This window comes from Cornus florida, unplaced genomic scaffold (assembly GCF_030987335.1).
Source record: "Cornus florida cultivar Cherokee Brave unplaced genomic scaffold, ASM3098733v1 CherokeeBrave_3.0.0_Hap2_Chr06, whole genome shotgun sequence".
NCBI classification, from domain to species: Eukaryota; Viridiplantae; Streptophyta; class Magnoliopsida; order Cornales; family Cornaceae; genus Cornus; species Cornus florida.
The window spans coordinates 66043822-66115910 of NW_026775576.1; the positions used below are offsets into that span (position 1 = coordinate 66043822).

General features: G+C 35.7%; 1 protein-coding gene and 1 pseudogene across 1 annotated transcript in view; both read left to right on the top strand.

The window, feature by feature from the left end:
* The first annotated feature begins 38608 nt into the window (after window positions 1-38608).
* On the top strand, window positions 38609-53109 carry LOC132314231 (cytosolic sulfotransferase 12-like; annotated as a pseudogene).
* Window positions 53110-72057: 18948 nt separating this feature from the next.
* The window catches only part of LOC132314232 (uncharacterized), a 1506-nt gene continuing 1474 nt past the window's right edge, over window positions 72058-72089 (top strand). Inside the window, exon 1 of the mRNA XM_059813118.1 lies at window positions 72058-72089. This exon is cut by the window's right edge and continues 211 nt beyond it. Within this exon, the coding sequence (XP_059669101.1) occupies window positions 72058-72089 (32 nt within the window).

The window sequence follows — 72089 nt, forward strand, 5'->3', positions numbered from 1 at the left end:
GCCTAATGGTACTTATATGTTATCATGATGCACATTGGGGTAGAGGATACCTTGTTGGTCTATGTGACCAAGGTCCTCCACATGGTCCTCATTATGTACTTCCATTGTAGAAGTAGAATGATTAAAATTACCCCTTCCCCTAGGTGTACGAACAATGGATTCTAAATTCAAATTAAGAGGGACAAAAGTAGGATTTAATGACCTTCGACCATGCATGCACAAGCAAAACACAAACAAGTAACAAACAATCAACAATCACTTCACCTTCGCAACAATTCAACAATCAACAAACTTCCTCCACATACAATGATCCCACACTCCCATGCTATCAACAATATGCAAAGAATAATAAAATTGCCTCCACGTGGGCTCACGATTTATCTAAGAATTGAAATACAAGCCTCCTTAATGAATGATTAATGAGTGGGAAAACATGTATTGCAACATTAGTGTGTGTGTGTGGGTGTTTCAACAAGCATGGATGACTAATTAAGTACATATTCTCTAAGCAACATAGTGGATAGCACAATATATCAAACTAAGCCATTAATCCTTTCTTTAAGCTCACAATCTAAACACATCACAAGGTTAGAGACATATGCTACTTGTTTTCATAAGTATGGAACATCAAACAACAAGCATGGATTGTCCTCCCATTTAACATCTAAACTACAACTATACTACAATTAGGCTAATGACATGAAATTAAAATAATTAAACTAAGGAAGAGGCACAATCCATTAAAAAATGAGTATGAACCATTAAATAAATCACAAGAGCATTCTATTAAGCACTATGTCTTCACAATCTCTAGATCTATAGCATCACTACACATAGACATGTATCAATAACACAAAATCTAGAGACAAACACATGAACATCTATTCTAGCATACATAGACATGTGGATAGAATGAAATGATCAATTGGAAGCATTAAACCACACAAATCATTGAATAAACAAGATCTACGTATATAAAAATGTCAAAACATATAACACAACACAAATCCCCTCAAAAATACATAAATCAAGATGTAGAAAGTATGCTTAGGGCTAACTCTAGCCCCAAGAAGATGTCTAGCCACTCATGAATGGTGTTCTTTGTTGGTCCTAAGATCCTCTAAGTCCTATTTGCCTGTTTAATGTGAAAACTTTGGTTTTGTGTGCTTTAGTGCATATTCTATCTATATTGTGGGTTACCATATGTAATACCCCGTAATTTTAAAGAGTTTATTTAAATTAATTTTGTGTTAGGTTAATTCTTTAAATGTGTAGATTTATTCAACTTTTAATTATATATGTTAAATTATTTAATTAATTTTATTTATTTGTGCATGTAATATTGATTGTATGTTCTATATATTATAATGTTTAGTTAGAAATTTTATTGGTTATGTTTTAGAGTAATTAATATTATTTAATTAAAGTATTTAATTTGTATTTAATAACAATAATAATAATAATATAATAATAATATTTATAATAGTAATAATTATAATAGTTTATTAATAATAATAATAATAATAATATTTATTATAAATAATAATAGTATTAAATCAATGTAATGATGAAGAAATTAAATCTTAGGATAGGATTTCATTCCCATAGTTGAACCTTAGGACATCTTGCTTGACTTGGCTTGCTTGCCTTAAAGCCATATGGTTGGGAATGTGGTTAATTAAATGCAAAAATAGATATTTGTAATATTTATATTATATAAATTGTATATAAATTAGCTAGCCTACCTTAGAAGGAAGGAAAGGGAGTTAGAATCAAATTATAATTCTAGTGAGCCATTGTAAAAGTGTGGAAAGGAAGAGAGAGAAAGAAAGGAGCTTGGACCGGTGTAGGAGAAATTTACCCGACTACGCGCAACCGGCGGATTTATTTTAAATCCAAAAAGGCAAGTTATTATCTATTTTTCCCCTTTGAATCCATAAATTAATTGTTTAAATTATTTAGATTATGATGGAGCATTGAGAGCATGCTTAGATTTTATTAAATGATTTTTTTTAGTTTATTAAATTAATGAATTTTTAATTATTTAGGATGGTATATAATTAGTTATTATCCTATGATGTTCAAAATAGCTAAAAATATTTCCTTAAGGCATTAGGGATTTTTTTTAGAATTTTTAGGAATTTTCCGGGCATTTTCTGTAATTTCCAGTGAATTTTCCAGCGAGATTCCGGTCACCAGCAGTGGGGAAGACAACCGGAGTAATCCGGTGTGAGGCAGCGCACAAGGGTTCCCATGCACTTACATCAGCAGCCGTTGGATTAGCTTTTGACCACTAGATTGATTCTATGTAGCATAGTATACAATAATAGGATACGCGCAATTCAAGGACCATTGGATTAAAGGATGATCATTAAGATCAATCCAGTGTAGCGCGCCCACATAGAAACGGTACAACCGACCAACCAGCACACGCCACGTCAGCACGAACCATTAATGCGCGCGTGGCAGCGCGTGCGCGCGCGTGGCTGATGCCAGACGCGCGTGGAGGCGCGTGGGAGAGTGGGGAAGGTTGGGCTGCGCGTGGGGAAGCTTAGGGCGGCGCATGGGGGAGCGTGAAGGGCCCTTTCAGCAGCTGGAAATTACCAGAATACCCCTAGGGCCTGTTTTGTAATTTCCAGAACCTTAAACTTGCACTTTTGGGCCTATGGTTGGTACTTACGGGTTTAACGGGACATTAAATTATTATTTTATTAACCGTTAGTTATTATTATGTCCGGTTAATATTTTTAAATATTAATTGTATCGTTTTCAATACAGATCACCATTAAACGGATGTAGTTAATTTAATGACATTGTTAATAATTAATTGTGTTATTATTTTATTAAACAGTATTAAATCATTAATGTTAAAATTAAATGATTACATGGTTTTAATTCAAATAAATTGTCCGTTATACATTGCAGGATTATTTATGTTGTTAATGATATACAAATCATTATTATTATGCTGTGTGCATTTCCGGAAAATAAATGGACTGTTTAAATTATGTCGCATTTATATTATATGGATGTGTTGCCATATAGAACCATGTGAGCTGGCTAATAAGTTTAGACTCATTTATACCTTATGCATTCGTTGCTATAGACAGATGTGTGGCTGTCGGGGTATGTGGTTTAATATTATTGGCATGTGTTGCCTAATTTATATGCTCAGTATATTCATCAGTACTTTGAGAGGTGTTATCACTGTGTAGTTCGTTATAGTCTGTGTTGTCAGTACCGTGCACCATGTATAATAGCTGATTTCCCGGGTAGGGAAAGGCGACACTTAACCACCTAGTGTGAGTCAAAGTGATCACCGTCTATTCTGGTTGAGGTCATGTTATACATTGGATAGTTCCCTTAGGATGTATACAGATATAGTACTCATCCGATTCATAATGATTAATTTATTTGATTCTCTGATTTGGGTCATAGTAGAGAGGACTTGCTCGTGGGGTTGACCCACCATTGTTGTTATTTCAGGATACGGTCAGTACCCGTTCCAAGGTTGAGGTTAGCAATGAGGGACCACCATCCGAACTCATCTACTCTTACGATCCAATTCAGGGTAGAAGTTTTATGTATTACTTCAGTTTCAGTTTTTTATTTACTTTTGACGTTGAACTCTCAGGATTATATTTAGGGATCCTTGACATAGGATTTCCAAGCTGTAATGGAGTACTGTATTAAATAAAGGATGGATGGATGTTGTATTATTTAGTGTTCCTTTCCTGTCTAAATTCTTTTATTATCATCATTTTGTATTCCATGCTTGTATATTGCCAATTGTTTTTGATATCCCTCGTTTTTCGTGTATAAGCCTGATCAACTTATGCGTGGAAAATGTGGGAGTGTCACAACATATATCACTTGGGTAGCATTGACATTTATATTGCAGTGAAAGTCTTTTTACATTGGCATGATTTAATTCATCACAGCTGGTACACTTGTTTCAGCCAAATTGAATGGTTTCAGTCAGGATCATCATATAAAGAACTTGTCACAGGAGCTTTCAGGGGTACTTTTGTATTTTCCCTGATGTATTCTACGGATACTCGTATGGCTAGATAGCTGCATTGCACTGAACTGCTGTAGTGAGCCTACATTGTGCCTAATACAGTTTCAGCAACACGATTTTGCTTAATGTAATTTACAGCTTTATAAGGCTTGTTTGTACAACTTTCAAGTATTTTCAGGAGTGTGACACGTGGCTGTGGTCCAGGTATATAGTGTCCTCTAATGGTGTTACAGATCTTAGTGGCTAAGCAAAGGCAAATGTCAATGTGTTCTCACTTATATAAACTGTTCTTACTGATGCATGAGAAATGTGGGATTCACTTCAGGCAGCTCATTAGCCAAAGCTGGATCACTATACTTGAGGCCTTATTTCATACCAAAGCTTTTGTCATTAAAGGCAAAAGGGGGAGTTTGTTGGTCCTAAGATCCTCTAAGTCATATTTGCGTGTTTAATGTCAAAACTTTGGTTTTGTGTGCTTTAGTGCATATTCTATCTGTATTATGGGTTAACATATATCATTTAGGCAGCATTGACATTTATATTGCAGTGACAGTCTTTTTACATTTGGCATAATTTAATTCATCACAGCTGGTATACTTGTTTCTGCCAAATTGAATGGTTTCAGTCAAGATCAGCATATAAGGAACTTGTCACAGGAGCTTTCAGGGGTACTTTTGTATTTTCCCTGATGTATTCTATGGATACTTGTATGGCTGGATAGCTGCATTGCACTGAACTGCTGTGGTGAGCCTACATTGTGTCTAATACAGCTTCAGCAACAGAATTTTGCTGAACGTAATTTACAGCTGGTATAAGGCTTGTTTGTACAACTTTTCAAGTATTTTCAAGAGTGTGACACGTAGCTGTGGTCCAGGTATATAGTGCCCTCCAATGGTGTTGCAGATCTTAGTAGCTAAGCAACGGTAAATGTCAATGTGTTCTCACTTGTATGAACTATTCTTACTGATGCATGAGGTGTCACTATCTGGTGAGATATCAAGGGCAACATTGTCTTTTCATTAGGGGAATGTCAGAATTATTCTTATGCAATCATTGGTTGAAAGGTGACAGCATTGAATTAAAAGAGGTGTAGTCTAGCATTCTCACTGAAATATATATATGCTGCTATAGGTGTCTTTTAGGGTTAATGGCCTTTTATTGAGATTAAAAGCAAGCTGCAGAAGAGAACCTTGAGCTCCTTTTCATTGAATAAAGTTCTGCTGTGATTTGTAATGATGATTTATGCTAGAAAAACCCACTGACTCAAGCCTTGTGTGTGATCAATGTGCTGAGATGTTGCTGCTGTTCAAATTGCTGAAGAAAGGGCTGGATTGAGTAGTGAATCTGAGTTCCAAGTTGCTGTGGTCATTTTTGAGGGTTGTCACAGGTATAACTATGCTATTTACACTTGCTCAATAGTTTGTTTTGAACTGAAACATGCTGAAATGAATTTTGAGCTCTTAGATCAGTTGATAAGCCTATTTTTCTACATAAATTGTGATTCAAGTGCAAAATGTATAAGGCTAGCTATTCTATGAACTATTTATGTGCTAGCAAGTCTATTTGGATGAATCAAAGCTATTGAAATTGGCTGTGGGGTAAAACTTTGACAGACTGTGGTTGTGACCTTGCAAAACCTCTAAAACTGAGTTGGGCTGTGCTTATTTCTGAACTGAGATTGAACATTGATATAGACTCATGCTGTGCTGACTTGCTTAAGGATGTTAACTTGAATATTAAGGTAAATTAAGACTGTGGAAGCTACAGGTGAACTAATCTCGAAGGAAATTCTAATTTTACCCTTCAATCACTTGCTGCAGCAGTTTAGTGACCGTGAGGTAGTAACTTGGTATTTTGTATTGCTTAAACTGTTCCACTTGAAGAAGAAGTTTTATTATTTTGTTTATCATTTGTAATGATGTATGTGGTAAGCTATATGAGCTTTGTTGGTCCAAGCAAGGGTGCTTAGGACAGGGGGAGTGTGTGTGTGCACTAAAATCAGCTAGTATGTGTATTGGTTGTGAAAGCTAGTGTCCATTCTTGTGCTTGGGTGTGTGCAGAGGGTGAGACAGCTGAGTGTGTAACAAGGTACATACAGCTAGTAGTGATCTTCATTGGCCATGGCCAAGAACCAAGGTTTTCCCTAGTTGAAAGGGTTTCCTTGTAAATCCTGTTTTAAGTACTTATTGCTTGCTTACTGAATTACTTCATTGATTCTGTTAAGAAAGAGATTAACCAATTCACCCCCTTCTTGGTCCATCAATTGGTATCAGAGCTTGGGTCTGCATTAAAAGGTTCTAACAAGCCTGCAGTTGGTCCTAGCTATGGATGAAGGTCAAGTTATTAACAAAGCTCCTGGTTTTGAAGGCTCAAACTATGATTCTTGGAAAACTAGAATGGAAGCCTTTTTAATGTCTCAGTCCTATAATGTTTGGCATGATACCATATATGGTGTTGTGATTCTAAATCCTAAAAATCCATCTGTTGAAGACAAGATAGATGTAGCTAATGATGGGAAAGCCAAACATGTTCTTTTTTGTGCCTTGAAGCAGCAAGAATTTACCAGAGTGAAGAATTGTAAGACAGCCAAAGAAATGTGGGATTCACTTCAGGCAGCTCATTAGGGAAACAAGGTCATAAAGGAAAATAAAATTCAGCTGTTCAAGGTTCAATATGAAGTTTGTAAAATGGAAGAAAGAGAAACCATTGTAGAATATATGTTCAAAATCAATGATCTTGTAAACAATATGAGAGCTCTTGGTGAAGATATTAAAGATTCTAATGTGCGTAAGAAAATTCTTAGATCTCTCACTTCCAGATTCAATGCCAAGGTCACTATTCTAGAAGACAAAGATTTGTCCAACATGAAGATTGATGAACTTCAAGCATCTCTCACAGCTTATGAGATGAGAGTTGGTCCTCCTACTTTGCATAGAAGAGAAATAGCACTCAAAGCCAAGGAGAATGTTGAAGAAGATGAGTCTAAGTCAAAAGATGATCTTGAAGAGGATGAAGTGGCTTACCTTGCTAAGAAATTCAAAAAATTCAGGTTTAAAAGGAAATCTCAATTGCAGAATCTAACATGCTATGGGTGTGGCAAGCCTGGTCATATTGTATCTAAATGTCCTAACTCTAAAGGGCAAACTCAGAGAAATTTTGAAGGACTTAAAAATAAAGGAAAGTTTGGAAGAAAAGCCTTACTCTCAGACTAGGAAACAGCCATTGAAGAAGAAGAGAAACTTAAAGAAGATCAAGAAGATGAATGTTTATTCATGGCCATTCTAGAACCATCAAAAGAGTCTGTTGAAACTGAAGAAGATACTGACACAGAGATTGAGGAAATTCTGGAAGAATGTGAAAGACTTGCTATGAAGTGCAATTAACAAAAATCTCAAATCAGAAAGCTAAATTCAGAACTATTAAGGTCTAGACAAATTCTCACCAAACACTTAAAACTCAAATTGTCAACTATGTGTTCAATTTCCCTTATTTTCCTAAGCATACTCAAGATTCAAAGTAACTCCCAGTGGTCTACTAAAAGATGCAAGGAAGAACTGTCTACCATGCTTAAGGAGAGATCTCTGAAAATAGCTGAAATTTGGAAACAATCTATTAAGCAAATTGGGAAGACTAGAATTGGATATGTATGTGATTCAGCTGCTAAGATTAGTTAGAAACACTCAACATTTATGAAGGCCACCACTGGAGAAGTATATGCAAGATATCCCATTATGAAACCTCTGAGATCAAGGTTTGTTATTTTTAACAACATTCAATATCCTTTAAGTTTCAATCAGAGAGACTTTGTTACATCAGCTACAAAGAACTTCAAGATCACTAAGATGTATATGAAGAAGTCAGACCTAACTCAATGAGTGAAATTTAAAGACAAAGGGTCGGTGGTGAAATCTAAGATGATGTGGATCCCCAAGAAGCTGAACTCTATAAGTTTTCTTGTGTATACTGCTTTTAAAGCATGTAATACTTAGGATAAATGGTATGTTGACAATGGCTATTCGACACACATGGCAGGTGATGGCTCAAAATTTAACTCCTTACAGCAGTTTGATGGTGGAAATGTTATATTTGGGGACAATCAAAGAGCTAAGATTGTTGGAATTGGCACTGTGAGTAAGTTTGAAGAGTTGCCAAAGATTCAAGAAGTTCTATTGGTTGAAGGGCTCAAACATAATCTCCTAAGTGTAAGTCAATTGTGTGATAGTGGGAAGGAAGTCTGCTTTAACAAAGAAAGATGCAATGTGATTGATCTGAAATTAAATACGTTCTGTTCTCAGTAAGTAGATCCTCAGGAAATGTCTATACAGTTACTGAAGAAAGTCAGGTCACCTAATGTAACTTAACAACCTGTGATGAAGCTAAGTTGTGGCACAAGAGGTTAGGCCATCGTCATTCAAGGAACATGTCCAAGATATTGAAGCTGAAAGCTGTTAAAGGTCTGCCTGACATTTGTTTTAAGGATGATCATCTTTGTAAAGTATGTCAACAAGGAAACAAACTAAAGTTTCATTCCATTCCATGGAAATCAACTCCTCTAAGGCACTTGACATGATACACATGGATCTTTGTGGACCTACCAGAACCACAAGTATTGGTGGCAGTAAGTATTTTATACTACTCATTGATGACTTCAGTAGAATGGTGTGGGTTTACTTTCTGAAAGAAAAGTCTGAGGCTATTACACATTTTATTAAGTTTGTCAACCTTGTTGAAAATGAAAGGAGCTGCACTGTGAAGAAACTCAGGTCTGATTTTGGTTCTGAGTTCACCATGAAAGAATTTAAGCACTACTGTGATAACAAGGGAATCAAAAAGGAATTCTCAGCTGTTGCTACACCTCAACAGAATGGAGCTGTGGAGAGAAAGAACAGAACAGTTCAAGAGATGGGAAGAACAATGTTGCTTGAAAAAGGTTTGGCTAAAGGATTTTGGGCTGAAGCTGTTAGTACTGCTGTCTACATCATCAATAGAGTTCTTCTTAGATCAAATTCAACCAATACACCCTTTGAATTATGGTATGGAAGACCTGCAATAGTACACTATTTCAGAATATTTGGCAGCAAGTGTTACATACTTAATCACATTGACAGTTTGGGGAAGTTTGATTCAAAATCTGATGAAGGTATATTTTTGGGATATTCTACAAAGAGCAGGGCTTATAGATGCTATAATCTTAGATCCTCGAAGGTGGTTGAGTCAATCCATGTAAAATTTGATGAAAATCCTTAAGTGATTCTGCCTGAAGACAGCAATAATACAATTGGTTCAAATGAAGTCAGCTCTTCAGTGACTGAACCTGAGAATTCAAAAGAAACTACTTACCCAGTGCTGCAGAAGCAGGTCCAAGCTAAAAATATTATTGGTTCATCTCAAGCTGGAGTTCAAACAAGGAATAGAAAGAAGCTAACTGAGTTAGAAGCTGAAGATAACATAGAATACAACCACTTTACAATGTTGTCATCTATTAAACCTAAATCCAACTATGAGGCTAAGAAGATTGAGGATTGGGTTGTAGCCATGCAAGAAGAGCTGAATCAAATAAACAAAAATGATACTTGGAAACTGGTACCTAGACCTGCAAACAAAAATGTTATTGGCTCTAAATGGATTTACAGAAATAAGATGAATGAAAAAGGAGCTGTGATCATGAATAAAGCAAGGTTGGTGTGTAAAGGCTATTCATAACAAGCTGGAATTGACTATGATGAAACTTTTGCTCCTGTGGCTAGAATGGAGTCCATAAGAATGTTGTTGTCCTTTGCATGTCACAAACAAGTCAAGGTGTACCAAATGGATGTCAAATCTGCTTTTCTAAATGGAGACCTAAGTGAGGAAGTTTATCTAGAGCAGCCTGAAGGTTTTGAAGATTCTGAATATCCCTCTCATGTATTCAAACTAAGCAAAACCTTGTATGGTCTTAAGCAAGCTCCCAGGGCCTGGTATGAAATGTTACATCAGTTCTTAATTAAACAAGGTTTTCATAGAGGCAAAATTGACAGCACTTTGTATGTCAGGATTCATCAAGATTAGTTTCTAATTCTTCAAATCTATGTAGATGACATCATATTTTGTGGTTCCAACACTTCATTAGCATCGGAGTTTGCTAATCTCATGAAAACAAGGTTTGAAATGTCACTCTTGGGCACTCTCAGGTATTTCTTAGGACTTCAAATTGCTCAAACATCCAAAGGAATTTTTATTTCACAGCAGAAATATGCCTCAGAATTACTCAAGAAGTTCAACACGAATGATAACAAGCCTGTTTCAACACCATTGTGTCCAAATACTAAACTGTCACTTGATTGTACCTCAGAAGCAGTTCCATCCACACTTTATAGATCTATCATTGGCAGTCTACTCTATCTCATAGCTTCCAGACCTGATATCATGTACTCAGTAGGATTGGTAGCCAGATTTCAAAGTAATCTTAAAATGTCTCATCTCCAGGCTGCCAAACGCATTCTCAAATATGTTAAGGGCACAATCTGTTATGGTCTACATTACATTTTTTCTCCAACAATGACTATAGCTGCATTTTCAATGCTGATTGGGGTGGATCATTACCTGACAGAAAAAGCACTTCTGGCTTCTGTTACATTCTTGGCTCTAATGTAGTCACAGTCTCTCTCTCTCCACCTCAAAAGCTGAGTATATTGCTGCCTCTCAAGCTGGTTCATAATTACTTTGGATGCAGTCTACTCTGATAGGTCTTGGCCTTCACTTCTCCATGCCTCCCAAGCTCTTTTGTGACAGTCAAAGTGCTATTGCCACCAGTAAAAATCCCACATTGCATTGGAAAAGCAAGCATATTGATATCAGGTGTCATTTTCTCAGAGACAAGGTTCAGAAAGGGCTTCTTGATATTACTTATCTACCAACAGCAGATCAAATTGCAGACATCATGACTAAGCCTCTTCTTCCTCATAGATTTTTAACCCTTCAAGATCTTCTAAGGGTTGTTCCCCCACCTCTTCGACCTTACTATTGTTGGTCCTGCTCCCTTTTGACCTTCAATGTCAAAAAGGGGGAGAAAGGACTGAAATAAGGATAGTGTCACATGTTATTCTTATCATTTGCGGAGTGTTGGGTTGTTCTCCTTCTATTAGCTGGATCACTATACTTGAGGCCTTATTTCATACCAAAGCTTTTGTCATTAAAGGCAAAAGGGGGAGATTGTTGGTCCTAAGATCCTCTAAGTCATATTTGCCTGTTTAATGTCAAAACTTTGGTTTTGTGTGCTTTAGTGCATATTCTATCTGTTTTATGGGTTAACATATATCATTTAGGCAGCATTGACATTTATATTGCAGTGACAGTCTTTTTACATTGGCATAATTTAATTCATCACAGCTGGTATACTTGTTTCAACCAAATTGAATGGTTTCAGTCAGGATCAGCATATAAGGAACTTGTCACAGGAGCTTTCAGGGGTACTTTTGTATTTTCCCTGATGTATTCTATGGATACTTGTATGGCTGGATAGCTGCATTGCACTGAACTGCTGTGGTGAGCCTACATTGTGTCTAATACAGCTTCAGCAATAGAATTTTGCTGAACGTAATTTACAACTGGTATAAGGCTTGTTTGTACAACTTTTCAAGTATTTTCAAGAGTGTGACACGTAGCTGTGGTCCAGGTATATAGTGCCCTCCAATGGTGTTGCAGATCTTAGTGGCTAAGCAACGGTAAATGTCAATGTGTTCTCACTTGTATAAACTGTTCTTACTGATGCATGAGGTGTCACTATCTAGTGAGATATCAAGGGCAACATTGTCTTTTCATTAAGGGAATGTCAGAATTATTCTTATGCAATCATTGGTTGAAAGGTGACAGCATTGAATTAAGAGAGGTGTAGTCTAGCATTCTCACTGAAATATATATATGCTGCTATAGGTGTCTTTTAGGGTTAATGGCCTTTTATTGAGATTAAAAGCAAGCTGCAGAAGAGAACCTCGAGCTCCTTTTCATTGAACAAAGTTCTGCTGTGATTTATAATGATGATTTATGCTAGAAAAACCCACTGACTCAAGCCTTGTGTGTGATCAATGTGCTGAGATGCTGCTGCTGCTGTTCAAATTGCTGAAGAAAGGGCTGGATTGAGTAGTGAATCTGAGTTCCAAGTTGCTCTGGTCATTTCTGAGGGTTGTCATAGGTATAATTATGCTATTTACACTTGCTCAATAGTTTGCTTTGAACTGAAACATGCTGAAATGAATTTTTAGCTCTTAGATCAGTTGATAAGCCTATTTTTCTACATAAATTATGATTCAAGTGCAAAATGTTTAAGGTTAGTTATTCTATGAACTATCTATGTGCTAGCAAGTCTATTTGGATGAAACAAAGCTATTTAAATTGGCTGTGGGGTAGAACTTTGACAGACTATGGTTGTGACCTTGCAAAACCTCTAAAACTGAGTTGAGCTGTGCTTATTTCTAAACTGAGATTGAACATTGATATAGACTCATGCTTTGCTGACTTGCTTAAGGATGTTAACAGGAATATTGCAGTAAATTAAGACTGTGGAAGCTACAGGTGAACTAATCTTGATGGAAATTCCAATTTTACCCTTCAATCACTTGCTGCAGCAGTTTAGTGACCTTAAGGCAGTAACTTGGTATTTTGTATTGCTTAAACTATTCCACTTGAAGAAGAAGTTTTATTATTTTGTTTATCATTTGTAATGATGTATGTGGTGAGCTATATGAGCTTTGTTGCTCCAAGCAAGGGTGCTTAGGACAAGGAGAGTGTGTGTGTGCACTGAAATCAGCTAGTGTGTGTATCGGTTGTGAAAGCTAGTGTCCATTCTTGTGCTTGGGTGTGTGTAGAGGGTGAGACGGCTGAGTGTGTAACAAGGTACATACAGCTAGTAGTGATCTTCATTGGCCATGGCCAAGAACCAAGGTTTTCCCTAGTTGAAAGGGTTTCCTTGTAAATCCTGTTTTAAGTACTTATTGCTTGCTTGCTGACTTACTTCATTGATTCTATTAAGAAAGAGATTAACCAATTCACCCCCCCCTCTTGGTCCATCATTCTCCAACCCTCAAGGGCTAACTCTATGGTAGAAATTGCTCCTCTTCTTGGTTGATGGAAGAACTCCAAGCTTGTGTCTTTAGCCTCCTCTCCTCTTGTCTTCCTCACCAAGAATATGATATGGAAATTGTGTTAAAAGTCTTTTTGTAAAAGTGGCTCATATTCCTTATATAGGTAGGTCAAATGTCACACCCAATAGTCTGGGCTCGCACATCAATATTCTTCGAATGATTGTACCATAAGCCAACCTTGAATGAGCTGGATTTTGTCTTTTTTTCGAGCTTGAGGAAGTTCGATCGATCGAACTTGTGGTGAGATCGATCGAACATGGCTGAGATCTATCAAACTTTGGCTAGATTGATATTCCCATGGCGGCGCCTTTTTGGATAAGGACAAATCTGAGATATTTTGGGGAATGAGACAAAAGTGATAGGTAGGGTGGTACAATAGGATAAGATGGAATCTTTTCGATCGATCTGAGAATTGTTGGATCGATTGAACTTTGTGGGATCTTCGGATAAGGATAAAAGAGCTTGGATCCATCTTGAAATGTCTAGATCGATGAACTTTCGATCGATTGAAATATACTTATGATCGATCGAACCTGCTGAATTCTATACTTTGCTTCAATCTGCTTCCACTTTGCTCATTTCTTCCATCTAGCTTGAGATTGCTTATTTTATGCTCTAATTTGGTTGAATTGACTTATTTTGGGGATAAGCACCTGAAAAGGGCAATAATAAGAAATTAGTCTAAAACGAAAAAGTAAGATAGATAAAGGTCCTAGAATACCTAAGCTTAAGGGGTTTAAATGTACACTTTTCAGCACTCAAAATTTTCCAATGAAGCAGAGAAAGAGGCAGGCATTAATTTATTAACGTTGTTGAGGACAAATTCAATACTCAGCACTTGTATCAAGTCTGCCCGTCATAAGATGTTAACAATTATTAAGAGGACTTCTTCCTGTAATTGGTCATTCTTTACACATGTTCCAAAATGTTGTCCCGAAGGCAACCATATTGATTGGCATTGTTACATCCTTAACGAGGATCTCATCAATTATAATCGTTGTTGGTGTGATTTAAATATCATGATTTTGTAAGGTCGTCTTTCACTACATCACATAGAATGATTATTTGGGTAGTTCTGTAATTTGACTGGGTAACACACAGTGGACTTTCACCACATCAAAATGGACTTTCTTCATGTATTCAAGTATATGAATTATAGAATAATGCATGATAAAAGTGATGTAGCAAAATATAATATTTGTAATTGTTATATAATTTTTTTATAGAGATGTTATTTTAAAAGTGACGTTATAACATTTTAATAACAAGTGCCACCAGTATATTGTGTATCATATAGGTAAATATTTTAAACACATGTCATAACAATTTGTCAGACGTACATAACATAACATATGTCACAACTTTTTATATGTTTTAAACATATGTCACAACTACATAACATAAGTAACATATTACAAGAACACCATGAAGAACCACAAAACACTTATAAAATTTATTTCATCCATCCACCTCAAAACTTCCAAGTCACAGCAGTAGATGGATCAAAAGCAGATAGTTAATGGATAACCTATTTCCTATGTTTCAAAGAAAACAATCATCGTTCTACAGCCATATTTCAAATCAAACATCCTCGCCATATCTGAATCGCTGCTGAGCACCATTCTGTCGAGTGTGTCAGGGATATAAGCATATATATACACTCATAGCAAAAGGATGTGGAATTGCATGAATGAATGGCAGTCCACACAAATCTTCTAAAAATTTCTGGTAACCATAATTTTCTGGGTCCACATTTCTGATTTCACCAATATACAGACCATAGTGAATAAGAATGGAAACCATACCACCAATGCAATCTGAAAAGTAAGTACAGAAAACTGAATACTTAAGTGCTCAAACTGAAAAGTATAATTTATATACGCACAATTAAGATACAAATATTATACTTAACATAGGAACACTCACCAACTTCCCGATGAAGTTGCCTTCCTATTTCTTGGGTTGCAAGAAGCTGCCTTGGATTTTTATGGTTGAATAATATATATTCAGTAAACTAAATAGTAATGAGTAGTTGGACACCATTAACTTTTCATTTATACCCAACAACTTCATTATGTAAACATGTTTTACACAAATATCTTAGTTAGTAATGGAATGCAACTGCATCTCTGTTTTGTGGAACAAGTAATTGAGTGCATCCTTTCCACTCTATTTTGCCAAATAACTAATTGAATGCAGCTCATCTTTCTTTTTGCCATACAAACCTCTCTGATGCTTCTCTCTCTGATGCATCTCTCAATAGATTTATGTATGGTCAGATATGGTAGTTAGATTTCAACCCTATAAAACCTAACTTTCCACACTTTGTATAACCACAACTAAAATGAAGATGGACAGGAAAACTAACCCATCTCCTCCACCACTAGTCCCCCCACCTCAAACAACCACGGCTGAGACTGATGATGAGTTGGATATGAACCATCCTAACTTTTCGAAGATCATCATAGGTAAGCTGACCCGTGTCATCAAGAAGATGTAGATGATGGAGAAAGAACTACGCTGGGTGGAACGTCGCTTAGCAGACCTGGAAAACGAGAACGACAATGCCCTCATCAATGAGCTCTTTCCTTCATCTCCCATATCCTCTCCAAATGAAGGTCAAAACCTAGATGATGCGTAGAAAGGAGCCAGCAGTTCAACTCTTTTGTTATATGATATATAGATCCATGTATTTTGTAAGCCTTTTGTAGTTCCTATAAGGTACTTACTTTCATGCGTACTACATGAAATATGAAATCTCAGCGGTTTAGAAAATGATGGCGACGAAGCCCTAGGCGGGTCTGGCAGCACCTCCTTGTAAATATAAAGGGAAGGAAGTACGATGTGAATGTAAGTAAATATGAAGAAGGGTTGATGTAAATGTAACAACCGTTTTCTTGGTCCCGACTCTTTTGTACCTGTTTTGTAGTTCCGACAGTGTTCCGGCAGCCCCATTTAATTTCACTTTAACTAAAGCCCTCTTTTTTATCTTCTTTTTGTTCATTGATTTCCCGGAATACAAACCCACTTTGACAACATATATTACGTTGAATACAAACATTATTTTATTGTAATTAAAACTAATTATTTAACCCACTTTGAAACTGATAACTAACCCTTGAATTTGACCATTATAAATGAACTGTTAAAGAGCCGTTATAAACACACAGGTACATGTATATATATATGTATGTATACAAAGAACCAGTAACAGAGCACCACTGGAGTACATCAAAATACATACCCTTAAAACCTTCCAATCATCAATCTTATTCCACTTTTCTCTAACAAATGAGTTATCTAAGGTGTGTACTTTGTTTACTACGTACTTTTACCGTCTTCAATGGCATCATCGAGCAGCACTGGAGTATGTCGTAGAGGTGCTATTGACCATCCAATTTGTTTGTGTGGAGAAATGACTAGTTTGCCTGTTTCAAAGACTAAAGAGAATCCTAGCAGGCGATTCTTTAATTGTGCAGAAAGGCGTTGTTCTTTTTTTGTGTGGATCGATCCACCATCCATGGCGGTTGAAAACGATATTGCTCGTGCAACAACAACTACTGCAAATGCCAATCTTCTAAATTTACATTTGTTAATCGCAAAAGTTTTGTTTATTTTTTTCCTTGCAGGCCTGATTTTTTTGGATTGGCAATGATTTTACTCATGCTGGTGTTGTTAAGTAAATGAACTATTTGGATTAATGTCAAGAAGTAATTCATATGTTATGCCCAATTCTTTTGTAACACATATTAGTAAAAAAATGTGATGGGTATTTAATAGTTACCTTCAACTTTGTAATTAAAAGTTGTGATGCATGTTAACAAAGAATTAATATATAATATAGAATAACATTGTAACACATATTAGTCAAAAATTATAATGCGTATTTCATAGTTACCTTCAACTTCGTAATTAAAATTTGTGATGCATGTTAACAAAGAATTCATATATAATATAGAATAACATTGTAACACATATTAGTAAAAAATTATGATGCGTATTTCACAGTTACCTTTAACTTCGTAATTAAAAGTTGTCATGCATGTTAACAAATAATTCATATATAATATAGAATAACATTATAACACATATTAGTCAAAAATTATGATGCGTATTTCACAGTTACCTTCAATTTTGTAATTAAAAGTTGTGATGCATGTTAACAAATAATTCATATATCATATCAGTAAAAATTTATGATGCGTATTAATGATTCCTTCTACGTTCCCTTCAACTTCCTTTGCTCTACATTGCTAGTAAAAGCTGTGATGTATGGTAAGATAAATGTTATATTGTATACAAATATGTTGTAACACATAGTACTCAAACATTTTAATATCTAATAAATGAAATTTGTATGACAGTCCTACAACATTTCAAAAAATTTGTCAGCCATCAATTTTACCACATTAACACAAATTAATTGTATGAAATTAATACAAATTAATTGTTTGTTTGGGATCCACGAATAGATGACAGGGTGTACAAATCAACTTTTTTTTCATTCCTATCATCATCCAAGAGCTAGAGAAGTATTTCAGAACGTATCGCATTCGCGTCTGTCTGCAACATTATGAAAAGTATAACACTTTTAGTTAATTCATGATAAAGTAAATGTGAAATCTAACCATTAATGTAATTATATGCATTATATTGTACGAATAAGTTATCACATTTTTTACTTACATGTTCCAAAGTGGGGGATAAACATTTCCCATTCCACCGCTCCATAAACCTCATGACAAATACTCCACATGATTCACTGCAATGGCATTGTTTTTTAATTGAAAGTAATTACCTATATAAATGTATGGGACAGTTTTCTAATTAAATACATAATAACTTATCCTTACCAATTTGGTTGTCTAGGTATTGCCCTTGGTGTGTTGGGCAAAAATTCTATGAAATTTTGCTCACACATGATCCCAATAAACACTTTCTGTTATACATACCAATATTTTGTAAATAATAAATATTCACTCCTAATCAATTATATCAAGACAAACTAAACATACGTACCAACACTTTAACATAATCCATATATTTATGGGGCCTTCCCAATGAACAACGGTAATTAACCTTCTTCTTCGGACAGTTGACACCCAACAGAAACCAATGTCCTTGCATGCATGCAGGGAAAAATAACTGCAGTAAGGTAAGTATACAGAGTTAATGAATAGTAAAAGTAAGGTTTACAAGATTATGGACTAAAGAAAAGAAAAAAACACACTAACCAGTTTTGTTGTGTCCGTATCAGGTAGAAAATAGTACTCACCATGCTTCTTGAATTTTTCCCACACTTCTTTAAGGCGACTGATGCGTTCAGGTTTTTTCTTTAATTCTCTTACACTGAATTCACTGATTAACTGCATGGCTTTACTACTAAAGTACTACCTGTCCCCCTTGGATCCTTGCTTGTCATTTTTCCCAAAGTAATTTATTACCTGTAAAAATTACAGATTTTTTACATACATGCTAAAGTAATTCAATTAACATTCATACATATGTATAAATAATGTACAAACTTAATTTAACTCATATCGTCGGACACCCAATTATCAGCGAAGACACTATGAATCTCATGGCGAGATACGATAGTACCGTACATGGAAAGAATTGGTTCACTGACACAATTAACAACAAAGCTTAAGAATTCAGTTTCATTTTCAATAAATATTCTGCTATATATATGATCCAGAAATGTAAATATATTAAGCCATTATTGCTCTGAAACATTTTTTTTGTACAATAAACAATACATTACACAACTATATATAGTTTATTCATATATAGTGTTCATGTTTTATTGCATAAAAAATTAAGCACTCCACAAACACTGTCACATGTGATAAAATACATACCAGAGCTACAAAAGGAAGTGGAGAGACTGCTTCACAAGAAGGAAGAGCTTTTGTCATTGCTGTCTAGGCAAGAAGATACAAATAGTATTGAAAAGGAAGGACAAATAGTGGAGAATATTTAAAACTCTCTATCTGTTGTCTCAGCAAGTCAACTAAGTGATAGAGAAATGGTGGTTCAAATATCCACAGTCAAGCACAATAAAAGTCTGAATTTACAAGAGGTTGTTACAACCTGTTTTGGTCTAAGTAACATGTTGTCTTAACAAGGGTATTTCAGTCATTTTGCCTACATCCTCAAGGGTATCAAGGGTATTTCAGTTGGCAGAACAAATTTAAATCACTTCTATGAAGGTGTATTATGTCAAATATGCTGAAAATTATTATTTCTCCTGTATGCACAACAAGTGACAATTGAAGGGCATTTCTGAAAGTTCATGAACAATCCTGTTTTTAATCTCTGAAATTAGCATGAAGAGTGCACTGATCCACTAAACTATAAAATGAACTTGTGAAGTTAATTTTCTGGCGTAAATCTGAGGCTGCTGAAGGTGAAATCAAATTGTGGCTACCTCTGGTGTTAAAATAAGGTTCAAACATGTGTGGTTGTGGTTTTTACATCTGCAGAAGGTGTTATCTTGTACCAAAGTGAGCTGAAGTAAGATTTTACATCTCACACCATTACAGCTATTTTTCTGGTTTTGTCACTTACTCTGAGGTTATATTGTTTATATCTTGCTATGAGCTGCATGTTATATATCCTACCAAGTTTCCATTACTGATTAAAGGCTATTGAAATTCAATATTTACCAGAAAACTGATTATCTTTGTGGTTGACCTATTAAACCTCACATTACACAGGGTTTACGACCAGTTTACTGTGATTTGAACTGAGAAGACATTATACCTTGCTATCATTGATGAGATTTCTATTTGACCATTGTATTAACATGAACTATGACTGAGGCTGTCGAGTACAAGATAGTGCACTTGTGAATTTACATTTCAATCCCTAGTTACAGAGTTTCTGTAGAAACTGGTTTGGAACATATTTAAGGGCTCAAATTTAATTCATAAATAAGTGTTCCACCTCTAAGTTTTGTTTCAAAATATAAACCAAGTATAGGAGAATATTTTCCAGGCCTGACACTTTGCAGCATACCTTTTCTAGTCGGTTGATAGGGATTACAGTAGCTATAAAATTGACCTGATCCTATTTGTTTTATTACTGATTTTGTGCTAAAGCATGATTATCTTGCTGTGCTTATTGAGAACATTGTTGGTGCAAGTTTATTATGATAATTTGAAGGTGTGACAACCTATACTTACTCAAGGTTCAGGTGTTTTCAACTTAGTGTTGTAACACCTAATTGTAAATGGTAGTGAGGCTTTGTACATCTTGTGTTCATGTGGTTTACTTAACTTAACTTGCAATATATATCATTCTCAGCTTAGTTTCTACTTAAGTGAAAAGAAAGAGAAAGTTGTAAATAGACCAATCTGCCACCAACCACAACAAAGCTTACTAATTCAGTGTCATACTCATGCAATCCATTTTGAATAAATATTCTGCTATATATTTGATCCACAAATCTAAATATATTAAGGCAATATTAGCTCAATTATAACTCAATGTACCTTTCATATATATTAAGCATTCAAATTAAATAACCAGCCTAATAAAAGTCGGTGCATTGGAAAACTTACGATTTATCCACCTCAGCATTTGCCACATATGTCAACATGTTTTGCTTCGTTGTCAAACTAACCATTTTGCCGCCTTTGTATACATATGGACAGAAAAAATATTTCTTCACTTTCAATTTACTCTTCCCCTTTCCCTTTTTTTTTTTTCTTTTACATCACTGGTTCCCTCTTCAACGTTTCTTAAATCAATAACTTTATTTAAATCATTTTTTTCCTCCGTACTTACCAATAACTCCTGCCTATGACTAGAACGACCCTCATTCTTTTCACCCTCCGCATCACTGCACTCATGGTCACTTCTTTCATTACTTTCCTCACTCCCATGCGATTCATCTTCACCATTATCTAAACCACTTCCCTTGCCCACTATTTCATCAACACCACTAGAGTCTTCATCATCATTCATTGCACAAACCTTACCACCTTTGCTATCATCTGCAGTTGCTTTCTCAATCGGTTTAACATCCCCATCTTTACACCTCTGTTATCATCGTTGTCCCCAGACACTTTTCCTTTTTTCCGAATTCCACGCTTCTTCAATGAAGTCAACAATTTTCCTAGACTCCTCTTCGAATTTCTTAGATTATATTATGCTAATACAATGCCCATCTTCACTTTTTTAATGCAAACCAGCGTATATATAGTTCAATGACATCCATAAATTTTAAAACAAATATTCTACATACATGAAATGCATTTTACTAACTAAATGATTACCTCCACCTCTGAGTCAGAACATTCATAATCATCATATTTAAAGCTCAAAGAATTAGACAGAGAAGGGGCCGAGCCATATTCGGCTGCACCATCATCGCCTCTGCTTCTTCTACATGTCTTCGCCTTAAGAGGCACCTACTATTCAAATTCCATATGAAAATACATTAGTCAATCATTACATTATCATATAAAAAAATAAATTACCTATTCACAACAAAAACTTCAATTACCTATACACGACCAAAACCTCCGTTACCCAATTCCCATCTTACGTGAGACCAAAAAATTTCTATGGTCCAAAAATTAAGGCCTTTACTATCTCCCACTAGGCAACTGATGTGTCTCTCGCAATCGAACGATATCGTGTAGGACAGTTCTACGTAGAGATGATATCGAACCCACAAGGAGATGAGATTTGTATTCAGTTTTTAATTTAGTTTTATTAGTTTACAGATAACTTGGTTGGAAAATATGCTAGTTGTCACGATTTAGCAAACTAAGATTATAACACAATATGTAAATAGCACGAAGTAAACTAATTTAAATGATCAGAGAGAGAAAGTCTTAGGGCTTTGACTACACCACAACCGTCATATTATGGTTAATTGTACTACCTCTGGGAATTTAACAATGATATTTTCCAAAAGAATTGAACTCGGTAACATTCGTCCAATTCGGGTTTTAAAGAAAGATGTTTTACAAAATTAGCTAACTATAACCTATCTATGGTTAGCGTGGACTATCCGTCTACCTACTCTACCTACTTTAACTACTTTACGAATGAACCACATTTCCTAAGTATAGATTATGAAAATGTTCGTTTGTAAAAAAAGCATTAAAGCACCATTATATGACCTTTATTCTTGTGTTCGACAAGGCTCCACCAGATACCACACAACAAGATAGGTTGGGAACAGAGAACAAACTATTACATCTAAGACAAGAGAATAACAGTTTATAATCTATTAAAGCATGAAAACCATTTGAGTTGTCTCAAGTGCTCATAGTCATATAATTAAGAAAAAGAATCATATATTAAAACAATCCCAGAGTTAAAATAATCAAACCATAACAATAGGTTGGGTTACATCAGTGCCCTAAGAAAGGGTTTTAGCTACTCATGACGAGACTGGATAGTGTCTATGTTGAGTTCATCTCCATCGTCATGGATTGCACTTTTCTTCTCAGGATCTTTATTTTCAAGGTTGTAGAAACCCTAAAAGCCACCATACCTTCAGCCTTCTGAATAACACTGTAAAAAGCGATTGAAATTTTGGACCCCTTCTATCAAGGCTTATGCCTTCTTTTATAAAAGAAAATAATATTTGGTGGGCTTTTAAGTCTTCTGGCCCATCTGGGATGAGATAATACTGGTAAAGAGAGTAATCCCGCAGCTTTTAATGTGACATGTCATGGAAGGCTCGAGCTTTAGGAATGGATGCTCGAGCTTTAGGGTTCATGCTCGAGCATAAGGAACAATGCTCGAGCTTCTCTGGATAGATGCTCGAGCTTCAATAAATGGTGCTCGATCATCATATTGACACTTAACCAATTTTCTTCCACTATTTTTCGAAGCATCTTTTTCTTCAACACTTTGAATATTTTTGGGGTTGAACTCCTTTAACATTGCTTGATCCAAGCTTCATAGGCTCAAGCACTAGGTACAAAGCTCGAGCATCTGGGGCTCAATGCTCGAGCATCAGTGGAGGATGTTCGTTCCTTTGTTGATGGTGCTCTATCCTGGAGGTGAGGCACGAGACCTGGGAGCGTAGCCTTTTCATTAAATCAACTCTTTTTATTTCCGACGCCTTATGCTCGAGCTTCAGGGTCAAGGCTCGAGCACCCTTTGTTAAAGCTCGAGTTCTTTGAAGTAAGGCTCGAGCATCAAGGTATGAGGCTCGAGCATTTGGGCCTTGTTGACTTTTCTTCTCTTCTTTGTTGTGATGCTCGAGCCTCCACACTTGGGCTCGAGCTCTGGAGCTTAAATTACTTCAAACTTCACCATTTCAGCTCTCAACTGCTCTGACTGACCAGCAACGACTCTGTAAGCTTCGATATCATCATAAAGTCCCAGTTTTAACCATTTATCTGGGAAAGTACCTACTAACACACATTAAACATAAATTAGTCTAATTATAGATAAAAGTATCACTTTAGGTCCTAACATATACGTACTTAGGGGCTCGAATATGCATATATTTAGCACTCATCACACCCCCAAACTTACATATTGATAGTCCCTTAGCAATACAAAACTAAAAAACCGCTTTCGTAGGAATCACGGTTACATTTAGCCTATGCAACAAGCCTTTAAACCCCTAGGGAACGAGTTGTAGTCTTATGAGGGTTTCCAGTGAAGATACCCACAAACTTCTCAAATTAGTGCCTTAAATGCACAACATGCTTATTCAAGCCTGTTTTCAAATCATATCATCCATGCAGTTCATTAATCAGTCAAATACAGCAAGTATACCAATCATGTAATCAGAACCACTTTCAACTTTCAATTTCAATTAAGCAACCATAGTTCCCACATATCAGTTTAATCATTTATTCAACAATCTTAATCCTTAAAGATGCTTCTTGAAAGTGATCCTACAATTCATCGTATGGCTTACTGTCCATACTTGCTTTCATTCCTTGCTATTCCTCAATTCTCAAGCAAACTTTTCAAATTACAACTCCCAAGGCATTTTATTATTATTATTTTTTTTTTAGGTATGCATTTTTTTTTCCAACAAGGATATTGTGCAATGTTCAGGTTTATTAAGCTTTCTAAATTCCCCTTGTAGCGAACTTTCAGCCAATGACTCCCAGACTAGATGATCTTAGGGCGACTAGATGATCTTAGGGCATTAAGTGTTAAAGTACCCCTAAGGACTTAATTATTCAAGTAATCTAGGTAACCTAAACCCCTTATGTAACAAGCTTATAGCCAATGACTCCCAGACCAGATGATCTTAGGGCATTAGGTGTCAGAACACACCTCTAAGGACTTAATCACTCAAGCAATCTAAGTACAAACCTGAACTTGATCCTTGTCCACTTTTCTTTCCTTTTTTTTTCATCATCATTTTTTTCATTTTTCATTCACATTGGTGAAGGATTTTTTTCTTTATTGCATACATACCAATATTTCTCTATTTCTTTTATATGCCTCGGTCATCAAAACTATCAAATCTACCTGATCATCTCAATCTAACTTAAAACATAACAAGACTTCCAATTTTTACCCCATAGACTTCATGCAAGTGTGAATATTGTGCAAAGTGTAGTATCTCAGAGATCAAAATCATTAAACAATAATCATTCTAACAATGTGGACCACAAGCCATCAACCGATTTCAAAAAATTTCAAGGAATCCTTTTCACCATATTTTAGCATACAAACCATCTCTAACCAACATTAGATGGCAAACAGAGTATATAACTATCAACAGACTCAAGCACAGGCTTATATCATCAAATAACAAATCAAATCCTTGTGTAAGTAGATTAAAAATTAAAAAATTTGCAATTAAAAATAAATTTAATTTTCCAAGCCAACCTTACCCCCAAACTTATTATACACATTGCCCTCAATATGGGAGAACAAAAGAGAATTAGAGAGATATTACCATACAAGCAGACCAGCAAAGATAGAACATAATAATGCAAAGATGGGTAAAAAAGAATTTTTAGCATCTCCTCCTTCAACATAATGGTTCCTCAAAACCACCCAAGGTTGCTATCAGTCAAATCACTCCCAAACTTAATATGTTGTAATTGGCAAAATCAATAAACTCCAACACACATCAGAGTATCAAGTATATATGGAGTAAGCAGAGAGAGAAATATCAACACAAGGATAATATAACCAAAAAGTATGTAAAAATATCATAAATCAGTACAATGCTTTTGTAAGAAAAACTTAGGGCAGAAATACATCATATAGAAATAAATACAGCAAAAAGACTGCCCTAGCCAATAAAAATATAGAAAAGTCCTAAAACTAATCCATAGGTGGTGGTGGTGGAACGGAAAAAGTGGATGGATTGGATAGAGTGCGGCGCAATAGCTCCTCCAATATACTCTACTGCGCAGTCAACATCTGCCGCAGCACTGTCTAACCATCCTACAGCTTGGCCACCCTGGCCTGTAAAGCTCTAATCTCAGCTTGAGAAGAACTCTCAAGCTGGGCTGTAGGAGCGGGTCTCCTCCTAACCTGAGGCCTAGAATCAAAGAGATATACCTCCTCATCTGTAGCCTCCTCCTCATCATCATCATCTACCACTGCCATCACCACATCAGTAGGGTCGGTAGAAAGAATAGTAAGTAGGGGTGGATAAGGTGGAAAGTGCAGCACATAAGGCACACCCCTCGTCTCGGCATCCCTACGCCATCGATCCTCTCGGATCTCATCGTCAACACCCCACTCCAGCTTCCTCGCCTTAGGCATATGCCCGAAGACGTTGTTCCACTGCGTGAAACAGTACTGGGTGAAGACGGTCACAGTAGCCTCGTTCGGGGGCATCGGAACCCCCGCCATTTCCATCAGGCGTGTGACTAGCCTGGGAAAGTGAATATAATGAATAGAAGGGCGTCGGGTCTCTCCTATCTTGTCGTATAACCGACGGAGCTGTACCAGAACTAACTGGGGAATAAACACCCAGTAGCCGGCGTGGAATGCGTAGGTCGCATCCATTATTTCAATACATCGCACTGTCTTGTGACCGATAGGGCGAGTGTTGGCCACTAGGACCATATCTAAAAACCAAAAACGTTGCGAAAGTTGTGACTTCCGAATCGTCTCCATGGTAGTGGACCGTCGTCCCTGACCTAAAGCATAGACTATAGCCTCCTGAGTCGTGCCTAGAGGAATAGGTGGAAATCTAGCCTGAAGAGCGGCTGGGCACCTATGATGACAACCCATAGCCTGAGCAATAGTGTCATAGCTCACTGTCAACTGTATGCCCTCGACAGTAGCTGTGAAGTGGTCTTCCTCATCCTCCTCCTCATCTCCTGCATGGAACTACAGGGATTTGTAAAATGCCCGCACCAGCCTGGGATAGGAAATCTGGCTAGATGCCTCAAGAACCCAGAAAGCTGGTGAGCCTACAGGGCCTCTACTACCCAAAAGGTATCACGGTGCCTCTGAAAATCCTCTATAACAAAATCTGTCTCATCATAGATCTTGCTATACCGCCATAAATCATCCATTGCCATCACCGACGTCCTAACAACTCCCTGCCTCGGCTGTCTCGGCATCTCTATAATCCAATAATAATATCTAAACTAAACCCCCAACTTTGTGCTTCAATGCTCGACCCTGAGGTACTGATGCTCGAGCTTGGTACTAGCTAATGCTCGAGCCTGCTACAAATAAATGCTCAAGCCTCAATCTAAAGGTTCGAGCTTCCTGGTTTTCAACCGAAGCCAAATCACCTCAAATCTTCTAAAAATAACTCCAAATCCTCCCCAAATGACCCTTAACCTCCTGTGTAATTGCTCACAAACCCCCAAATGTCTCAAAATTGCTCACAACACCTCAAAACACCCCCAAAACCGTGTTCTTCAAACCCTAATTGGATTCAGAATTTCTGCAAATTTGGGGAGAGATGATGATTGAATTAGGATATTGGAGATTAAAATAAAACTCTTGAAGTGATTTGGGCATCACTTTGAGATGGAATTCGTGCATATATAGAAAATATATACATATATTTACATATATATATATATCTACATAGAAACCGAGAAGAGTGGAGAGATTTCTACCTTTTTTAGATGTAGAATTGAAGCCTAAAATGGTGTTGATGCTTAATATGTAGAGAGTGGAGAGATTAGAGATAAATGGAGGCACAAAGAAGCAAATGCATGAGGGTGTGCATCTGTGGCTCGAGGGTTTCTTTTATTTTAAAGTACAGAAGCTTGAGCATGGCCGCTAAAAACCCTAGATCTAACGATGATGAAAGGCTTGAGCTTAAGGTACGGATGCTCGAGCCTGTAGCTGCTGATACTCGAGCCTCAACTTTCATGCTCGAGCATTGTGACAAATTTTTGTATTTTTGGATTTTTCAATTTTTATTTTCTTTTTCTATTTTATTCAAACTCAAACTAACCTAAACCTAAATGAAGATTAATATGAACCCAAAATCTAGAAGAAAAAAAATAACTAAATCCAAAACTTAAAATAACGAAATAAAAATCAAAATAAATTACGGTACAACATACAAATGCTAAGTTTAACGTCGATAGCTCAACAGCATGTTAAGTTTAACGTCGATAGCTCGACGAAAACTTGACCTCTCAAGTCCAAGTAAATAGGATCATGAAGTTCCACTGCCTCAATTGCGCCTCTCTGCACACTACCCTTTATGTAGGGTTTAAGTCTCTGTCCATTGACCTTGGACAGTTATCCAGTCTTGCAATCTTATATTTCTATCGCACTGTAAGATGTTATAGAAATAACCATGTATGGCCCTTCCCAACGTGACTTTAACTTTCCAAGAAAAAGTTTCAGTCGTGTATTAAACAACCAAACCTTCTTCCCAGGCTCAAAAGTCTTACGCAAAATATACTTGTCATGAAATGCCTTAGTCTTTGCTTTGTAAACCTTAGCACTCTCATAAGCATCATTACGTAATTCTTCAAGCTCAATTAATTAAAGCTTCATGTTAGAACCAGCAGATGTCATATCAAAATTGAGCTTTTTAATAGCCCAAAAAGCTCTATATTCCAACTCTACAAGAAGATGGCACCCTTTACCATAAACAAGACGGTAAGATGACATACCAATCTGAGTCTTACATGCAGTACGGTAAGCCCACAAAGCATCATTCAGTCTATAAGACCAATCTTTACAATCTGGCTTAACCGTTTTCTCAAGAATTCTCTTAATTTCACGATTGGATTTTTCTGCTTGGCCACTTATTTGGGGATGATAGGCAGAAGCAACTTTATGAGTAATGGAGTATCTTTGCATCAAACTACGAAAATACATATTACAAAAATGAGCACCCTCATCACTAATGATAGCTCGTGGCATACGAAAGTGACTAAAAATGTTCGTTTGAATGAACTCAACCACAACTGCGTGATCAACGGTTTTAGTAGCTACTGCTTCAACCCATTTAGATACATAGTCAACAGCCACAAGAATGTACTCATTTTTATTGGACAGAACAAAAGGACCCATGAAATCAATACCCCAAACATCAAAAACCTCAATAACTAAGATTGGAGTTAAGGGCATCATATTTCTTCTAGAAATTGATCCTAGCTACTGACATTTAAGGCATGACATACATAATAAATATGCATCCTGAAAGAGTGAAGGCCAAAAGAAACCACATTGAAGAATTTTAGTTGTAGTTTTCTTTGCACTGAAATGACCTCCACATGCCAAACTGTGACAGAAGGTCAGAATACTATGAAACTCACTCTCAGGAATGCATGTACGAATGATTTGATCAGCACAGTATTTGAATAGCTAAGGATCTTCCGAATAGTACATCCTAATTTGGGAGAAAAATTGATCATTTTCTTGCTTTGACCAAGATAAAGGAATTTTGCCTATTGCAAGGTAATTCACAATATCAGCAAACCAAGGCAAATCCTTATGAGAAACCTCAAACTGTTGTTCATCCGGGAAGGAATCACTGAGGTATCCTCAATCAAAATTCTAGAAAGATGGTCAGCTATAACATTCTCTGACCCTTTTTTATCCCGGATTTCGTAATCAAACTCTTGAAGCAAAAGGATCCATCGAATCAAATGGGGTTTGGTTTCCTTTTTGGACAGAAGATGTTTCAAAGCAGAATGATCAGAATAGACTATGACTTTGGAACCTAATAGATATAATCTGAATTTATCCAAAGTAAAGACAACTGCAAGCAACTCTTTTTCAGTAGTGGTATAATTCAATTATGCATTTGAAAGAGTTTTACTAGCATAGTAGATAACATGAGGAAGTTTATCCACTCTTTGTCCTCAGACAACACCCATAGCATAATCAGATGCGTCACATATAATCTCAAATGGAAGAGCCCAATCCGGAGGATTCATGATAGGAGTTGATGAAAGAAGAGAGAGAAGCTTTTAAAAAGCTTCAAGGCATGACTCGTAAAAGACAAAAGGAGCGTCCTTTGTAAGTAGATTACACAAAGGACAGGAAATTTTGCTGCAATCTTTGATGAAACATCAATAGAACCCGGTATGCCTAAGAAATGATCGCACTCCCCTTACGGAGGTAGGAGGAGGCAATTTAAAGATCAAATCTACTTTAGCTCTATAAACTTCAATACCTCTCTTTGAAATGATATGTCCCAAAACAATACCTTCTTGAACCATAAAATGGCTCTTCTCCCAACTAAGAATAAGATTCATTTCCATACAATGCTTAAGCACTAGGGAAAGATTTTGGAGACAGTTTTTGAATGTGGACCTGAAAACAGAGAAGTCATCCATAAAGACTTCGAGAAACTTTTTAACCATGTCTGAAAAGATAGACAACATACACCTCTGGAATGTTGCCAGCGCATTATATAATTCGAAAGGCATCCGTCTATATACAAATGTACCGAATGGACAAGTGAAAGTAGTTTTCTCTTGATCCTTAGGATCAATGGCCACCTGATTATAGCCAGAATATCCGTCTAAAAAGCAATAATAGCTCTAGCCAGCCAATCGCTCTAGAATCTGATCAATGAATGGAAGTGGAAAATGATCTTTTCTAGTAGCGGAGTTGAGTTTCCGGTAATCAATACACACACGCCATCAAGTGGTGGTGCACTGTGGAACTAATTCTCCCTCAGAATTCTCAACTACTGTAATACCTGTCTTTTTAGGTACTACCTGAATGGGACTCACCCACTTGCTATCTGAGATGAGGTAGATTATTCCTGTATCTAGCAACTTCATGACTTCCTTTAACACTACCTCCTTCATATTAGGATTCAATCTTCATTGGAGTTCCCAAGAAGTTCGAGAATCCTCCTCTAAATGAATCTAATATATGCAAATTATGGGACTAATTCCTTTCAAATCAGCCACACTCCACCCAATAGCCTCTTTATGTTGCTCAAGAACTTTTAAGACACTACTGTCTTGGGAACTTGTAAGATTGGAAGCAATGATCACCGAGAGGGTGTCATTTAAACCCAAGAAAGCATATTTGAGCTTTTCCGGTAGTGGCTTAAGCTCAAGCTTGGGTGGAGACTCCAAAGAAGGAATAGGCAGAGTACTAGAAAGTGGTGGAAGTGGCTCTAACCTAGATTTCCATTGAGTAAAATCTGTGATAGGAGTGAAATCTAGCAAAGAATTCACTTCAGCTATTAAAGCATCAATATCGAAATCTTCGTAGTTGAAGTTATTTAGACAAGCTTCTAAAGGATCATAGGATAAAATAGTTGATAGTGATTCCTTAACCAACTCATTAATAACATCAAGGAAAAAGCATTCACTATCATCGTGGGGATGATGAATAGCATTGAAGATGTTTAGCTTGACTTTCATATTCCCAAAAGATAAATCCATGGCTTTAGTCCTACAGTTAATGCAAGCATTCGTTGTGGCTAGAAAAGGTCGCCTAAGAATGACTGGAATATACTTTTTGAAATCGTGGACTGGTCTATATCAAGAACTAGAAAATCGACCAGAAAATAGAACTTGTCCACTTTTATGAGTACATCTTTAATAATACCTCATGGTTGTCTGACAGAATGGTCAGCAAGCTGTAGAACAATCAACATAGGTTTTAACTCTCCCAAGCCTAACTTCTCATACACTGAGTAAGGAATAAGATTAACACTTGCTCCAAGTTCAAGGAGTGCTCGCTCTAACACATTGTTTCCAATGGTGTAAGAAATTATGGGAGCTCCAGGATCTTCAACCTTTAGAGGAGTGTTGTACTTAAGAATAGCACTAATATGCTCGGTGAGACAAACTTTCTTAGGAACTTGGCTTTTGGATTTCCTCTTGAAAGTGCACAAGTCCTTTAAAAATTTGGAATATGAATTTTCTTTATAGCATCGAGCAGAGGAATATTGATTTTGACCTATTTAAAGACGTCCATCATATCTTGAATTTTCTCTCCTTGTTTACCAAAGTGAAAGGGTTCCTTGAGACTTCAGAATAAGGTACTTGGCTCATAAGCCATCTCAAGGTTAGGAGTAGATGAAGAACTAACTCCACCTTCAACTCCTTTTGTGGATTGTGGAATAGCACTTGAGGAAACATCCTTGGGATGTGGAGGAATTATGGGAATCCTAAGCCTTTCTTTTTCCTTTTGTCCTTTTTCAACTTGGTTATCAACCACTCGACCACTCCTTAATGTAGTGATAGCCTGAACTTGTTCATGATGAAGGAATTGGTTTCATCAATCATGTAAGTCTGCCCTTTCGAGTTGGCTATTGGCTGACTAGGCAGTTTTCCATCCTCTCTTCGAGTTAGAGTACTTGTTATTTGCCCAACTTGTACCTTTAGATTTGCTATGGCTTGAGAATGAGAATTAAGAAGTTGGGTATTGGCTTTCAGATCAACAAAAGCATTGAGTACTTGTTCCTCAAACGCAGAATTTCTAGGAGGAGGTAAAAGATTAGGAGCTTGAGTGGGTTGATTTCTAAACTAAGGTGGATGGTAAATACCAGATTGGTTGAAAGAATTATTTTGTGGCATAGGATTGGATGAATTTTGATATTGCCGCTAAGAATGGGGAGCAGTGTTTCCTTGATTTGGATTACACCATGACAGATTGGGATGATCTCTCCAGCCAAGATTGTATGTAGAAGAATATGGATTATAAGCTGGTTTAGAGAATGCAGCATTCACTTGTTCTTGTGGGATCTGGCTTCTATTTGAGCGGCTAACTCACTAGATTTATCTACCTCATAAAGTTTTTCAACCTTATGTATTCCAGGTGAAGACTTAGACCTAGAAGAAAAAGCATGTTGCACTGAGTTTTCACTTAGGGCCTCAAACATTTCCCAAGCATCAGCCGGACTCTTACACAGAAAAGCTCCATTACTGGAAGCATCGACCATATTTCTATATGAGTCTGTAAGACTATCATAGAAGATTTGTACTAAGTGCCATTGAGCAATATCATGGTGTGGACACTTTCTTAGAAGATCATTATATCTCTCCCATACATCATGGAGCTGTTCTCCCAAGATTTGGGAAAATGCCATGATTTCTCTTCTCATTTGCGTGGTTTTACCCACAGTATAGTACTTTTTCAAGAACTCCTGTTGCAACATGTCATATGTAGATATGGAATTTGTTGGAAGGGACTGCAACCAAGTTCTTGCATTTTCCTTGAGAGAGAAATGGAAAAGTCGCATTCTGAATGAATCATTGGTAAGAGTATTCAACTTGGTAGTTGAACGCAATTCTAAAAACACATCTAGATGCTTATAGGGATCCTCTGTTGTATACCCATCGAAAGTAGGAAGCATTTGGATCATAGCAGGCTTGATCTCAAAATGGGTTGCATCAACATCCGGAAAAATAAAGCACGAAGGGGAAGTATATGTACTAGGAATGAAATGGTCCCTCAATTATGGTTGTGGTGGAGGAACAAGTGGAACCTGTTCACCATTCCCATTACCATTATTACCCGGTGCATTCAACCATATTATCAGAAGAACTTCTTATCGAATTTAGATATTTTTTAAGCTTTTTTAATTGCCTTAGAGTTCTCTCTATTTCAGGATCATGCACTAAAGGTGTTGTCCGATTATGGCGAGTTAACATGAACTGGTTCCACTAATCCTAACAATAGCAAATATAAAATATTCCAAGCAATAGAAAACAGTAAGAACTCATAAAAAGGTTAAATCAACCGAAGTTTTTTCTCCCTTAAGCGTCTTTGCCCTTACTACTAACTTGTACCTGAAAAGAAAAAGAAGTAAGATAAGATATCAGAAAGTTTGAAGACTGGTAAACCAAAATAACTAATTAAAACTAAAATAAAAACTAATCTCCCCTGCAACAGCACCAAAATTTGATATGTCTCTCGCAATCGAACGATATCGTGTAGGACAGTTCTAGGTAGAGAGGATGTCGAACCCACAGGGAGATGAGATTTGTATTCAGTTTTTAATTTAGTTTTATTGGTTTATAGATAACTTGGTTGGAAAATTTGCTGGTTGTCACGATTTAGCAAACTAAGATTATAACACAATATGTAAATAACACGAAGTAAACTAATTTAAATGATCAGAGAGAGAAAGTCTTAGGGCTTTGACTTCACCACAACCGTCATATTATGGTTAATTATACTAACTCTGGGAATCTAACAATGATATTTTCCAAAAGAATTGAACTCAATAACATTTGTCCAATGCAGGTTTTAAAGAAATATGTTTTACAAGATTAGCTAACTATAACCTATCTACGGTTAACGTGGACTATCCGCCTACCTACTCTACCTACTTTAACTACTTTATGAATGAACCACCTTTCCTAAGCATAGATTATGAAAACGTTCTTTTGTAAAAAACATTAAAGCACCATTATATGACCTCTATTCTTGTGTTCGGTAGGGCTCCGCCAGATACCGCATAACAAGATAGGTTGGGAACAAAGAACAAACTATTATATTTAAGACAAGAGAATAACAGTTTATAATCTATTAAAGCAGGAAAACCACTTGAGTTATCTCAAGTGCTCATAGTCATATAATCAAGAAAAAGAATCATATATTAAAACAACCCCAGAGTTAAAATAATCAAACCAGAACAATAGGTTGGGTTACATCACTGCCCTAAGAAAGAGTTAAAATTTCAGACCCCTTCTATGAAGGCTTGCGCCTTCTTTTATAGAAGAAAATAATATTTGGTGGCCTTTTAGGTCTTCTGGCCTAACTGGGATAAGATACAGCTGGTAAAAAGAGTAATCCCACAGCTTTTAATCTGACATGTCATGGAAGGCTCAAGCTTCAAGAACGGATGCTCGAGCTTTAGGGTTCATGCTCGAGCATAAGGAATAATACTCGAGCTTCTTTGGATAGATGCTCGAGCTTCAATAAATGGTACTCGATCATCATATTGACACTTAACCAATTTTCTTTCACTATTTTCCGAAGCATCTTTTTCTTCAACACTTAGAATATTTTTAGGGTTGAACTCCTTTAATATTGCTCAATCCAAGTTTCATAGGCTCGAGCACTAGGTACCAGGCTCGAGCATCTGGGGCTCAATGCTCGAGCTTCAGTGGAGGATGCTTGATCCTTTATTGATGGTGCTCGATCCTGCAGGTGAGGCACGAAACCTGGGAGCATAGCCTTTTCATTAAATCAACTCTTTTAATTTCCAACGCCTCATGCTCGAGCTTCAGGGTTAAGGCTCGAGCACCCTTTGTTAAGGCTCGAGCACCCTGAAGTAAGGCTCGAGCATCAAGGTATGAGGCTCTAGCATTTGGGCCTTGTTGACTTTTCTTCTCTTCTTTGTTGTGACACTCGAGCCTCCACACTTGGGCTCGAGCTCTGGAGCTTAAATTACTTCAAACTTCACCATTTCCGCTCTCGGCTTGCTCTGACTGACTAGCAATGACTCTGTAAGCTTCGATATCATCATAATGTCCCGGTTTTAACCATTTATCTGGGAAAGTACCTACAAACACACATTAAACATAAATTAGTCTAATTTTGGATAGAAGTATCACCTTAAGTCCTAACATATACGTACTTAGGGGCTCAAATATGCATATATTCAGCGCTCATCAGTAACCTCCATATTGTGTCTCACAACGCATTATATAAAGCAGCTATTTTCAATTCCAACAAACAAAGTAAATTAAAAAGAAATCTAAAGAAAAGAAAAAGGAAATCTGAAGAAAAGAAAAGCAAATGTTGAAAACAATGAAAGCAATGATACCTGCAAAAACATCAAACAACCACAATAGGACTTTTTCAGCTTCTCATTTGTACGTGGTTTCATAGTTCTCAACAAACAATCGTGGATATAACCACACCAGTTGTAAGCACTGATACCATTAACATCATCTTCACTTTTCAACAAGCCCCAGTGGCATGTATTTCTGCCAGTAGGACTTAGTAAAGTGGAGCAAGCAAAGAGGACAAATGCTCACTTGAATTCATCACTTGTCTTTAACTTTAAAACCTGGTCAAACAAGAACTCATCATGAATTCCATCTGTGTCAAAGTAACCACCTTCATCTATCCATTCCATATCATAGAAGTGGACATTTGTGGGAACATTTGGAACTCCAAATGGTATCCCAAGAATCGAGTGCACATCGGCTGAATGTATTGACATAAAGCCTCCATCCTCAAGTCTTATGCGAGAATTATCTGGGTCATAATTCTGTAGTACGTATATGCATAAGTCCCGAGACATATATGTAAATTTCAACTTCAATAAATTTCCGAATCCAATGTCCTCCACAGCTTTTCTCTTATCATTATCAAGCTATGCAATAGCTTGAACAAACTTTGAAACGGCGCATCTGAGCCATGTACCTGGATGAGCAATTTTTTAGCCTTTCTTTTCTATTTTAAAGCCATACCATTAAAAAACAAACATCATGCATATAATCTTTTTAGAGAACTTAGCCATAAAATTAAATCATTACAACTAAATATAATTACCTTTTCTTTTATGGGAGCTCTTTTTTTTGGAACGAGCTTCTCATACTCTTCCATTAATCTTTTTCTTTCCCTTACCCACGGTTCTTTCTCACTAGTCGACATACCATTCCATGTCATTTTGCAAGCATTGTGCACTGAATTCATCAGAGTCTTTGACATCCTTCCAAGTTTGTTATTAGCTTTCTGATACTTGGCTATAAAGTCAGACCTGTAATCATAATAAATAAATTATTATCAACTTTTTAGATGACTCAATAGTTATTAAATGAATGTATATTGCATCAACAAACTAACTTTCCTACCATGTCCAACAACAGAAGATAATATGCAATACAAATTATCAACTTTTTAGAGGACTCAATAGTTATGTTTTACGCCTACGTCTGTGTTCTTCTGGTCTTAAAGGAATAATTGTAAAGATCTGGTTGATATGGTTATTAAAAAGATTTCTCATTGGAATACTAAGCCGTTCTATCTTACTGGTAAGTTAGAGTTGATTAAAACAGTGGTGAATCCTATCTTTCTTTTGTTTCTTATCAAGTTAAAAGTAGCCAGGAAATTAAATTGTTTCTTAACCCTTGGTTTGAGGGGTTAACAATTACACAAAAATTTGGTCATATACTTGCTAGAATGTTATGTTTACACAGTGATGTTTTAATCTAGAGTATTATACTGAATAGAGGCTAGAGTTTTGCTTTGTTACAACATGATTTGCTTTTTCCTTTCAGGGCTTATCTTGACACTATCAGCATTCAGTGTAAAGCACATAAACTGATATGGAATGGTGTTTTATTTTCTTTTAAGAGAGCATGGGAATGTTGCAGAGTTCCAAATGTTGAAATACAGTGGTATAAACTGGTTTGGGGTAAGGGTAGGCCTCGGTGGTCTCTAATTGCAGTGCTGGTGTTGTAGAATCAACTCCCTACTATGTTGAATTTACGGAGAAAAAAGTTATATTTGGCTTCAAGATACTCATTATGTCTTCAAGGTTTGGATACTATGGATCATGTATTCATTAATTGTGCCTTTTCTCATATTTATTGGAAATGGATTACTGAAGTCTTACATTGGAATATGGAATTGTTTGCAGCTGTTAACACAGTTTGGGAGCTTCTTCTCTGCTTTAATTCTCAGTACCAGAATTCGACAGTTCTGAAAACTTTATTTGCAACATCTTTATGGGCTATTTGGAAGGAAAAAAATGTTACATTACATTTGAATGTTTGCACTCTTTCTAATTCAGTGGCCAGACACATCTTTTTTTATGTTCTCACAGTATATAATGCTAGCTTACAAGATATTATTATATAAATTGTGATTTTTTATTGCTGTTTTTTCTTTGTGCTTTGCTGAAATGAAGATTCTAGGGGACCCTATTTTTTGCTGCTATTTTGTTACCATGAACTGATTACAAGGGTCTGCATTTTCTATTTTTTGAGTTGTTATTTTTGGATTCATTCGTTTGCTATTTTACTTTTCTTTTGGAGCTTTTGGATGTTTGTATCCATTTTTTTTTTTTTTTAAGGTTTTCATGTTCATTTAACTGAGGGAATGCCCTTTGTGCACCTGTAAATATCTTTTTCTTTATATATATATATATATATATATATATATATATATACAACCGCAATTATGAAACAAAACTAATTATGTTTTTTTTTTCAAAAACCCTTTCATCTTGTAGACTGCAAATTTGGTCAGCATTTATAACCTCAAAACCTTCTGCCTAATGGCCATGAAAATTTCAACTTTCCATTTCACAGCTTCACTTTTCATTTCATGTTTCTATAAAAATAACAATCACAACTTCTTTCAACATCTGTGTATTATGAATTGCATAGTACATCAACAAACCATCCTAACATGTGTATGTGTATTGTACTTCTTATTTCAATAAATAAGATACACTTCATTTTTTATTTCATATTTCTATTACAATAACAACTACATATTCTTTCAACATCTGTGTATTATGAATTGCATACCATACTAACATGTGTATTTACAGTTATACAACTAAAATTAACACAATTTTAATTTACACTTTTACAACTAAAATCAAAAACACTAATCTAATCAATCAAATTATATATAATCAATCAATTTTTGTAAAACCTAAATACTAAAATAAAAGCAATTGTGGATATGAATTAATTTCAATAGCTTAAGGAATATTTACCTATACATGATGAAGACTGAGACAGGCGCTTTCACCAATTTCTGCTCACCACCTCCAATATCTTCTTTGTTCATTGTTTTAGACACCGATTTCTTTTCCATTTTCTTCTTTGCTATACTTTTTTTCCTTGCCATTATATTTCCCCAAATGTATAAAACCCTCGCAAAATCACAGTATAAAACCCGCGCAAAATCACACAATTTCTTCATTTACGGAATAAGATGCAACAACAACAGCAACTGAATAACAACAACTGCTATTAAACAAACCAAAGGGAAGACGGAGAAACGAAAATACGATACCAGCTCTGAGGGAAAACGATGTGAACCAGAGGAGGGAGGACGAATGAAGAAGAAGGGAAGAGCAGGTGAAGCAAGAAGAAGATAACAGAAGCTAAGGAAGTAAACTAAAAACTGAATGACCAAAGGGAAGCCGCCAGTGCACGGTTCGAACGGGAAAGCAGAGGACGATTTTAGGAAGATGAACAGTGCTGAAGCTCGGAGAAGAAGTAAAAGTAAAAAGGGTAAGTAAGTATGTAGTTGGGTCCCACGTATAATTTTTGTATATCATATTCGTATATGGTAAGTATGTATTTTGTCTGCAGTATTCGTACATGGAAAAAAAAGTAAGTTTCAAAAGTAAGTGCTGACTTGGCGCTTCGTCATCGCTAATAAGGCAATGACATGGCAAAATGTGCTGACGTGTCTTCATCCTAGCCCTTGAATCTACCAGGGACACCCTCCAGTGAGAGGTGCCATGGAGAAGATTATAGCCTAATAAGAAAAGGCAATCCAACTTGTACTAACCAAGTAAAAACAGAGAGCAAGTTGGGGCCACGTGAACTAAAGAACCATAAAAGATAGACTTCTATACTCAGTACATGATTGCATGAATTAAGGACCTATATACCCGTATTATTCACATGGGTAAACTAAAGTCAAATTTGCATGTGAATTAAGGACCTTTCCATGAATATTTACATCAAATTATAAGAAAACAGACAAATAACTAGATCTACAAAAATAAATAAAAAGTATCAAATATTCCCATTATAGTTCTGTAGCCACAAATTATCAATTACATAGACATCAATGAATTATATTATTAGAATAATCGTGTCATCAACAAAATTGAATGAATTTATACATCAAAATCGATTAAAAATTAAAACCGTGTTCTGAAACTAGCTTCAAATTCTTAGAAAGAAAGATTTTCGTCCAATATTAACATCAATCCCCAATTCAAGCATGAATTCCAACAAAAACAAAGCACTCTTGAAGAAGTTACTTGTGAGTGGACAAAAATGGATATAATGTTTACTTGGTTTAATGAATAAGATATTTACTTGGCACCAAAATCAAAGAGGATTGACCCATTAATGAACCCAACAACTTAGTTTTAGGGTTTATGGTTTTGATTCCTTTCTGAAATGGAAACCAAGCTCTCGAATGAAAAACTTTGTTAATTTAGAGAGATTTTGGAGGATAGGCCAATTAGTTGATTTTTGGGAATGGAGCGAAAGTAAGGAGTTCATGACTAACTAAACATTTAACAATTAGGAATGTAACGAGAGTAAGGAGTGAAATGAACAATAAAAAAAATAAAAAAATAGAAGAAGAAGAAGAATATGGCAGTGAAAAAGTTGTACTATGTCAGTTTTTTAAGAGTAATGATATTTAGGTCCGCGGAACTCTAGAAATGAATTATGTAACCTACAAGTTTGATCTTTACCAAATATAAGAAAGTGGAGGAACCTATTTTCTTATATTTTGATCAAAGTTTATAGGTTAGACAATTCAGCCTAAAAACCATTTTCCTTATTTTAAACTTGTTGGGGGCAATATTTACATGGTGTGTCAAAAATATTTATTGCAGTATTTTTTAATAATTGCAACTAAAATTTGGCCACAACATCCAAATTTTGTTGTAGTGAACCAGATTATGCGTCTCACACTTTTTGCGATCAGTTATATCCTCACAGCTGACATGTATCTTTAGAGCGTAGTTTCTATGTAGTTTTCATATATATATATATATATACGAAAATTAATTTCTTGCTCACCCGTCTACGCCATGCATGGATAACCTTAGATGTGATTGTTATGTTTTTTGGTAATTACAATTTTTTTTTACATTCAATAATCTCTATGTACTGTGCCGATGAATTTCTTGCTCAAGGATTATTACCTGCACTATATACTATATACACATATAGTGATTGAAACTTTAATCACTAACATAGATAAGATGAAACATTCGGACGTTGATTGGAACTTTCACCCATGTTCTTAGAAAAAAGACACATAACTTTTTAAATTGTCCTGATACTATATTAAGATGGGTCTCACTATTTTTGACACATAAGCAGCCACATAGTCGATTTTTATTTGTCTAGCTAAATAGTAAGACTCTAATTGAAAATTGAAATGATGCAGTAAGATTTGATAGAAAACATAAGAATTTTAGTTTTTTAACTTTCCTTTTATTTTTATCTTACATGAGGGACGTTACCTAGTTAAGAAAGGAAAACTTTCATATATGAAAACTGATTTTCATACATCCAATGTGACATAATCTCCGTTGTTTTGCAGGAAAACGCCTTCATTCGCGATTGCGAAGATTTTTGCATCGAATCTGTGTCTATTTGAGATTCTATCATAAATGAATCTATGTGAATTTGGGATTCTATGAACAAAAGATGATAATTGAATGTGTGTTTCGGATCGTGCTAACTGAAGACAAATTTGCTAGTGTTGGGAGTTGTTCGGCAAATCCTGCTGGATCATCTATGGTTGGATTAATGAAATAAGCACCGTGCTTTGTAACCAAAGTAGTTTTTTAAACCCCCATTCGACATCTTCACAAGATCAGACGGTGGAGAAAGTAAAACTTGAGAACTATGATATTTGTATACGTGGCAATCCATGTACGTATAGAGTCGGTTATAACTCGATTTTTCTTAAATCAAACTAAGTAGTAGTACCCGTGTTTGTTTATTACATCAAATGGGTAGGAATCTTTAGGATAACAAATAAATTTGAGAATTCCACCTAAAAATTCCTTTTCTAATTTATTAAGAATCAAAATTTAGCCGCACAGCGAAAACGAGATCGAATACATGACTTTACAGTCAGAGATAAAAGCACTCTAATAATTCACCTTTTATTTTGCTATGAAAGATATGTAAGTATGGTAGATATATAATAACTTTGTCGGTCTCCACTATTCATGTGCCATAATTTCCCACTTCCAAGTGTATATATATGGATTCACTCAACAGCATAGACTGTATGAACTATTCAAATCTAGCTAGCTTTGGAATCTTACATTCTTGATATATTATTGTCATGGAAAATACAAAAGCATTGCTTAATCACTCTTCTCATTCTCTAAATCCCTTACTAGATCTGTTAGGATATGTGTGCCCTATCATAGCAAATTCTTATTTGGATTGTAAAAGTCATGGTTCCTTATCTGAATATTATTATTAAGGCATTATACAATTGGTGAATCGAATGTATTATTTTTTGATTCATTATGGAATTGATTGTGTCCACTTGATTACAAGATATATTTATATATGTATGTAATGGCAATTAATACTGAGTTATAAATTAGTAATCATAAATGGTTCAAAGTCGGTAATTATGGATGGACATTTAATTAATTAAGACTTGAACCGAGTCCACGATAGGTTGAAATATATTGCGAGAGCCGTCGTATGTAATTGCTCTCTATCAAAGTCATAACTTTTGACTCTTAAGTATGAGAGAAGTATAGACGCTTTTATAAATTAATAATTACTTTGATTTGTTCGGCAGAAACTTCGGAATCCTTAGATCGACACTATGGGTAGTTATGTAATTAATAGTTAGAAGGATTTATTCTCAATATTTGCATCAGTGCTACTTGTATTTATTTTGTATTGATTATGGTTGATCACAAATTAAATTCGAAGGCCTTCGTATGTTTTAGACAAAATGTTTTCTATAAATTTATTTAGTAAATTATTATTTTTGTCAAACAAATATTTCATTGTAATCAAGCCAAAAATAATCAAAGGTAACAAAATAATTATATTAATTATGTTGTCGGATTGATGGCTTTATTATCTGATAAATAATTATGCATAGAGAGATCAAAGTGCAACGTTGACTTAGAGGTTATTTACTATTTAATTGGAGTGCAATTAATTTCTTTTAGTGGAGTAGAAATTAATTTATGAATTAATTGAATTGGGTCTATGGTTAAATGGACCAGACCAATTATTAATTTATAGTAGCCAAAAAAATAGTAAGCCCAAAGGATTCTCACCCATAGCTCAAGTTGATATTGGAGTCCTATAAGAATTGAGATATTTGAATTAGAGATGGAGAAGGATTTATTGTTTCTTTTTCTTATCTTTATTTTGCCTATATATATATGGGTCCATGTATATTTTAGGTGTACTTTTAGAAGAAGAAAAAGAAATATATTTTCTCTCTCTAGTTTTTAAGGTTTGTTATATCTTCTAAAGGAGGCTACCACAAGCCTTGACTCGAAGGTCATTCATCGAGGCATATTGGTGATTCCTAAAGGGAAGATTACCATCAAGACGAAGGAGAAAGGATCTTGTTAAGGGACCTACAATAAGTAAGAACATTCACTTTAAAGGAAAGATTAAAAGGTTTACTCAGACCTTTGATGTAGGTATTCAATCTGTTAATTAAATGATACATCATGTTTTATTCTTGCATAAAACTTGTCTCTATATGATAAATCAAGATCTATGTATGAAAATCTCTCAAAAAGTTTTAAAACTTGCACATTTCCAAACAGTGGTATCAGAGCATGGTTTGATTCATTACTAGAGATCATGTTTTTATGTAAATCATCATTCATGGATCCAAATTCTTTATGCATATATATAATTATTGATGTATGTTGATACATAATGATGTATGTATAATTATGAATGGATGATGATGTATGTTTGGGCCATAGATGAAGTTTATAGGCTAATTAAATGTAATTTTATCTTTGGATGAATGTAATTAAGGTTTTGATTTAGCCGTTTGAAAGTTCAATGATGTAATTTAATTTTTTCATTGTATTTTAAATTATAAATATTTATTAAAGCTATGTAATCTTCATCAAAGGTTGCTATGAAGCTTCAAGAAGGTCCAAAAGGGTTAAATTAGGCTTCAGCAATTTTCTAGAATTTTTCGAAATTTTTTGAAATTTTTCTAGAATTTTTTGGGCTAAATTTAATTTTCTGAAATTTTTTCGTAATTTTCTAGAATTTTTTGGCAGTTTTCCGGTGGCCGGAGGCTCGCCGGCGGCGAGAGAAAGTGCCGAAAGAGAACACGGGATCCGGTGCGGCGCGGTATATAACCATACCATGCAATCGGATCTATAACCGTTGGATCAAATCAAGGAGAGAGGATATTATCCCATGCGGCACGGCACTGGTGCAATCAGTACCTTTTGATCTAGCTGGCGCATAATGAACACGCGCCAGCATGTGCTAACTGGTCAACGCACGTAGCAGCGCATGAAGGCGCGTGCCACGCGCCTATTGCTATCCCCAGCGCGTGGGGATAGGCTGCAGCATTTCCCAGGTGCGTGCCAGTGCGTGTGGGGTCCTCCAGGCGCGTTCCAAGTGTCGTTTTGCTTCTCCAAGCGCGTACCAACTCCCTGCAGATGTTTACAGGCTGTTGAAGGATGCCCGTACAGCAAGAATAGTATTTAAATGTTAAAAACTGATTCCATTGGCCATTTAATTTGCTTCTGTCTGTTGTTTGATTATTCATGTGTTGCATGGAATAATTAAATGCTGATTATTATTGTTCATGCATTAGATTTATGATTTTTTTATCTAAATGGCTTGATTTATATTAATTAAATTATGAAAATAAATTGGATTTGATTGCTAATTAATTTAAGGGCATTTATTGGGAAACAAAAAATTATTTTTGTAAATTATTTTTAAAGTGTGCCTCAAATTAAATATTAGTGAATCATCTAAAACTGCAGATATTTTCTAAATTTAATTAGATTAAAATCAAGGCATTTTGCATGTATTAAATCATAAATTGAAAACCCTAATTTTCAATAACTAAAAATTGAGTGGGAGCGGGGATTTTTATACATTACCCCATGGCCTTCGTTATTATAACCATTGTGATTAGATCTTTAAAAATAAGGCCCTACACATAATTTAAAGAGTCTACATTACAAGAACGGTTGTCTCACGAAAATATATTTATTAAATGTCCATTATAGTTAGATATTTAAAAATAGGCCATACACATGATTTAAAGAGTCTAAGCTAATAATGGCAATATATTTAATTTTTTAATTTTTCGTTAGAGCATTAATAACGTTATACACTCAATCTAAAATCAATAGTATTAGCTTCCCAACGGAGTGGTCTATACTAGGTGATTTTTAAAAGGCTAAACTAAATAGAAAATTATTTCATATATAGATAAGGCATTGTCTAAAGAGATATAAAAATAATGAGTTTTTCTAGTCAATAAGCAGTAATAAATTCCGCCAATCGGATAAGTTATTGGCAAATTGATTATCCGATTTTTCATACAATGTGGTTAAGGGACTCACAATTAATTAATTATTTTATTTTATATGATTGTTTATATTCACCTTATTTATTATGTGAATGCTTTTATTTTCAGATTTATCATGACTAGTCCATTCAGTCCACTTGCAAACATACTAAAAGAAAATCGATTAACTGGACCTAATTATATCAATTACAAAAGACAACTAGATATTGTAGTCACATATGAGGGGTTCAATTATGTGCTTACTACTCCCCGACCTTCTCCACCTTTACTTGAAGAGCATGAAGTTTTTAAGAAATGGAATAAAGCAGGTGAGATGACTAGGTGCAACATTCTTGCTTCACTCTCGAATGTACTCCAAAGTCAACATCTTCATTATCTCACTTCTACAGACATCATGCTTAATCTCAAGGAAATGTTTGGGAAAGTTGGTAAGAGTGCACGCCAAACTGCTATGACAAACTCGATGACCACCAACATGGTCCAAGCTACTCCAGTTCGGGATCATTCTTTAAAAATGATTGGTTTTCTAAATGAACTTGAGATCCTTGGATGCAACTTGGATGGTGAACTTCAGGTCGACATGATTATCGCTTCATTGCCAGACTCATTCAACTCTTTTAGGGTTAATTATTCTATGAATATGCTTGAGTACTCACTCGCTGAACTTTTGAATGAGTTGGTAACCTTTGAAGGGATAATCAAAAGTAAGGGTGCATCTATCAACTACACTCAGTCTGCTGGACCATCCACTTCTAGGCCCAAGAGGAGGGGCAAAAAGAAGAAGAAGGATGGTGCCCAAACTGTGTTTGTGCCAAATAAAGTGATCCAAAAGGATAAGGGAAAAAAGAAAGTGCAGGTTGAAGGCGAAGGAAATTGCTTTCATTGCGGTCAATCGGGTCACTAGAAACCTAACTGCCCAACACTTCGCACGCAAGGCAAAGGAAAAAGGTATATTCATTGTTGAGGCATGTAATGTGGTTGAATCTATAGATTCCTAATGCATAGATTCTGGAGTCACTAATCATATTTGTGATTCATTACAAGGATTCCAGGAGTCCAGAAGCCTCAATGAAGGAGAGATATACTTGCATATGGGATCTAATGCCAAGGTGGAAGCTAAAGCAGTGGGAGTGGTTCATATGCAGTTTGATAGTGGGAGGAGTCTTATTTTAGAAGATTGTCTTTATGCGCCAAATGTTAGGTGCAATTTAATTTCAGTTTCTTCGTTGGTTTACAAAAACTATATTTTTACTTTTGGGAAAAATATTTTAATTAAATTAAATGGTTGTGTTATAACTTCTGGTGAATTAAAAGATAATCTATACATTTTAACTCCTATCTCATATCAAATGCAAAATTATGAATTAAATGCAACTTCATCTAGATTGAATGTTAAAAGAAAAGCAGTTTCTCCAAACTCATTGTATCATTGGCATCTACGATTGGGTCACATTAATCAAAATAGGATTCAAATGTTGGTTAAAGAAGATTTATTACCTTGTGAGGCATAGGAGCCTATGCCAACGTGTGAATCCTGTATTGAAGGAAAGATGACTCGAAGGGCTTTCTCAGCCAAAGGATATAGAGCCAAAGAACAATTAGAGTTGGTGCACACAGACGTGTGTGGTCCTATAAACACCCAAGCGAGAGGAGGGTTTGAGTACTTCATCACTTTCATGGATGATTATTCACGTTTTAGATATATTTACCTAATGCGACACAAGTCAGAAGCTTATGGAAAATTCCGTGAGTTTCAGGCGGAAGTGGAACGTAGATTATGTAAACTTATCAAAACACTTCGATCTGATCGAGGAGGTGAATACCTCTTGGGGGAGTTTCAAGGATCATATGGTCAATGAGGGTATTGTGCGCCAGTTATCCGCACCTGACTGCCCCCAATAGAATGGAGTGGCAAAAAGGAGAAACAGAATTTTGCTTAACATGGTTAGATATACGATGAGTTTTGCTACATTACCTTTATCATTTTGGGGATTAGCCTTAGAATCAGCGATATATATCTTAAACTGTGTTCCATCCAAGTCTGTTTCAGGAACACTATATGAGCTGTGGTTTGGACAGAAATCTAGTTTAAATCACATGCATATATGGGGGTATCCAGCACACGTGCGTAAGAAATAGGCAGACAAGTTAGAAACAAGGTCAGATGCATGTTTATTTGTTGGCTATCCTAAAGGCACTAGAGGTGGATTATTTTATGATCCTAAGGACAATAAGGTTATTGTCAGCACTCATGATGTTTACCTAGAGGAGGATTATATTATGAACCACAGACCTAGTAGCCAAATTGGTGATGGCCGTCGTCCTACCATACGTTTGAGAATGTGCAATTTAGGCAAGGGTCAAGTTTTACATTTGTAAAAGCCACTACTACCTTTCACTATAAATATAGCTAGGGCGAGTAGGGATCGTCCCAAGGGATTGGAGTCGGAGTTGATTGTGAAATCGCTATTAGGGTTAGTAGGTCAAGTAATCAAACAATTGGTTGGTAAGTTGATTAAAGAGCAACAAAATTAAACTAAGTAATTGAATGCAATGGAGATTAAATAAGCGAGAAGGGGAAGAGTCTTGGGGTTTAGAGATTACCACCAAGCAATACATTTCTATATTATTGACAAGTGATTAATGAGGGCAATTAGGGTGTTGCAATATTGGTATATGTGTATTTGGTTGATTCAACAAGCAAAGATGACTAATTAAGTATACATTTTCTAACCAACATGTGAAAAGCACAATATATCTAGCAATTAAGTATATATTGTCTAAATAGCATATGAAAAGCACAACATATCTAGCAAATCATTGATCCTTTTCATTAGGCTCACAATTCAAATACAACACAAGTTTAGAGACAAATGCTACTTGCATTCAAAAGTATGGAGTATCAAACAACTAGCATGGATTGTCTTCCCATCTAATATTATACTATCACTAAACTACAATTAAGCCATTGAAATTAAACTAATTTAGCTAAGAAGGAGACACAATCCATCAAGATATGAGCATGAACCATCAAAAGAATCACAAGAACATTCCTTTAAGCACTATGTTTTGACAACCTCTAAATTTATGGCATCAATACACATAGACATGTATCAACAACACAAAATCTAGAAATAAGCACATGAACATCTATTCTAACATGCATAGACATATGGATAGAATGAAATGATCAATTGGAAGCATTAAACCACATAAATCATTGATTAAACAAAACCTATATATATTAAAGTGTCAAAACATTAATTACAACACTAATCCCTCAATAATACACAAGATTAAGATATAAAAAGCATGCTTAGGGCTAACTCTAGCCCCAAGAGGATGTCTAGCCACTCATGGTGATGATGCTCCAACCCTCAAGGGCTAACTCCATGGAAAAGGTTTGCTCCTTGTTGATGAAGATCTCCAATGGTGTCTCTAGCCTCCTCCTCCTCTAAAACTTCCTCTCCAAGAGATGATATCAAAAATAATGTTGGCTCCCCTTTGAAAAAGCAATCCTTATCCTTATATAGGTAGGTCAAAATGACACCCAAAATGAGCTGGGGTCGTGCACACAATATTCCCTAATGATTGGATAAAGGACAACTTTCAATGGGATGGAATTTTAACTTTTTCGCACTAGAGGAAGTTTGATCGATCGAAAGTAAGTGAGATCGATCGAAAGTAAGTGAAATCGATCGAACTTAGGCTGGATTTATCCAACTGGCTGAGCTTTTTGGAAAAAGACAAATCCGAGATATTTATGGGAGATATTTATAGGAAAAGGACAAAAGTGGTTGGTGGGTGGTACAGCTGTGGATAGGATCAATCATTTAGATAAGGACAAAAGTGTTCGATCGATCGAAGAATGATGTTGGATCGATCGAACTTTTCGACTTAAGTGCTTTGGGTCAAGGCTTGGATCTATCTTGAAGTGCTGAGATCGATCAATGTTCGATCAATTGAACCTTGGACTTGGATCGATCGAACTTGCTGCTTTGCTTTATTTTGCTTCTTTCTTCCTCCACTTCGCTCCTTTCTTTGTTCAATCCCAGAATTGCTTCAATTAAGCTCTTATTTGGCTGAGTTAGCTAATTTTCGGGATAAGTGCCTGAAAATGAAAATAATACGAAATCAATCTAAAACGGTAAAGTAAGATAGATAAAGATACTAGAATACCTAAGCTTAAGGGGTTTAAATACGCACTTTTTAGTGCTCATCACAAATAATGTTAGAGGAGATGGTTGGCATATCAGATATACCCCCTATGGACACACCTAATATAAATACTGAGAATGATGAGACACAAGAAGTCCCTATTGATATACCATCATCTAGCACATCGATTCCTACACCGGTCCTTCGTCATAATGGGAGAACTATCATCTGACCCGACAAACTAATGCTTTTGGGTGAGGTCTATGAGGCCATCCCCGATAAGCATGAGTCGGACCCAGTAAGCTATGCGGAAGCATTGACTGATATAGATGCGAATCGTTGGAAAGATACCATGAAATCAAAGTTGGAATCTATGTATTCTAACAAAGTCTGGGAAATTGTAGAACTTCCTAGTGGGGTTCAGCCCATTGGTTGTAAGTGGATCTACAAATGAAAGAGAGGAATGGATGAGAATGTTGAGACATTCAAAGCTAGACTGGTTGCCAAAGGCTTCACTCAACATGAAGGTATTAATTATGAGGATACATTCTCACCAGTTGCAATGCTTAAATCTATTCGCATTTTTTTGGCTATTAGTGCTTATTATGATTATGAGATATGGCAGATGGATGTTAAGACGGAATTTTTAAATGGCCATCTTAAACAAGACATCTACATGAGGTAACCAGACAGTTTCGTGGTTAAAGGAAGTGAGGACTGTGTGTGTAAGTTGAATAGGTCTATTTATGGACTTAAGCAAGCTTCACGCACATGGAACGTTTGTTTTGATCAGGCAATCAAATTATTTGGCTTTGAACAAAACGTGTTTGAACCTTGCATTTACAAGAAAAAATAGGGTAATGTCATCATGATTCTCGTTTTATATGTTGATGACATCTTACTCATTGGTAATGATGTAGAGGCTTTGTCATCAGTTAAAAGGTGGTTGTTCAATAAATTTAAGATAAAAAATCTTGGTGAAGCAAGCTATATACTTGGGATCAAGCTTTTGTGAGATTGGGTTAAAAAGAAAATAAGCTTATCTCAAGAGTCTTACATTAACAAAGTACTGACCAGGTTTGGAATGAAAAACTCTAAGAAAGGGTTTTTACCATTTAGACATGGATTAGCTCTTTCTAATGACCAGTTTCTAAGACTGATAAGGAAATTGAGCAAATGAGGTGGATACCATATGCTTCGGCAGTTGGTAATCTCATGTATGCCATGGTCTGTACCAGACCAAACATCTGCTACTCTGTAGGGATTATCAGTAGATATCAGTCCAATCCTGGACTTAATTATTGGTCGCTGTGAAGAATATCTTAAATAACCTTAGAAGAACTAAGAGTCTCATGCTCGTTTATGGAGGTGATAATCTGGTTCCAGTCGGATATACGGATTATAATTTTCAATTGGATCTAGATGCCAGGAGATCTACATCTGGATATGTGTTCAAATTCGATGAAAGGGTAATTAGTGGGAAGAATGTAAAATAGGGTTGTACTGCTGACTCAACCATGGAAGCAAAATACATTGCAGCCTCTGAGGTAGCAAAAGAAGCTGTTTGGTTGAGAAACTTTCTAATTGAATTGGAGGTAGAGCATATTGCGATAATAGTGCAGCTATAACCTAAACCAAGGACCCAAAATTTCATAAAGAAACAAGACACATTCAGAGGAAACATCATGTGGTTCGTGATATAGTAAAGCGAGGAGATATACTTGTGGCCAAGATTGCATCGAAACATTACCTTGCTGATCCATTCACAAAGGCTTTACCGATCAAGATTTTTGATCGTCATATGGAAAACATGGGAGTTAAATGTGATTCGAATTGGCTATAAGGGCAAGTGAGAGTTGTTAGGATATGTATGCCCTAACATAGCAAATTCTTATTTGGATTGTAAAAGTCATGGTTCCTTATCTGAATATTATTATTAAGGCATTACACAATTGTTGAATAGAATGTATTATTTTTTCGATTCATTATGGAATTGATTGTGTCTACTTGATTACAAGATATATTTATATATGTATGTAATGGCAATTAATACTACGCTATAAATTAGTAATCATAAATGATTCAAAGTCAGTAATTATGGATGGACATTTAATTAATTAAGACTTGAACCGAGTCCACGATAGGTTGCAATATATTGCGAGAGCCGTCGTATGCAATTGCTCTCTATCACAGTCATGGCTTTTGACTCTCAAGCATGAGAGAAGTATAGACTCTTTTATTAATTAATAATTACTTTGATTTGTTCGTCGGATACTTTGGAATCCTTAGATCGACACTTTGTGTAGTTATGTAATTAATAGTTAGAGGGTTAAATTCTCAATATTTGCATCAATACTACTTGTATTTATTTTGTATTAATTATGGTTGATCACAAATTAAATTCGAAGGCCTTCGTATGTTTTAGACAAAATGTTTTCTATATATTTATTTAGTAAATTATTATTTTTGTCAAACAAATATTTTATTGTGATCAAGCCGAAAATAAGCAAAGGTAACAAAATAATTATATTAATTATGTTGTTGGATTGATGACTTTATTATTCGATAAATAATTATACATAGAGGGATCAAAGTGCAACATTGACTTAGAGGTTATTTACTATTTAATTGGAGTGCAATTAATTTCTTTTAGTGGAGTAGAAATTAATTTATAAATTAATTGAATTGGGTCCATGGTTTAATGGACCAGACTAATTATTAATTTATAGTAGCCAAGAAAATAGTAAACCCAAATGATTCTCACCCATAGCCCAAGTTGATATTGGAGTCCTATTAGAATTGAGATATTTAAATTAGAGATGGAGAAGGATTTATTGTTTCCTTTTCTTATCTTTATTTTGCCTATATAAACATGGGTCCATGTATATTTTAGGTGTGACTTTTAGAAGAAGAAAAAGAAATATATTTTCTCTCTCTAGTTTTTAAGGTTTGTTATCTCTTCTAAAGGAGGCTACCACAAGCCTTGACTCGAAGGTCATTCATCGAGGCATATTGGTGATTCCTAAAGGGAAGATTACCATCAAGACGAAGGAGAAAAGGATCTTGCTAAGGGATCTACAATAAGTGAAAACATTCACTTTAAAGGAAAGATTAAAAGGTTTACTAAGACCTTTAATGTAAGTATTCAATCTATTAATTGAATGATTCATTATGTTTTATTTTTGCATAAAACTTGTCTCTATGTGATGAATCAAAATCTATGTATGAAAATCCCTCAAAAAGTTTTAAAACTTGCAGTTTCCCAACAAGATCAACTTCCTAAGCAATGCTTTTGGGATGATCTCGATCTCTATCAATAGGAAGGTTTTTGGTATTCACCACCTCACTTAGAAGCTGCAAAAACCATGCAATCACACTTTGAAGCACGAAATGACGACATCATATTGGCATCCTTTATCAAAACAAGCACAAATTAGCTCAAAACTCTTTATTTCTCAATCATGCAATGGCGTCAAACTGGCGCTAATGATGTAGAAGAAGAGGACCCTCTTACCAAAACCATACCTTTCTCATGTATAAGTACATTAAAGGTACATGTTTACACACAAAATAATCCATCACCTAATCTCTCAGGTATGTCATCTCCTAGACTATTTCATACTCACTTGCCTTATAGTGCCTTACCAGATTCAATTAAGAATTCTAGATGTAAAATTGTTTACATCACCCGAAACCCTAAGGACACTTTCGAGTCCATGTGGCATTTTTTTTAACTCCTTAAGGGAACCCAAACAAGGGCCATTTCCATTGGAGAAGGCATTTGAGGGCTTCTATAATAAGGTCCACCTTTTTCGTCTTTTCTTTGATCATGTCTTAGGGTACTGGATGGAGAACTCAAAGCTTCCTTATAAGATACTATTCTTGAAGTATGAAGATCTTAAAAGTGACCCAAAAGGAGAGTTAAAAAGGCTAGCCTCATTTCTTGGAAGGCTATTTTTTGATGAGGAGGAGATTAATAAGTTGTTGTGGAGGTGCAGCTTAGAGAGGCTCAAGAACTTGGAGGTGAACAAGAATGGTGTGGAACCTTCGTCAGTGATTTCGGCTAGTGCATTTTTCAGGCTTGGTGTTGTCGGGGACTAGAAGAACAGCTTCACTACTGAGATGAAAGTTCGCCTTGATCAAATTAGTTTGATGAAATTACAAGGGTCTGGTCTTGAATTCGAGACATAAAAATTTGGACCTCGAGGCAAATAAACTACTTAGTTATTGCTATTCAGCTGGAGTAGAAAATGTTTGAATAAAAAGTTGTTGCTCTATGAATAATCCATTAGATTGGTATCCTTGTTTGGAGCAAACAATGTTTGAATAAAAAGTTGTTAGCCTATGGATAATCCATTAGATTGGTATTCTTGTTATGTAATTTGATGTATTTCTATGGAAGTTATGCATGTGTGTACATTTATTTCAATACGATCTCGTAAACTTTTATTCCAATATTGCTTTTCTTTTTAGCTAATTTAGTTCTTTCACCTAAAGCTAAATAGCTAATCCAACTTTAAATTAATCCAATGACACTAGTGAGCCATTTTCATTTGTAAGAAGTTCTGTACTTCCTTACAATAAGTTTCTATTGGGTTATGTCAGGAAAATGGCATGGAACTTACTTGCTTGAATACGAATTTGCTGGAGCATTAATTAAATCAATTTTATTCTATATAAGGAAAAAGCATAACAATAGTATGTCTTTTAAGTTCAATTATATGAAATATGATTAGAGTTTATATAAATGAAAATTAATTAAATAATATATACATATATATATATATATATATGATTACAAAGGGTAAAATGCAAGAAAACCCCCTGGACTATTGGTGTTTTGCAACTAACCCCCCTAGACTACCAAAAAAACCCCTGGACTTTGATTTTGTTGCATATTACCCCATCAGGTCACCGGAAAAGAAAAATGACATATTTGCCCTTACTATGAAATGACACCTTTTGAAGCATTGTCATATTAGCTTGTTGGCATGGCAACAAAAATCTCAACAGCAAATGGGAGCTCGACAGCACACCAAAGAGATAAGGTATGTTATCTCTTATACTATATCACACCAACAACCCAACTTATTCGCGCCACAGACCCACATACATTCATTTGTGGTGTTCATGTATACTCTGTGCTCAACAAACAAAATCAACAAAAGTGACCTATCACATATGTGAAACCCTATATCACGCTTGCGTTGAAAAGCTCGACTTGTGATCAGTAACTCTCTTTCTCTAATTAGCTAATTTTTTGAATTTTTGTGGGCATCAATTTTTTGTATATCTCGTACAGTTTGGATAAGTAACTCTATAAATGATGTTTCTTGCTTTTTACAAAGTCTAAGTCAACATAATGAAGTATGGGACTAAGAATATATATTTGATGGTGTAATGACCCGGTCATTTTTCTTCCTTTCTTTTTTCTCAGATTTCTACGAATATTTTTTTTTTCGTTGTCTTTTCTTTTCTGTGTTCGGTTTTTCGTTACTTGATGTCGTCACGAGTGCTTTGGAATGATTTCCGAGACTCTTTTTCTTGGATTGACAACTTCCTTTGAGGATTGTGTCATTTCCACATTTTTTTTTTATTTTTTTCCGGACACTATTCACTTTTCGTCTTTTTTTCGTTTATCATTTTTCCTTGCACAACCTCACTTTTTGTGTTCGGACTTGATTCCACTTTTACATACATCCATGATATTGAAATTCCATGCCATGTGTATTTTTACTTTCTTAGAAAAGCATGCTTAGTGTTTACTTTTCTTATAAATGGTATGGATGCAGACTTTATTGTAATTATCCTTAACTTGTGGGGTTTTAGTGTAATTAAATAAAGTAATTATTTTTCATCTTGGGGACCATTTTACAATCTAATTTGGAAGATATTTTTAAAAAGGACTTTTTTGTAATTTTTGGAAAATATGACAAGTGTCACATTCTCATGGTGCCACTTGTTGGCATTGGGGTGGAGTGACTTGGAAACATGATCTCTTGACATTTGGAGGGTGGAGATTCACCCACTTGTTGGCCTAGGATTGGTGCACTTGTTGGCTTAGAAGGTTAACAAATGTAGGCTTGAGATTAAGCCTAGGAAGGAACCTTGGATTTATGACAAGTGTCGGTTCTTAATTAGGTCCTACAATTATTTTTGTGCCACTTTGGGATTATGGTTTTAAAAAAGGGTTTCTTGTGCAATTGACCAAGCTTGTGTGTGTTGACCATGGTGTAAGATCACATAGTGAGTGGAGGATTTCCATTTCCTCCACTCGCACTTCATTTCATTATTTCATTATATTCCTCACCATAAACCCTAGCCTCCATGGATGAAGCTTAAAGCCTTAAGCTTTGACCTTGATTTTTGAGAGCCTTCCATTGATTTCCAAGCTTAACCTTGGGAATACTTTTTGTTCCCCTCATCCTCCTCTTCATAACTCTTGAAGGGTTTACCATTTTGTGTTGATTTACCTTGGATTCAAGAGGAACAATCCTCTTGTGAGGTAGGGGGTGTTATAATTTATTACCTAAGGGTATTCCTTGCTTTTGTAGTGATATATAAGTTGTATGTATGTCTTTTGCTAAATTGAGAAATTAATGATGTATCATAACTTGCATATAACTTACTTTATTCTTGGTATATGGCATGACCATAGCTTGATCTTTGATATGTATTAAATTAGGACAATTTAAATGAGTTTTCAAATCTAGAGATTTAATGAATTTAATTCGATTTAAATTCTAGTAAATTGAGTTTTGATTGTATTCCATTTTTTACTTGATATATGGTATGACCATGACTTAGTGCTTGACATATATTAATTTGAGGTTATTTGGAATTGATTTAAAATTTAGAGACTTTCCATGATTGGGTTGAAAATCTCTTGAAATGTAGTGAAATTAATTACCTCGTGACCATATTACTAATTAGATGTAGAATTAGTATTTGTGGCCTCTTGAATTGGTAATTGGACTTAACATGATATAGAATATCATTGACTTGTATAACTTGTTTAACTATATGTCTTGTATAGGTATATAGCTTGTTAGAACATTACAATTGTTACCTTGGAAGCTAGTTACTAAATTGAAGCTTATTTAGTACTTGTGGCTTAGGATGGTAATGTGACTCAATTGTTGTAAAATATTCTTGTTTTGTGTATAAATTGCATATTGAGGACATGATTTGTCATATGCTATTTAGACTTGAATTCTAGGACATGAATTGTGTGGATTCAACCTTACTTGTGCATGGAATATGGTAAATTGCATTTGATTTTGTATAAGTTTTGAACTTATTGATTTTGGAAAGCTTGTGAGGACATAAATTAAGTGATGGCTAGGGTTTGGCTCTAGTACAGAGACAAGAGTCTTCTAAATCATAAGTGTGCACTAGGTGGTACCTTGTGGGTCGTAATTACCCGAAAATACTTGCTTGGTCTAGCAACCGCATGTCCTAGTCTTTCCACTATCTATTTTTCACATTTAATTTCAAGTTGTTAATCATGGATTACTTGTAGCTTGAGAATTAATGCTTACTTGGATATTTGAATCCTAATTAGTATACTTGAACTTGTATACTTGCTCCATGAGTTTAGATTGCATTTAGTATACTTGTGCCATGTATACTTGTCTTATGCATATCTTGTTTGGCTTAGTATACTTGTGTTTGTGTACTTGATTTACGAGTTTCCATATTAAATGTATACCTGAGTAGATATGCTTGGACGTTGGATAATTTGTTTTAGTATGGTTTAGTATACTTGAAATGTATGCTTGAATGTCGTATAACATGTTTTGACATTGTTTAGTATACTTGAGCATGTATACATGTATGCCGTAGTTCATTTCAATTGCAAGAGTAGCTTAGGATGATCCCTGAGTCTCACCTTGACATAGACGTTAGGTGGCATGATCCTTTTGAACTGTTTCATGTTAGTCTAAAAATCTGTAAGAAATCGAGTCTATGCATGCTCATTCTCTACAAGTAAACTTGTTTACTCACCCCGAAGTTACTGGGGGGCTGTTTTAGGTACGAAGACTTGGTTCGTGATATTCATCATTGCTTGGATGATTGTAGACTTGAAGGTTTTTAATTCTTGTAAAGGTTGGCTTGGAATGCCACTTATAACCTTGTATGTCAAAATTCGTATATTTGATTCCATATATGTAATGTGTATATGAGTACACTCTTTACAATGTGTTTGACATGTATGAGGTTAGGCCGGAGGCCAATGACATGTAATTTGTATCCTATGTGATTTTTGACTTCATGGAATATTATGAAAATATTGAAAAATATTGAGTTACTACATCACCATATTTGCATTGGGTGTGGAAATTCTATTTTGATTCTTCTGTAGGGTCTCATTAATTATATGTGAAGTGTGGCCAGGGGCCAAATGGTATTTTGAAACCATTTCATGGTTTTGAATTCCGAGTTTTCATTCCAAGTTCCATTTTTGTCATTTTGGCCGTTGAGGGGTCGGATTTTGCATCGATAATATTTTTAAGCCGTGGACCTTTGTAACACATCCTATTAGGTAAATTACGTTTGCGTGCATGATCGTTTCCAAGAAAAACTTCTTTTTTGGTGAAATGAGCTTCATATGGATTCATTTCGTATCTTTATTGCATAATCTGATCTAGAGGCATTCTAGACTTTTCACTGTAGTTTTTTTTTTCTTTCAATATGGTTGAATAGAAAACATGATTTAAGTGGGGGTTTCTTCTTCGTGTTTTTCCAGAAAATGTCGTCTTGGTACCAGAAATCGTTCACGAAGTTCAGCTTTCATTTTGCATTTAGCAGCTTTTTGGACCCTCATGACCTGATTTCATGGAAGGGCATTTTGGGCATCTTATAGTGAGTTTTTTTTATTTCTTTTGCATGGTCACATAGAAAACTAGATTTTGAGTGGAGTTTCTTCTTTATGTTGTTTCAAAAAATGTCATCTTGGCCCTCAAAATCCCAATTTTTGTCGAAAAACCCCTGCTACCAGGTTTCCTTGTTGACCCTTCTGTTTTTTACTTCATAACCGGTTAGAAGGGGTCTCCTAACCGGTTAGATGTGCTTGGACAGTGTTGTGACCATTTATTTGGCCTCCTAACTGGTTAAGAAGGTGTGGTAACCGGTTAGATGTTCTAAGGTTTGCTCATTTTGACATTTTTGCCCCTCTTTCTTCCGTTAGCCATATCTTCTTCATCTGGACTCCAAATTAAGTGAAATTTTTTTTGAACTTGATTAATTTTTCATTGTCTTTCCAATGGTATGCTCAATGGCACCCACTTTTATGTTGGAATGACCATTTTTCCCCTAGGTTCATTTTTGTCCTTTTTTGAAGCGTCACTCCTGCAATTATTTTCCTTTGAGTTCCGTGACCTCATTGAGGGTTACATTAGTGTCCTAGAGACACATTGTATCTCTAGAGACCATTGTTTGACCTTTTGATTTCGTATTCTGGATCCAGTTCGGGTCATCAGAGGACACATTGGGATGAAAAATTCAAGGTCGTTACAGGTGATATCAGAGCTCCTAGGTTTGAATACCTTGGATGATGGGTTTTGGGTGCATGTCATGCTTATGTTGCCATGATTTATGTGTTTATGTGCTTCATGATAGCATGTTTTGGTTTGGTAACATATTTATATACCTATATGCTATATGCGACATGTCATTTGTTTAGTATGATTTAATTCTTTTGTAAAGAGCATGACATTTGATGTATGCTAGATTAGATTTGTATATACATAACTGTGTTACATATTTGGCATGACATGAGATTGGTCATTGAGTCACGAGTTAAAGTTGATGGTGATTGTAGTCACAGTTTCGTGATAGTGTAGGTTGTTGTCGACCTACCATTGGCTTTGAGGTAAGTGGAGAGACATCTTTTGTTTAGGCTCTCATGAGTTGAGTCATTGAGCGTAGCTGAAGGGCTGGATTTGTTGGTTTTGGGCTATGATCAGGTTATGGACCTCTTAGGATCCTTGGTTATTTTGGAAGGTCCCTCTGAGATTGTAATTTTCGTGGGCGGGTACGTTTGTGGGCGGGTGCATGGCACTATCATGCTACCATACTGGCTAGCTACGAGTACAGTTCAGATGGAATTGGCGTTGGTTTTTGTTCCGATAGGCATATCCTTTTGGTCAGTGATTGATGGTTGTTTTAAGGATGATTCTTGAGATTAATTTATAGTTGCCATTTTCTTTGAGTTTTCCTTGCATAATGATGCTTTTGTGGTCGAGTCAATTGATCAATGTTTTGGATAGGTGAGAGCATTGCATTGTTAGTGTCACTCATAGTGTCACCTTTAGATTTGGAGATGGATTGTTAGAGTCTTACCATTGTGGTGAGGGATCACGTTTGTTTTGAGACAAGTTGTTGTCACATTGGTTTTTGGAGTCAGATTATGGCTAGGACTGGTCTTTCCTTTTACCTAGACATTCTAAGACACAATGTCCATAGGGTTCATTGTTGCATCATTTTTATCTTCTGCAGTTTTGTTTACTACCATGTAAGTAGTGTGATTTATGATGTTGTGATGCATGAATAGGTAGAAGTGTGTCCACATTGCTTTCTTGTTATGTGGCATTAGCATACCTTCCTTATATACTTAGAGATGCCATGTTGTTACTGCGTTTTTGTGACATGACTTTTGTGCTTACGTGGAGACGTTCTGCATATACTTTTGATTTTATCTATGTGAGTAGATTTATTTATTTAGTAGTTGCATTCCTTATCATATGCATGACTTCCATATTTGGTTTTCCCTTTTTGTTTTCTTCGGTCGCATGTGTGCTGGTTTCTGTAATGGTTTCGTTGTGAAATTCCTTGTAGAGGAATTCTCCTCTTTTCTTAGTTCATGTTTGGGACTTCACAAGGAGTGAGACTCTTCTCTTCGTCACCTTGTGCAAGGTTTTGGGGTTTGGTTAGTCTGTAAAGATCACCATTGTTGTCTTGAGTCCTTGGTAAGGATTTGGTTGATTTTGGTCGACTCACTTCCATGTAGGGGGTGAAGTCTTCGACCTTGTTGTCTTTCCTTTGGAGACAAAGTCGTGGTGTTGTTCTTCTTAGGACGGGTGGTTCCCTTTCTTTCGTGTCTTCCCTTGGGGAGTTCTTGCCGTGGTTGTTGACGGGTGGTGGTGCTCAGAGTGAGTGAATTGGTGTGAGATCATTTTTCGGGGACTTGTGTCCATATCATTGACGATTTATTTGATTCATGATGTGAGCTCGATGCTCTTTTGAGAACATCTTTTAGAAACTTGTTTCAGTTTTGGAGACCTAGATGTGGTTGACTCTTAGGGAGAAGTTTTGGAAGATCGTTGTTGGTTATGGCTTGCTTGTGGAGTTTTCTCGTCCTAGTTATGACTAGGCATGGTTTTGAGGAATTGTTGTTCCAGTGATTGTTTATGGATCTAAATTGAGAAATTTTGATTTAGCTTGGTGATGCCAAGCACGATTACGAGAGATTCGTTTTGTGATCATAGTTGTCAAGATTTTGATGTGTGTGCCACTTGGTGGACTTGTATTTCGAGGATCTAGTTATCCGTGATAGGGATTTTGATCTGATGTTTGATCATGGTGAGTAGTCTTATAGTTGATCTATTTTAGGATGATATCTGGGATTTTGGAGACGTTATTTTGCTTGTCAGGCTTTGGATTCGTGATTGATGTTGTTGATAGTAGTGTTTTGAGACGTTAGAGTTGTTGGTTTTGTTGTATTGAGGATTTAAGGCCTTAAGCGTAGTGGTACCTATGGCATTGTTGTAAGAGTTTTGGGATTAGCCAGAATGGTCCAGCAGGACATCTTTGGACCATATCTCAACTGTCACAAAATGTGGGTCTTCGTAATGCTTTTGGTAATGATTGTTTTTGAAATTGATGTCATTTGTATCAAGAGGTTTCATGGGTAGACCTAGTGGGGGCAGGTTATGAATTGGTGCCTTATACTGTCATGCTACCGTACAGGTTGTGCGCTATGGGAGGGTGCTAGTTGCCGTCGATGCTACTTTACTGATGAGTAAGTGTGGGCGAGCTTTAGGTACTGTCATTGCTACCACACATTTGAGTACGTCGTGGGCGGGTTCTGGTGCTATTCGTACTGCCACGTTGTCCTTGTTCGGTATCTTGATTTGATATGTGATTATCTTGGAGTTCTTTTGGTGGTTATTTTTAGATCGGTATAATGGTTCACCAGGAAGGATGCTTACGGTTGTGGCGTTCCATTCCCTTGTTTGACCTTGGGTTCTGTGTGTAAGTTTCAACTTGTGGCGTGGCCGTATGGTCACTTTTCTTTTGAGGGGTTATCCTGTCGTGAGCACATGGGTGCAAATGACATTGGTTTGTACGTTGTCTTTCAGTTTTGGGATTTGCTTTCGTAGCATGTTGTGTGGGATACTCGGAGATGTACTCCGTAGTTATCCTGGTTTCGCCTTTTTGTTTTGTTGGGGCTGGAATTCAGGGACGAAATCGGTGGGAAGGTTGTAATGACCTAGTCATTTTTCTTCCATTCTTTTTTCTCAGATTTTTACGAATATTTTTTTTCCGTTGTCTTTTCTTTTCTGTGTTCAGTTTTTCATCGCTTGATGTCATCATGAGTGCTCTGGAATGATTTCCGAGACTCTTTTTCTTGGATTGATAACTTCCTTTGAGGATTGTGTCATTTCCACATTTTTTTTATTTTTTTCCGGACACTATTCACTTTTCATCTTTTTCTCGCTTATCATTTTTCCTTGCACAACCTCACTTTTTGTGTTCGGATTTGATTCCGCTTTTACATGCATCCACGATATTTAAATTCCATGACATGTGTATTTTTACTTTCTTAGAAAAGCATGCTTAGTGTTTACTTTTCTTGTAAAGGGTATGGATGCATAATTTATTGTAATTATCCTTAACTTGTGGGGTTTTAGTGTAATTAAATAAAGTAATTATTTTTTGTCTTGGGGACAATTTTGCAATCTAATTTGGAAGATATTTTCAAAAATGACCTTTTTACAATTTTTGGAAAATGTGACAAGCGTCACATTCTCATGGTGCCACTTGTTGGCATTGGGGTGGAGTGACATGGAAGCATGATCTCTTAACATTCAGAGGGTGGAGATTCACTCACTTGTTGGCCTAGGATTGGTGCACTTGTTGGCTTAGATGGTTAACAAATGTAGGCTTGAGATTAAGCCTAGGAAAGAACCTTAGATTTGTGGCAAGTGTAGGTTCACAATTAGGTCTTGCAATTATTTTTGGGCCACTTTAGGATTATGGTTTTAAAGAAGGGTCTCTTGTGCAATTGACTAAACTTGCGTGTGTTGACCATGGTGTAAGATCACATAGTGAGTGGAGGATTTCTATTTCCTCCACTCACACTTCATTTCATTGTTTCATTATATTCCTCACCATAAACCCTAGCCTCCATGGATGAAGCATAAAGCCTTAAGCTTTAACCTTGATTTTTTAGAGCCTTCCATTGATTTCCAATCTTAACCTTGGGAATACTTTTTGTTTCCCTCATCCTCCTCTTCATAACCCTTAAAAGGTTTACCATTTTATGTTGATTTACCTTGGATTCAAGAGGAACAATCCTCTTGTGAGGTAGGGGGTGTTATAATTTATTACCTAAGGGTATTCCTTGCTTTTGTAGTGATATATAAGTTGTATGCATGTCTTTTGCTAAATTGAGAAATTAATGATGTATCATAACTTGCATATAACTTACTTTAGTCTTGGTATATGGCATAGCCATAGCTTGAACTTTGATATATATTAAATTGGGACGATTTAAATGAGCTTTCAAATCTAGAAATTTAATGAATTTAATTTGATTTAAATTCTAGTAAATTGAGTTTTGCTTGTATTCCATTTTTTACTTGATATATGGTATGACCATAACTTAGTGCTTGACATATATTAATTTGAGGTTATTTGGAATTAATTTAAAATCTAGAGACTTTCCATGATTGGGTTGAAAATCTCTTGAAATGTAATGAAATTAATTACCTCGTGAGCATATTACTAATTAGATGTAGAATTAGTATTTGTGGCCTCTTGAAATGGTAATTGGACTTAGTATGATATAGAATATCATTGACTTGTACAACTTTTTTAAATATATGTCTTGTGTAGGTATATAGCTTGTTAGAACATTACAATTGTTTACTTTGGAAGCTAATTACTAAATTGAAGCTTATTTAGTACTTGTGGCTTAGGATGGTAATGTGACTCAATTGTTGTAAAATATTCTTACTTTGTGTATAAATTGCATATTGAGGACATGATTTGTCATATGCTATTTAGACTTGAATTCTAGGACATGAATTGTGTGGATTCAACCTTACTTGTGCATGGAATATGGTAAATTGAATTTGATTTTGTATAAGTTTTGAACTTATTGATTTTGGAAGCTTGTTAGGACATAAATTAATTGATGGCTAGGGTTTGGCTCTAGTACGAAGATAAGAGTCTTCTAAGTCATAAGTGCACACTAGGTGGTACCTTGTGGGTTGTAATTACCCAAAAATACTTGCTTGGTCTAGCGACCGCATGTCCTAGTTTTTCCACTATCTGTTTTTCACATTTAATTTCAAGTTGTTAATCATGGATTACTTGTAGCTTGAGAATTAATGCTTACTTGGATATTTGAATCCTAATTAGTATACTTGAACTTGTATACTTGCTCCATGAGTTTAGATTGCATTTAGTATACTTGTGCCATGTATACTTGTCTTATGCATATCTTGTTTGGCTTAGTATACTTGTGTTTGTGTACTTGATTTACGAGTTTCCATATTAAGTGCATACTTGAGTAGATATGCTTGGACGTTGCATAATTTGTTTTAATATGGTTTAGTATACTTGAAATGTATGTTTGAATGTCGTATAACATGTTTTGACATTGTTTAGTATACTTGAGCATGTATACATGTATGTTGTAGTTCATTTCAATTACAAGAGTAGCTTAGGATGATCCCTGAGTCTCACCTTGACATAAACGTTAGGTGGCATGATCCTTTTGAACTGTTTCATGTTAGTCTAAAAATATGTAAGAAATCGAGTCTATGCATGCTCATTCTGTAATGACCCGGTCATTTGACTCCCTTTCTTTTTTCTGAAATTTTACGGATAAATTTTTTCCGTTAAATTTTCTTTTCTAAGCTCTGTTTCTCGTCAGTTAGTGTCATCTCGAGTGCTTGGAATTGGTTTCCGAGACTCTTTCGTTCTGATTGACAACTTCCTTTGAGGACCGAGTCATTTCCACATTTTCATTTTTTCGACACTATTCATCTTTCGTCTTTTTCCCGTTTGTCAATTTGTTGGCACAACCTCACTTTTCGTGTTCGGATTTGATTCCGGTTTTGCATGCATCCATGATATTTAAATTTCATGACATGTGTAGTTTTACTTTCCTAGAAATGCATGCCATTTGTTCACTTTCTTCCTTATGGGTGTGGATGCACACTTTCCTTGGAATTCTTCTAACTTTTGGGGTTTTGTGTAATTACTGTAAAGTAATTATTTTTCGTCTTAGGGACCATTTTGCAATTCAATTTGGAAGATATTTTCAAAAAGGACCTTTTTGCAATTTCTGAAAAATGTAACAAGTGTCACACTCTCATTGGTCCACTTGTTGACATTTATGTGGAAACACTTTGATGCATTGGATCATGACATGTGGAGGGTGGAGATTTGACCATTTGTTGACCTAGGATTGGTGCAATTGTTGGCTTGGATGGTTGACAAGTGTAGGCTTGAGATTAAGCCTAGGATAGAGCCTTGGATTTGTGACAAGTATAGGCTCACAATTTAGTCTTGCAATTATTTTTGGACCACTTTGGGATTATGGTTTTAAAGAAGGGTTTTTGTGCAATTGACCATAGATGTGTGTGTTGACCATGGTGTAAGAGCACATAGTGAGTGGAGGATTTCTATTTCCTCCACTCATACTTAACCACATTATTTCATTTCCTTCCTCACCAAAAACCCTAGCCTCCATGGATGGAGCTTGAAGCCTTAGGCCTTGACCTTAATTTTTTAGAGCTTTCCAGTGATTTCCAAGCTTGAACTTGGGAATACTTTTTATTCCCCTCATCCTCCTCTACATAACCCTTGAAGGGTTTGCCATTTTATGTTGATTTGCCTTGGATTCTAGAGAGACTCTTCTCTAGTGAGGTAGGGGGTGTAATAATTTCCTTTTCCAAGTGGTTTTACTTGCTTTTGTATGAAATACAAGTTGTATGCATGTCTTTTATTAATTTGAGAAATTAATGATTATCATTGCATGCATATAACTCACTTTTGACTTGGTATATGGCATGACCTTCACTTGATCTTTGATATATATTTATTTGGAACCATTTGAATGGGTTTTCAAATCTAGAGATTAAATGAATTTAATTTGATTTAAATTCTAGTTAATTGTACCTTGCTTGTATTACATTTTTGACTTGATATATGGCATGGCCATGACTTAATCCTTAATATATATAAATTTGGGATCATTTGAACAACTTTTGAAATCTAGAGATTTAATTAATTTAAATTAATTAAATTATACATGATGTTATCTTGCTCACTTTGTGAAATTGATGTGATATTTGTAATCACCATGGAATGGACATTCATATATGTTATTTTGAGTATTTTTGGACAACTTTGATTTTAAGAGAAATTAATTAATTAGGTTAATTAATTTCTACTTAGTGTTCTAATGATTTGGACATCTATTTCATGGGACTTTTGCCTATTTAGCATGTATCATGACTTGTTACAACTTAGCTTCATTAATGTAGTTAATGAACTTGCACCCTTACATTGGAGTGGTTTAATTGTTCAAGTGTTGTTAAACAAATCATTAAACTTATACTCGTCGGATATTTACATCAATGGATTCTATGTGCTATATATCCTAGTTCGTAGTCTATATGGATGCATACTATGATTTCTTGACATTTCACATGCCATTATAGTTGGAACTTAGGGCATGACTTGTGTGTTCCAAAATCTTGATTGTGCATGAAACGTGGTTAATGCATCTCTTGTATCATGATACTATCTTGGTTTGCAAAACTTGTTCATTTTGGAACTTGGGATATCAATCAAGAATAGGGGAAGGTACCCTTGGGTTGATAACCCTAAAGTGATCCCAAGAATAGGGGAAGGTACCCTTGGGTTAATAGCCCTAAAGTGATCCCAAGAATAGGGGAAGGTACCCTTAGGTTGATAACCCTAAAGTGATCCCAAGACTAGGGGAAGGTACCCTTGGGTTAGTAACCTTAAAGTGATCCCAAGAGTACGGTTTTAATCTGGGCGATATCCAAGTTTCCACATTATTTGATTTCACTCCTTAAATTTCAAGTGCTATTCCTTGAATATTTAAACCTTGTCGTGTTATGTGAAATGCTCCAATCTTGTTTACTTGCATAGATATTATGCCTTGTTCTTAATTTCATGTATAACTCTTTTTGTGTTTCATGGAATGTTTTATCCTTGTTTAATTGCAAAGATATTATGCCTTGTTCATGATTTCGTGTATTACTTCTTGTCGTGTTAATTGGAATGCTCCAATCATGTTAATTGCATTAATAATGTAATTCTTGTTAACTTGTATCCGAGTATACTTCCTATCGTGTTAATTGGTATGTTCTAAACATGTAAATTGCATAGATTATGTGATCCTTGTATTCTAGTATTCTCTTGTCGTGTTCTATGGATTATTCCAAACCTTGCTTAATTGTATTGATAATGCAATTCATGTTAATCTGTTTTCAAGCATCCTTCTTATCATGTTCTTTGGATTATCCCAACCTTGTTCAATTTCATAGACATCATGACTCATGTTGCTTCATGTTAATATGACTTAGGAATGATCCTATATAAGCATCTTGACTTAGATTCTAGGTGGCATGGACCACATGTAATAGTTATTACTATCAAGCATAATCTTTAAACCCTTAGATTTTAGGTGTTATCTCTTGAAGATCTAAGACCCTTATCGTGATTGTATGGAGTATTTCCTACCTTATTTAGTTGCATAGACATTATGCCTGCTTCATGTATTTAGATCTCGTTTGGCATGCTTGAAACCGTGCACTTGCTTCTTGTATCTAGAACTCCATTTTGTATACTCATGTCTTGTATACTTGCCTCATGTGTTTCCAATCTTGTTAGTATACCAGTGTTTTGTATACTTACTTCGCATGTATTCGTCTTGTTTAGTACACTTGTAACCAGTATGCATGTATAACATGTATCTCATTTCAATTGCATGAGTAACTTAGGATGATCCATGAGTCTCACATTTGACATAGACGTTAGGTGGCATGACCCTTTTGAACTGTTTCATGATAGTCTAAAAATCTCTAAAGAAATCAAGTCAATGCATGCTCATTCTCTACGAGTAAACTTGTTTACTCACCCGAAGTTACTGGGGGGCTGTTTCAGGTATGAAGGCTTGGTTCGTGATGTTCATCATTGCTTGGATGATTGTAAACATGAAGGTTTAAAATTCTTGTAAAGGTTGGCTTGAAATGCCACTTGTAGCCTTATATGTCAAAATGTATATATTTGATTCTATATATGTAATGTGTACATAAGTACACCATTTGTAATGTATTTGATATGTATAAGATGAGGCCGCAGGCCAATATCATGTATCTTGCATCCTATGTACTTTTGACTTCATGAAATATAATGAAAAATATTAAAAAATGCCAAGTAATTGTGTCACCATGGGTGCATCAGGTGTGGGAATTTCATTTTCATTCTTTTATAAGGTCTCATTAATCATGTATTAAGTGTGGCCAAGGGCCAAACGGTAATTTGAAGTCATTTGTTAATTTTAGATTTTAAAATTTCCATTTCAAGTTAATTTCGCCTTTTTGGCCATTGGGGGGTCGGCTTTTGACTCGGCCATTTCCGGGAGCTGCGAACCATTCCCGTGCGCTCAAAATCATCATTTACATTTGCGTGAATGATCATTTCCATGAAAAACCCTTTCGTTTGTGTTTTGAGTCTCTTATGGACTCATTTCACCTTTTCGTTGAAAAACTCAGTTCAAGGGCATTTTGGGAATTTCTTGTGGGAAATAAATTCCGTTCTCGACTCCATCACATAGAAAATGCGATTTTAGCGGGAGTTTCTTCACGACATCTTGATCTCGAAAACCGCGTTCCAAGTTCAATTTTCTGCATTTTCTACTACATTTACTGTTCCTACCCAGGTTGAACCAGTTCAAGGATGTTGAACCGGTTTAAGAGGTGTCTTTTGGTCCAACTTGGGCATATTGCCCATGTTGAACTGGTTCAAGGAGGCTGAACCGGTTCAAGTCTTCCAAAGATTTCAGCTTTGGCCTTCCAACTTCATTCTGATGTAACTTCTTCGTTTTAACTCTGAATTGGTTTGTTCTTGAGTCTAAACTGACCGCATCGAAGTAAGATTTCCAATGGTACCAATTTTAGTTTCAGATTCTTTTCCTAGCTTAAGATATCCTTGTTTTAGTGAGAGGGTGTCAGATTTGGTTCGAACCAGGATAGGGTTCATTCGGGATTTCTCTTCCTTTGGCCTTGGGACTTCATGTGAAGTTACCAAAGGATGTTTTAGGATGTTTTTTATTTCATTGGACTTGTTGGAAGTCAAATTTCTTCCCCTTAGGGTAAAATGACCATTTTACCCCTTGGTCCTTCCTTCGTAGGGTTTTGATACCCTTGTCTCCATTTCGTTTCCGTTGAGTCTCGACACTTCTCGAAGGGCCATTCTTGTGTCTTAGGGATAACGTACATCTCTAAGGACTTGTCTTTGTTTTACTTCTGCACTTTATTCATTTGGGTCCGTGACCTCATGAAAGGTTATCTTAGGGTCTTAGAGGTGTGTTGTACCTTGGGAAACCATTGTCTTGTCTCTTGCTTCCACATTCTGGATCTGCTTCGGGTCATCATAGGACACACTGGGTTGAAAATTCAGGTTTATCACACATTCTCTACGAGTAAACTTGTTTACTCACCCTGAAGTTACTGGGGGGTTGTTTCAGGTACGAAGACTTGGTTCGTGATGTTCATCATTGCTTGGATGATTGTAGACTTGAAGGTTTTTAATTCTTGTAAAGGTTGGCTTGGAATGCCACTTATAGCCTTATATGTCAAAATGCGTATATTTGATTCCATATATGTAATGTGTACATGAGTACATTCTTTACAATGTATTTGACATGTATGAGGTGAGGCCGGAGGCTAATGACATGTAATTTGTATCCTATGTGATTTTTGACTTCATGGAATATTATGAAAATATTGAAAAATATTGAGTTATTGCTTCACCATGTTTGCATTTGGGTGTGGGAATTCTATTTTGATTCTTCTATAGGGTCTCATTAATTATATGTGAAGTGTGGCCAAGAGCCAAATGGTATTTTGAAACCATTTCATAGTTTTGAATTCCGAGTTTTCATTCTAAGTTCCATTTTTGTCATTTTAGCCGTTGAGGGGTCGGATTTTGCATCAGCGGTATATTGAATCCGTGAACCATTGTAGCACATCCTATTAGGTAATTTACATTTGCGTGCATGATCGTTTCCAAGAAAAACTTCTTCTTTGGTGAAATGAGCTTCATATGGACTCATTTCGCATCTTTATTGCATAATCTGATCTAGGGGCATTCTAGACTTTTCACTATAGTTTTATTGTCTTCTTTCAACATGTTTGAATAGAAAACATGATTTAAGGGGGGGTTTCTTCTTCGTGTTTTTCCAGAAAATGTCGTCTTGGTACCGAAAATCGTTCACGAAGTTCAGCTTTCAGTTTTGCATTTAGCAGCTTTTTGGACCCTCATGACCTGATTTAATGGAGGGGCATTTTGGGCATCTTACAGTGAGTTTTTTTCAATTTCTTTAACATTGTCACATAGAAAACTCGATTTTGAGGGGGGTTTCTTCTTTGTGTTGTTTCAGAAAATGTCATCTTGGCTCTCAAAATCTCAATTTTTGTCAAAAAAAACCCTGTTACCAGGTTTCATTGTTGACCCTTCTATTTTTTGCTTCGTAACTGGTTAGAAGGGGTATCCTAACCGGTTAGATGTGCTTGAACAGTGTTGTGGTCATGATTTTTGGCCTCCTAACCGGTTAGGAAGGTGTGGTAACCGGTTAGATGTTCTAGGGTTTGCTCATTTTGACCTTTTTGCCCCTCTTTCTTCCGTTAGCCATATCTTCTTCATCCGGACTCCAAATCAAGTAAAAAATTTTTTGAACTTGATTAATTTTTTGTTGTCTTTCCAATGGTGTGCTCAGTGGCATCCACTTTTATGTTAAAAATGACGATTTTTCCCCTAGGTTCATTTTTGTCCATTTTTGAAGCGTCACTTCTGCAATTGTTTTCCTTTGAGTTCCATGACCTCATTGAGGGTCACGTTAGTGTCCTAGAGATGCATTGTATCTCCAGAGACCATTGTTTCACCTTTTGTTTTCGCATTCTGGATCCAATTTGGGTCATCGCAGGACACACTGGGTTGAAAAATCCAGGGTTGTTACATGATGGTCTATGATTTTATCTTTTTCTTTTTGTTTCTTTGTGTTGAAAGACCTTTGATAGAGTATCATGTTCTTTTCATTTATTTTTTTTTTTTGGTTGAAAGGTCATAGTGTTTTGCTTGTTTTCAATCTTAGTCGACATTTTGTTTTTTTGTATGTTGGTGTTGTCTACATCAAACTTTGTATGTTGTTGTTGTCTACATCAAACACTATAAAATGTCTTTGTTTTCTAACTTTATGTTAAATGGTGGTCCCTCTATGTTAGTCAAATGGCCTTTTATGATATGGAGTGGTCTTGTTGTGTATTTAATTTTGACCCACCATTATTAATTGTATTGTTTATAGTGGTCCTTTTATGTAATTGAAATTGCAATTGCATGCTAACATACACACTGAACATATGCTCTAATTATTTGTTGATACTGACATACACACTGAACATGTGCTCTAATTGTTTAATGATTGCATTATTTCTGCTATTTGTAAATTTTCTGCCTATACACTATTTGAATGTTGTATTTATTCCTTTTTTAAGTAAGCCCACTTATTGTTGTAGATGGATGTTATGTTCACTATTGAACTTCATCATGGTGGTATCTTTGAGAAAGCACCCCCAATGACATATCTAAGAGGAAATATAACTCAGTTTAAGAAAATAGACTCTGACAATATGTCATTTCTTGAGATTCAAGGGATGGCAATTGAGTTGGGGTATGGGGTGATCAGTGAAGTGTTTTACAAAGTACCCTATGAGTGGCAACAATTTAGAGAAGTGAAGTGTGATTTAGATGTGTTTGGAATGTTTTATGACCATAAAGCTCATATGAAAACTTCTATTATAAAATTATACTTTACTGCGCCCTTGTTGAATGGGGCAGAGAATGAGGTCAACTCAAATGTTGAGTTTGGGTGGGATTATCCAGTGGGGAAAACAAAACTCATTACTCCTGTGTGTAGTGATTATGGTCCTAATGATGAGTTGATAAGTTTATATGAATCTGATAATGAATGTATTGATAGTGGTTCTATACATCAGGATTACAATCCTTCAAGAGATTTTGGTGAAAAAGAACTTGAAATATAAATGAAAGTTGGGTCAACTACTGATTTTAGGTTGGCTCTTAGGGAAAAAGCATTGAGAAACAAGTTTGATATCATGTTCACAAGGAATGATGGAGATAGGGTAACTGCAGTGTGCAAGGCTCAATGTGGTTGGAGGATACATGCAAGCAAACCTGAAAATGAAGATTGCTTGATTATTAAAACCTATGTGCCAGAGCATACTAATTGTTTATGGTTTCATACAAATAGACAAACCTCATCATCCTACTTAGCAAACAAATATTGTGAACAAGTGAGGTTGAACCCTAAGATTCCTTTTGGTACACTTAAGAGCACCATTGCAGCTGATATAGACATTGATGTATCCAAACACAAAGTCTATAGGGCAAAAAGAAAGGCATTAGAAATGATTGAGGGGAATGATGCTGAGTAGTATGGTAAAATGAGGGATTATTGTACTTTGATATTGGGAACTAACCCTGGCAGTATAGTTAAACTGCAAACTGAGCCCGCTGGTGTTGAAAATGTTAAAAAGGTTTCAAAGAGTCTTTATTTCTTACTCTGCAATGATAGCTGGTTTTAAGCTAGGTTGTAGGCC